General features: G+C 34.8%; 4 protein-coding genes and 1 long non-coding RNA gene across 6 annotated transcripts; 2 read left to right on the top strand and 3 right to left on the bottom strand.

Moving 5' to 3' along the window:
* The first annotated feature begins 20,313 nt into the window (after positions 1-20,313).
* LOC145626731 (inositol phosphorylceramide glucuronosyltransferase 1-like) lies at positions 20,314-28,166 on the top strand. 2 transcript variants are annotated; one of them, XM_081679197.1, is made up of 10 exons: positions 20,314-20,827; positions 21,412-21,532; positions 21,655-21,840; positions 24,487-24,650; positions 24,865-24,972; positions 25,304-25,441; positions 25,522-25,656; positions 25,812-26,100; positions 26,180-26,303; positions 27,759-28,166. In XM_081679197.1, exons 1-10 carry the CDS (start codon positions 20,573-20,575, stop codon positions 27,892-27,894), a joined length of 1,656 nt encoding a protein of 551 aa, XP_081535323.1. In that variant the 5' UTR covers positions 20,314-20,572; the 3' UTR covers positions 27,895-28,166. The 2 variants fall into 2 exon arrangements, with proteins under 2 accessions (XP_081535323.1, XP_081535324.1); XM_081679198.1 differs by having other exon boundaries at positions 20,324-20,827; positions 25,815-26,100.
* A 5,796-nt stretch (positions 28,167-33,962) lies between these two features.
* Positions 33,963-35,646, bottom strand: LOC145628943 (phosphoenolpyruvate carboxylase kinase 1-like). The gene is made up of 3 exons (XM_081681378.1): positions 35,223-35,646; positions 34,707-35,101; positions 33,963-34,596 (listed from the first exon to the last, which is right to left on the bottom strand). Exons 1-3 carry the CDS (start codon positions 35,618-35,620, stop codon positions 34,544-34,546), a joined length of 846 nt encoding a protein of 281 aa, XP_081537504.1. The 5' UTR covers positions 35,621-35,646; the 3' UTR covers positions 33,963-34,543.
* A 4,418-nt stretch (positions 35,647-40,064) lies between these two features.
* Positions 40,065-41,899, top strand: LOC145627688 (zinc finger BED domain-containing protein RICESLEEPER 2-like). The gene is made up of 3 exons (XM_081680045.1): positions 40,065-40,636; positions 40,815-41,799; positions 41,870-41,899. The coding sequence occupies exons 1-3, from the start codon at positions 40,065-40,067 to the stop codon at positions 41,897-41,899; spliced, it is 1,587 nt and encodes a 528-aa protein (XP_081536171.1).
* A 17,156-nt stretch (positions 41,900-59,055) lies between these two features.
* Positions 59,056-67,950, bottom strand: LOC145628942 (serine/threonine-protein phosphatase PP1-like). The gene is made up of 4 exons (XM_081681377.1): positions 67,551-67,950; positions 64,826-65,385; positions 63,808-64,074; positions 59,056-59,642 (listed from the first exon to the last, which is right to left on the bottom strand). Exons 1-4 carry the CDS (start codon positions 67,723-67,725, stop codon positions 59,628-59,630), a joined length of 1,017 nt encoding a protein of 338 aa, XP_081537503.1. The 5' UTR covers positions 67,726-67,950; the 3' UTR covers positions 59,056-59,627.
* Positions 67,951-70,305: 2,355 nt separating this feature from the next.
* Positions 70,306-71,436, bottom strand: LOC145626729 (uncharacterized). The gene is made up of 2 exons (XR_014111061.1): positions 71,192-71,436; positions 70,306-70,536 (listed from the first exon to the last, which is right to left on the bottom strand). It is a non-coding gene; the product is annotated as an uncharacterized LOC145626729 (long non-coding RNA).
* Positions 71,437-72,089: the final 653 nt, after the last annotated feature.

The following is a 72,089-nucleotide window of genomic DNA, read 5'->3' as shown; positions in this document are numbered from 1 at the left end:
TCATGAATAATAAATTATAATTGAAATAATCATAATCATGTTAATATTAAAGCATAATAAAAATAGCAAGATCCTAGGCATGATACTAACAAGATTAATAACAAACCCTAGCATGTCACTAAGCAATAAAAATCAAATCTTTAACCCTAACATGATACTAACAATCATAAATATTAGGAAGAGAATAAAAGGCATCATAGCAATCATATTTAATATTAAAGTTACCCTAGACATGATACTAGGAATCATAACAACAATGTAAGCATGAATTCTACATCATAAATCAATAAAATCAATAAAATCCCTTAAAGTACTTACTTGGATGCCTCGTACCTCTTTCTAATTACAAAATACACACGTTAGTAACTTCAAGGAAAATAATAATCAAAGCAATTAAATTAAATAATTGAAAGAGAGATTTGGGACCAAACCCTCAGAAATTAAAACCTTTCACGTCTAGGGCGAAGGCAACTTCGAATATGGCTAGGTGTTTCTAGATCTTATGAATGCGGAATTTTGTATTAAAAAGCAAAGAAGAAATAATGCATGAATGAATGAATGTTATTGAAAAAGAATTGAAGAGAGTTGATGATCGATGATGAAGATAGTTGATCTAAACTTAAGAATAAAGAGAATTGGTGACCCTTGACCATTGAAAACAGAGCTTTTGATTCGATATTTATAGAGAAAATCATCCAAAAAAAGATAATTTATCAAAACAGAGTCTGAAGACCACAAAACTAACTTGGCGCCAGCCCTGGCTCATTGGCGCCAGGACCAGTGGCTAGCGCCAGGCGCCAATGCTGGCGTCTGGCGCCAATCCTGATTCCAGGCGCCAAGGCCTGGGGTTGGACGCCAAACCGGCTTTCAACGCGTTTTCGAAAATCTGATAAATTTCCCGTACTGGAAGATAAAATAATATAATTTCAGTCGAAAATGCTATTTGATCCAATTAAAACTCTGAAGAATCCTAATTGAATTAAGAATGATAAGACCTTCTAGAATGTTCTAGAAGACCAAAACCATTCCTAATTACATTAGGAATGATAAATCATATTAGGCCCTCCCCTAGATCATTGGGCCGTACTTAAAACTCAAACCGGGCCCAGTTTAGTAAATTGGCCATAAATTCCTCAATATTCATCGGAATTGGGCTTATAATATATCGTTGGAAAGGTCTTTGCAAGCCCCATCTAACTACACCACTATTGGACCCATATCATGGACCAACCAAACTGGATTGGCTGTTTTCTTAAAAATAAAGTTTTCAAAAACAGGGAGAAGAGAAAAGAAAAGAAATAAAACTTTCCGCAACACTAGACCTTTCCACACTTTCGTTTCATTCGATTATGATTCGACGTGAAAGGTACTCATCACTGGGTTTGGTTTTGGGGAGACACAAATGGGTGTCTACAGAATCCCCCACTTTGACTGAGTTTGGAGAAACGCAAGTTTCGAAAACAAAAGTCAAAGTATCGATAGGGACGGAGAATGATTCAGAACGTTCTACGATCCTAAATCAATCTTGTAACGGCGATACCTGCAAAACTAGCATTAGTTAAACAGATAAAAGAGTTAAGAAACGCGTATCTTGCACCGTCGAGCACACGTCTCTGAAAGTAACCGATTGTTGCTGTTGTTGCTTTTGACGACCTCCTGCAAGCTAGAGAATTCCATCCCGTTTGAAAACCGCTACGCCTTGTAACTGCTTCCAATTAGAAGATTGCTTCGCCTGAAACTATCCTCTCCGCTATGATAATATTCCACGTCCAAGGGAATATCATCGAAAATTATTTCTCTTAAAATAATTCTCATCCGCATTATGATCATCTTCCATGCCTCAGGAATTATGATCGAAGACAATTTCGCCCGAAATTACCTTCAGTTGTTTGTGACAACTTTCCGCAAGCTAGGGAACGATGTCGAAGACATCTTCTCTTGAAGTCATCCTCACTTGATGCGATAATCTCCCAAAGGAAAATACCGAAGATCTACGCCTGTCGATCTTTAAAAGTTCGCCTGAACTTTGCTTTTGCTATGCCTGTATGTCGGCGCTCTTCTGCTCTTGAACCTATATGTCGGTGCTCTTTGCTCTTGAACCGGTATGTCGGTGCTTATTGCTACTGAGCCAATGCTTAGGCGCTTTAAGCTAAGTGAGACGATCTTTTCATCAGGTCGATCACTTTATGTAATCAAGCCGATTACCTAATCATGTCAAATTGCTTAGAGGGGCTAACTGGCGTACCAAGGAACCCAAATATGTTGCAGGAAGCTAGCACCACCCCATCAGGTGGCTGGCTGCTTTGGCGTCGCTGAAAATCAATCAGCGCCAGCTTTATTGCACTAGCGTCATGCGCTGATATTGGCGTATGGCGCCAAGCACAGAATGTGACGCCAATGCCTAGGGACTGGCGCCAACACGGGAATCACTTTAAATTTCCGTTTTCAGTTCATTTCGTGCTCTGGTTTGTTGCGAACGCTGCTCGAAAGAAGTCGAAACTTCAATTGATCGTTGCTCATTCGTTTCTCAACCGAATTCGCTCAAATTTGTTGCAAATCAAAGCTCTTCTCATCCATTTTCCCGATCTATGTAAGTTTTCCTCCAACTCACACCGGCTTTTATGAATTTTGGCATGTTCATTCACGAATTCCATGAAAATTCGAAACTTATGATGCTCAATTTGCTTTGTTTATCAAGTTTTATGCCATGAAATTGCTTGTTTATGTTTGTATATTGCCTTGGGAGTAATTTGAGACTTGTTTGACTCAATTTGGTGAAGAAACGAGCAATCCACCATTGTTGGACCTCTAAGGGTCGTGAAGAACAATGCGGCTCGTTCTTGTTGTTTTTGCTAGCAATTCTTGTTCAATTTGTCACAATAATCACTATAGTGTTGCAAGAAATTGTTTGATTGCTTGAAAAAATGTTGTCATGCTCAATTTGAATTTGTGCTCTGTTTTAGTACTACGTACTCTGTTTTTTTTTTTTTAACATAGTATCATGCGGCTAGGCAAACCTTTAGATACTATAGAACCTCAATTTATGATGATTTTGCACAATGTAGCATGGCTAGACAACGAGGCTCAGGTTCACGGTCCCGAAACACTAGACGGGAGCATGAGCCCGTGGAGGACGACACTACACCGTCCACTTCGCTTGGTCAGCTCCCAGAGTGGGATGAGAAGACCTTGTTCTTTGCCCCTGTCCACCACATTTTTGAGAGGGTGAGACGGGGAACCGAGCCCGGGAGGACACGGCATCACGGCTCTGGCTGTGATGGTCTAGGCGATTTGTATAGGATGCATATCGCCAGAGATCGAGAGACGAGACTTCTATGGGAGTCTTGCGGACTGGTTGCTCTGTTTGAGACCTCCGAGGCTATGGTTGCCTCCAGCGGGGGTCACCACGTAGTACGCGCTCTGGTGGAGTTCTTCTAGGATACCACCAACACTTTTCATTTTCCTTGGGGTGAGATGATGGTCACTCCTACAGACTTCAGTCTCATCACAGGACTGGAGTTCTCTTCTGTGCCACTGCCATTCGATGGCAGTATCGATGTATTTTCTCCAGAGTTCGAGGAGCTATTGGGGCCGATTGCTGTTCGGGCCCGAGCTGAGGTCGAGACGACTCAGTTCAGTGCTAGGGGGATTCGCCGCTCGACGCTGGCAGCGGCTCTTGATGACGATGCGACCACCCGAGAGCAGCGGGTGCGCATCTTTGTGCTGATGTTGTTGTCAGGGACATTCTCCCCTGACAGGGGTAGTAGGGCATTGCTTTACTACCTCCCTGCTGTTCGCGATCTCCGGCGGATCGGGACTTATGATTGGGCCAGCTTAGCCTATACTGACTTCGTTCGTGCACTGAGGGACTTATGTCGCCACCGGTCCTTTAGGACGAATGTTGCTCTGTCTGCTTTCTGGAAAGTCGTAGAGGTAAACATTATTCCCTATAAAGTTTAGCCCTATATGTTAGGCAGCATTTACTCATACTTTAGCCTTTTTTATAGATCTGGTTCTATGAGTACTTTCCTTCCATTGCGCCGGCGAGACCATCGCCGAAGGGGTATCCGGTGAGCGCCTCTTGGGGCGGCCACCATGTGGACCTGTCTACTGCACGTGTCCGGAGTCGGATCATCTCGGTACGACTTTTAGTGTTTGTCTTGCTCTTCTGCGATGTTTTAGACATGTTCTTATGTGATTGGTATTCTTGTAGGGACCTGAGGTAGTATACCGACCATGGGGTGGTTGGACAGTCCCTGGATTAGCCGCACGGTACTCTGCCGAGCGTCGCTACTTTTTGGGGACCTATGGAGCGGTTGTGTACTTAGGAGAGAGAGTTGCTAGACAGCACTCTTCCGATATTTTTGTTGTTCCTGCCCCTCCACCACGTCACATGTTCGACGAGAGAGAGTTGTCGAGCATGGCTGAGGAGTCTGGTTCCCTATGGCGGTCCCATGTGATCCTTGGGCGGAGTTATGCTGAGGAGCTACTTCCTTTGTTAGCTCCAGCCCCTGTGCCGGCCGAGGATGTGAGGGTAAGATTCTTAACTTCTTGTTTTTCGCTGAGTAGCCCCCAAGTAATACCTTGCTGATTTATTTCTGTCTTAGAAGGATGGTCCCACTGAGTTTGTGCCACCTCGTATGTCCATCCACTACCAGGGGATGTACGGGCCGATTGAGGAGATGATTTCTCCGGCTCCTGAGGGCGAGCGCTTCGTGGAGCGGTCGATTCCTCGTCACCAGACTAGGGTAAGTCTAGTTCTAATTCAGAATCTTGTATTTAGTTATCATGCATTTTTACTGACTTGACTTTCTTTGACAGTTCTCACGCGAGGTGGTTTCGGCTATGGCACGATGCATAGATGCCTTCCGGAGCCAACTCGTCCGGATGAGGAATGCGGCTACCTGTCGTCGAGACGACGCCGTCCGAGAGGTAACTTTTCTTTACTTATTATTTCTGCATTATGGCTTCAGTTTTTGCCTTGTTTCTGATTTAATCCTTTTTGCAGGGTCAGCCGATTGCTTCTCACACCCGTACGAGGCCTGAGGGGCGGAGAGAGCCGGCGAGATCTAGCTCGAGACGTCGTCGTACTTCGTTTGGAGGTAGAGGTGGTCGTTCTGAGGCTGCTCGAGCCGATGTTGCTGAGGGCTCAGGGTCTTCTTCTGAGGGTGCTCCTGCTGCACCGGTAGGAGAGGCTACTTCGGCTTTCGGAGGTGGTGGGATGTACGAGGTTGGCTCGTCATCGCAGCAGCCTCCGCGATCTCAGCCTCAGGTTGACCTTGGCTGGAGCGGTCCTGTTTTGAGCTTCCCTCCTCCTACGGAGACTGGAGCTGGTGCTGAGGCCGGAGCTGGTGGAGAGGTGACTCCTCGGACGGCGCAGTTTTATGGCATGATGGGCCTACGTCCTCCGGTGCCGTAGTTTGCTTCTGTATATGCATTTTATTTTGACTTTTTATAGAACTTTGCCTTTGACTTGTTATTTAGACACTCTGTACATTCTGTTATTGCGAATTTATCTACTATTATGTTAGTGTATGTTAGTGTGTGCAAATGTGATGACAATTATGCGCAAAAATTCCGTCATTTTTATTATTGATGGAGGGTATTATCCGACTCTCTCCCCCAAAAGGAAAAATAAAAAGGAAAAATAAAACGGAGAAAAAGGCTGATTTTTGAATTTTAATATAAACTCAAGAGAAAATAAAAATTAACTAAAAATAATCTTTATATTTAATTAATTAATAAAAGGATAGAAAATATTTAGAAGAAATTAAAGCGGGGTCATAAAGCCATTAACCGACTCCAATTTAATATAAAAACGCAAACTGAGCACGCGCGGCTGTCCTGCTGACTTGGCGCCAGCTGGCGTCAGCCTGTGGCGCGTGGCGCCAGGCGCTACACATAGCGTGTGGCGCCAATAGCTGATGGGTGACGCCAATTTCGGGTGTGTGACGCCAATTGATGCTGACTTCGTATTCCAGTCAGGTTGAAATTCCTCGCAATTTGTGCATAAATAGCCCCCTGCTCAGCCGATTATTCACATAATTCCAGCGAAAAAATTATTCTTCTCTTTTAGAAAAAATAATTATCATGTATTTAGCCACCAAAACCTTCACCCAATATTCTCATGAATGGTGTCGATCTCTCAATGCTAGAGAAAGAAAAGAATTGGATTTATTTCACTTGGGGGGAATATATGGCATAAAAGGGGTAGATCTAGACATAGACTTCATACATACCGCTTTAGAATATTGGAACATTGATACACATTGTTTTAGAATAGGGTATGATGAAATTAGCCCTTTGCCAGAGGAATTTGGTGCTATATTAGGCTTCCCTGCAATAGACCTGATAGTAATCCCTAGGGTAGATGCATATTACTATAAGGATTTCGAGCGCTTCTTTAACTTGAAGGAAAGGGATTTATCAAAAATAGTAGATGGCAATGCAGTGAACTTAAAAGAATTCGCACGCTATTATTTTGATAAACCGCTTTCTGAATCTTTTCATATATATAGAAGAAGGGCGTTTTTATTCTGCATGTTTAATCAATATTGTCTTAGTAGTGGTAAAATTAATGAGGAACAATCAATTATAACCACTGTGCTAGAACAAATTGAATCAGGGAGAAATCCAATGCCATTGATAGTTGGAGAGACTATGATTAGTCTAGATGAGTTGAAAAGGGACCCAAAAGCACCTCTTCGCGGTTCTCCAATTTTATTACAGGTAGAAAAATAATATTTTTAATTACAGAAATCAAAAAATATATTTTTGTATTGTAATATTAATTTATTTGCATTGGAATTTTTTACAGATGTGGCTAATGGAAAGGTTAGGATTAATTAGCCCTCCAGAAGACATTGAAAGTTATACGCCCACTTGCTTTGTGAGAAGAAAGAAGCGCATCCCTAAAATTGGGCGCCATGGGTGGAAGAAAGTCTTTGAATCACGTGATTTCGCTATCAAGTGGGTCATCCCATGGTGGAAAATAAGAAGGATGGTTGGTGTTAACAAGCAACCTTTCTGCCGTCTTCCAAGCTTGTCTCGCGTGACATATTATTATCCCTGCAGAGTAAAAAGACAATATGGCTTGCTTCAAAATATTCCTTCCGGGGATCTTCGTCCTCCCTATGAGTATCCCATATCTCAAGAAGTAGATAAATTTGACACTTACTGGAGCGCTAGACCTTTATGGGAAGTGATTACCCAAAAGGTTCCCCCTTCTTTACCTAATGATGTAAAGAAGTGGTTGTTGAAGAAGTCTTCAATTGATCAGGGTAGAACCGATGTGAAGAATCGTCTAGGTGACAGGGTGACACCGGCCAAGGAACGCTTAGGTGCAAGAATTGAGTTCAAGACACCTACAATGCCTAAGAAGAAGAATACTACTAAAGACAAAGGGAAAAGGAAATCTATAGACAAGAAGGCTTGGATGGAAAAGAAGCATGGGGTGCTAGCTGAAGAAGAAACAATCTATTCTAAAATTGAATGTAGGTCCTCTAAAGGATGTCTACTAGCTAAAGTAATGGATGAAGAGGAGGAAACGGAAAAGAATTGGAAAAGGGCAAAGAAGGAGAAAAGAGACTAGAACATTGCTTAGCTTTAGATTTATTAGATTGATAATTTTTTTTAATTAAAGTTAATTTATTTCAGCCTTATTTAAATTCCATTAACAATGCAATTTTATTTCATTAATGAAATTTCAGCTTTCAATTAAATTGTTACTTTAAATTTATTTTATTAAAGCAATGAAAAACCGAAAAAATTGATTTTCCAGAAATTCTTCGAATACGGAAGTCGAAAATTTTCCGAAAAAACACCGAAATTCGCCTAGATTTTGTTACTGAATTAGCGTCAATAATTGCAGATTGGCGCCAGCTATTGAGGTCTGGCGCCAGGCGCCAATACCGTCGTCTGGCGCTAATGGCTTTTTGCTGGCGCCAGGCTCTGTTCTGTGACGCCAGTTGCTTTTCCGACTTTTGTTGACTTTTTGTTGATTCTGGAACGCGGAGATGTCAAAAAATAAAGTGGCCGCACCCGTAATGGGTTGCCTACGTATCCTTTCCTAAGGAATCAGGTCGAACTTAGCTCTCTTGAGTGTCCTACTCAAGTAATTATGGGTAGTATTTTTTTAGTTGGTCAAGATTGGTCATGTTTGAGAATTCATTGCCATCCATGTCAGTTAATTTTGCTGCACCACCTGACAGGATTGTTTTGACAATGTAGGGGCCAGACCAATTAGGTCTAAACTTTCCCCTTGGGTCTAAAACATTTTTCCTTAGCGCTTTTAATACCAAATCTCCTATTTTGATATTTCTTGTCTTGACCTTCTTATTAAAATGTCTAGCCATACGAGTTTGATAGCACTGAGTGTGGTGTAGAGCTTCTAGTCGTTTTTCGTCGAGTAGGATCAATTCTTCATATCGTGCCCTAGTCCATTCGACTTCATCGAGTTTACTCTCTAGCGCAATACGTAGAGATGGTATTTCTAGTTCGACAGGTTGTACGGCATCCATTCCATATACCAAAGAAAATGGTGTATTTCCTGTTGACGTACGGATTGACGTGCGATAACCCCACAATGCAAAGTGAAGCTTGTCAGGCCAATCCTTATAATTTTCTGTCATTTTCTCGATGATAATCTTTAAATTCTTATTAGCTGCCTCGACTGCTCCGTTTGCTTGAGGTCTATAAGGGGACGAATGATGATGTTGGATACCATATTTGTGTAGCAAATCTTCACATTCAGCTTGAAAGTGAGTTCCATTGTCACTTATCATGTCATGTGGGACTCCATATCGACAAATGATATTCCTCTCGATAAAGAGTGCTACATGTTTTGCAGTGAGCTTAGCATATGATTGCGCTTCAACCCACTTCGTAAAGTAATCAATTGCTACTAGAATAAATTCATGGCCTCCTGTCCCTGGAGGAGCGATCTTGCCAATTATGTCAATTCCCCATGTAGAAAATGGCCATGGTGATGTGTAGGTGTAGAGTAAAGATGGAGGAACGTGTTGTAAGTTGGCATAAATTTGACACTTAGGGCATCTTTTTACATATTGATGGCAGTCCCTATTCATGGCAGTCCAATAATACCCTTCTCGCATTATTTTCTGGACTAACATTTTGCCATTTATATGAGTTCCACAGATTCCTTCGTGGACCATTCTCATTATTCTTTGTGCATCCACTTTCCCTACACATAGGAGAGCTCGACCTTTAGGTACCCTTTTATGTAGCTCGTTGTCTATGAGTACATATTGAGAAGCCAAAAGTCTCAAGGCTCGTTTTACTCTTTTGTCAGCATGAGGAGGGTATTCTCCATTGGTGACATAGTTGAGAATGTCTGTGTACCATGGTTCTTCTTCTTGTTCTTCATCTTCGTCTTGGACTGGGTCGTCGTCTTCTATAGCCTGTATATACGCCGGTTTGTGCCTTTTTTCGATAGTCAGAGGCATTTGCTCAATATCCGTGGGAATCCTAACCATTGAGGCTAATCTTTCCAAGGCATCAGCAAATTGATTTTCTTCTCTAGGTAGATATGTGTATTCCACCTTCTCTAACTGATCGGTAAGAGTTTCCAGATAGGTTTGGTAAGGGGCTAGGCTTTCACTCCTTACTTTCCACCTTTTAAACATTTGATTGATGATTAGAGAGGAATCTCCGAATATCCTTAACTTCTTTACTCCCAATGCCAGGGCTGTTTCAAGGCCTACCACACATGCTTCATACTCAGCAGCATTGTTGGTAACGTCGAAATCAAGCTTTATTGAGATTGGGACGTGTTCTTCTTTGGGTGATACTAGTAGCACTCCGACACCACATCCCTTTTGGTTTGAGGCTCCGTCGAAATACAAGGTCCAAGTATCATCTTCGGTGACCATCAAATCTTCATCTAGAAATTCGTTGTCCTGTATTGGTGTCGAGTCTTCTATTGGAAAATCTGCCAAAAAGTCTAACACCACAGATCCTTTAATAGCTTTTTGTGGCATAAACCATACATCGAACTGGGCTAAGTTGACTATCCATCTTGAAATACGTCCATTGAGTGTTGATTTCTCGAACAAGTATTTGAGTGGATCCAATCGAGATACCACGAAAACGGTATGCACCAACATGTAATGTCTCAACTTAGTTGTGGCCCACACCAAAGCGAGGCACAATTTCTCGAGTGGTGTATAGCGTGTTTCGTATTCGAGCATCTTCTTACTTAAGTAATAGATTGCATTCTCTTTATTTTCTACCTCTTGTGCTAACATAGCTCCCATTGTCTCTTTGGTAACCGTCAAATATAACCTAAGAGGTATTCCAGGAAGTGCTGGCGCTAATACGGGAGGATTTGCGAGATAGGCTTTGATCCGGTCAAAGGCTTTTTGACACTCGTCATCCCATATTACTGGTACATTCTTCTTGAGCTTTTTGAAGATTGGTTCACATATCGTTGTTAGTTTTGATATGAACCTACTTATGTATTGCAACCGGCCAATGAATCCTCGAATCTGTTTCTCGGTTTTGGGCGATGGCATTGACATGATTGCTTTAATCTTGGTTGGATCTATCTCTATTCCTCTAGAGCTTATGACGTACCCCAAGAGCTTGCCTGAGGTGACTCCAAAAGCACATTTTGATGGATTCAACCTCATATTGTATTTTCTTAGCCTTTCGAAAAATTTCCTTAAGGCTACTTGATGGCCTAGATGGTCCTTTGATTTCACAATCATGTCGTCGACATATACTTCAACTTCTTTGTGCATCATGTCATGGAGCAAGGCAGTTGCTGCACGTTGGTAAGTAGCACCTGCGTTTTTTAACCCAAATGGCATTACCGTGTAACAGTAAGTGCCCCATGGTGTGATAAAAGTTGTCTTCTCCATGTCTTCTTCCGCCATGAGAATCTGATTGTACCCTGCGTATCCGTCCATGAATGAGAGAAGTGCGTGATTTGCTGTGTTGTCTACCAGAATATCGATGTGTGGAAAAGGGAAGTCGTCCTTTGGACTTGCCTTATTTAGATCTCGATAGTCGACACACATCCTTACCCTTCCGTCTTTCTTTGGAACTGGGACGACGTTGGCGACCCATTCGGGGTATTTGGATACCTTGATGAAACCTGCAGTTATTTGTTTTTGAACTTCTTCTTTTATTTTAAGTGCTACGTCGGGTTTCATTCGACGTAACTTTTGCTTTACAGGTTTCATTCCTGGAATTAATGGTATAGTGTGTTGAGCTATTTCTCTGTTAATACCTGGCATATCTTCATATGACCAAGCAAATACATCAATAAATTCTTTAAGCAAGTTAATTAAATCGGTTCTTTCTTGTTTATTCAATGTTAGTCCGATTTTAACTTCTCTTTTATGAGTTGAATCATTTGAGATGTCAACTGTTTCAGTCTCTTCAATTACTAGTGTTTTCTTTTCAAGTGTTTCCATTGCTTTAATAAATTCTTTATCTTTTTCATCGTTAGCTAAGCAAAGTTCGTCATCTTGGGTTGGGGAAGAACACGAGAAGTAAGAAGAATGAGCGATATTATTATACTCTGAGATCATTACATCAAAGAGTGATATGTCCTCAGGGACTGGATCATTAACTATCCTAGGAGAGGAACAAAGAAGGGGAGGCATTAAAGACTCAGAAGATTCTAAAGGGAAAGACTCTGACTCAGACTCTGACTCTGACGATTCTTCAAACATTGGCCCTTGTCATGTCGTGATTGATATCTTCCTCCCACTCGGAGTGGTCACCTTGATAGTCTTGCGCCACCCTTGTAGTAATTCTTCAGCTGGAGTAATTAGCTTTGAGGGGTCGAAGTTTTCACTTTGTAGGACCGTTTGAATGAGTGAGGAGTTATCTTCCTCATAAACTGGCTCAATCTTTTCTCGCCCAAACAGTAATCCCATGACGTTAAAGTCAAAACATGGGGGTGCTTTCTCCTTGTGGACGGGAGTTGGGGTTTCGTCAGTGAAGTAGCAATCCAAGAAAATCTCGAATCCTGGTTGTCGTATGCCATTTACAACAAATGGTTCGGGAAATTCATGGCATATTTAGTCCTCTCCTTCTTTTATAAACTGTCCATTAAGCGTAAGAGGGTACTGATCCATTGGAATTGCTTTCTTTTGAATGCGAGCGTCCCTACGTGCTTTCAGTTTGTCCTGGGCTCGCTTGAGATCTTTCCGAGTCGGTTCGAAACCAAGTCCGAAAGTACCTAGTTTAGGGAGGCCAGGTGACTCTATCGATTTTTCTATCCCCTTCTTCTTTCCTAAGGTCATCCCAGGGAAGTGTCCTTGTTTCTTTAGCATAGTGTTGATAATCATGTTGGAATGGGGGTTGTGGCAAAGAGATGTCCTTTCATCCTCTTGGATTAAGGAGACTTCTTCGTTAAAGCCCCATAGGTCTTCATCATCTTCGTCATGCTCCACGTTGATGATTGGATTTTCTATTGATTTGATCCTCATTGGCGAAGCATCAATAGTGATGGGTATTCCTCCAACTATGGCTTTCACTTGTTGGTGGAGAGATGAAGGGACGGCCTTTAGGTCATGGAGTCAAGGGAGTCCTAACAACAGATTGAATGAGGCTTTGATGTCTACCACTTGAAAAGTAGTAGCGTGTTCTATTGCTCCTGCCGTCACATTTAGGGTTATTTTGCCAAGAGCTTGACGTCGAGTGTTATCGTAAGCTCTTATTCCTTGTGTGGACGGAGTTAAATCCTCATCTTTTATGCCAAGCATCCTTGCAGTCCTAAGTGGACAGACATTAATAGCCGATCCATTGTCTACAAGAGTCATGGGAACATTCATTCTTTTGCAGACTACTGTGAGGTTTAATGCCTTGTAGTGCTTGTCACCTTCCGGGGGTAAATCTTTATCAGAGAAGGTGATTAAATTAATTGGACTAGGGAGATCACTCGTGAGGAAGTTAGCTAGTCCCTCAGGAGTAGTGTCAGAATCTATCCCGATTTTATCCAAGGCATTCATCACAGTCAACCTATGTTCTCGAGATGTTGCCAGAAGCTTCCATACATTCATCTCCACTTTTGTTTTCTTGAATTGTTTAACGATGTCATTGTCTTCGATGATAGGTATGGGAACTTGTTGTACAGTAGGCATGGGTTGTGTTGAAACGGGAGATTGTATTCTCCCGGATCTTGTGAGGATGTCTATTGATGAATCTTCTTCAGCCCAAATGTCGTCCGTGGTGTATGATACAGAAGGTGAATGTCCTAATATGTCTTTTAGATAGACATCTTCTTCGTCACTGTCCCATACTCCATTAACATTTATATCCTCTTTTTGTTGAACTTGGACTAATTCCTTTCTGTCAATCTTTTTCTGCACCAAATCCTTGAACTTGAAGCAGTTTTCTAGGGTGTGTCCTCCTGACTGATGGTATTGACAGTAATATTTATCTATCCTTTTTAATGATTCAAATGGTCTCGGTTCGAGAGGTTTGACCTTGCCACTCTCGGAGAGCATTTTAAACATTTGTGCATACGGGATCCCAATTGGAGTATAAACTTTATTTCTCTTCTTGGGTCTTTCGGTGACTTGTAAGGGAAAGTATTTTGCCTCATAAGTCATTTTTACTGGTGTGAATTCTCTCTTAGGTTCTTTATCATATTCTTTGTGAAGTTCATTCAAAATTTTGAGATTTTCACGTAACAGTTGCGACGTCTCCCTCCGATACAGTGTGAGTATTCGTATCTCTACCTCATTTGCTAATTCTGGAAGATTATCTTCGATATCGAAAAAGGTCTCTTCTTCCTCCTCTTCGACATTGGTTTCCTTGACAGGCTTAATGAGGGATGAGGGGTCAACTTCGCTTTCTTCATCGGAGATAGCCAATGTGTGAGCTAGAGGTACATTGTCAATACTCGGTTTCTTACTGGCAGGAGGCAACGACAGCTTATTACTGTCAATTAAGTCTTGAATAGCTTCCTTAAGCTTCCAACAGCTTTCAGTAGAGTGGCCCCTACCTTGATGATATTTGCAATGCGCATTAGGGTTCCAATTAGGCGACCTCTTCTCAACTGGTGGATCTCCAAATGGTCCAATAAGAGTTATAAGACCTTTTGCATTTAGCCGATCAAACGCGGTGTCATAACTCATGCCAATAGGAGTGAAGTTTCTCCTAAAGGGTTTCTTTTGTCCTTGATTGTTCATGGCGAGGACTTCTCCTAGATTAAAGGTGCTAACATTATTTGAGTGGGCGATTTTTGAAGAAGAAGGATTGTCGTTCCTCTTTCCTTTCCAGCCACTGTTGGAGTTATTGTTGGCAGCTTTAGATTTAGCTAAGTCATCTTCAATATTAATCCCGATATCATAAACAGCCTTAAAGCTATGAAGGTTGTTTTGATATTTAAGATGTTTTGAATATTTTTCTTGGAGATTTTTAATGAACAATCTCACAGACTCTTTTTCACTGGGTACCTCGATCATTTTAGCTGAGGTTTCTCTCCACTTGTTAAAGAAGGATGTGAAGCCCTCATTCTCCTTCTGTTTGACGATTTCAAGTTCTCTATGGTCAGTTTCGACTTGAACGTTGCACTTGTACCTATCAACGAAAGCGTTTGCTATGGATTCCCAGGTAGAGGTCTTTCTTTTTCAAGAGAAAAGAACCATTGTTGGCAAACGGTCTCGAGAGATAACGAGAACAGAGAAGGGAAGACTTTCTTATCGATACCCTTGATACTCATTATTGTTTCAAATGCCCTTAGATGGAAGTAGGGGTTGTCAATTGCTCTAAACTTTGGGATGTCGTTGGCACTGAACTTCTGCGGAAGAAGATCCTTATCTACCGAGACCCCTTGGGATGTGAGTTATTGACACTTGTAGTCACTGGACAACTTGCTTAGGCTTTCTTGCATGAGGTCCATTTGTTGTTGCTTCGCGGGATCCTCGATCTTAAGTGCGAGAAGTTTCAGTGTCTCAGTTACAGTAGCCAGTTGGTTCTTGAGATCATTAACTTCTTCTTGAGTTGCCATTATAACTCTTGCTTTCCTCTTGCGAGCTATAGGTTTGTCGAAAAGTTGGACTTGTACGAAGAGATTATCTTTGATTAATCGTCCTTCCTTTCTTGACCACGCGCTGTAAATTAAGCCAGTTTGCGTTTTAATTACTTGACTCGAATCAGTTTGACTTTATGGCTTTTATTTTTTAAAAAAAAGAAGAAAGTATGCATATTTTTAGAGAGCAATAATGTACATGTGTTTAGGGAACTTAAGTACTATTATTTATTGGAGGATTAATATCCGACTTACCCCCCTAAAAAAAATGACGAAAAATAACGCGCACACACAAGACTCCCTTAATCATGGTCAAGACATGTGTATTAATGTGTGTATTGAGTGTAAGTGACATGCTTGGACTCTTGTGTAAGACCATGGGACTTAGTGCCTAAACTCGAATATTAATTCAATTAAGCATTATTGCCGGCAAAATTAACCGAATTAAACAGGAAACTGATTAATTAGACACTAGGTGATGACTCGACAAATAATCCGAACTGTCGGCCAAGCGACAGGACTGGCGTCACAATATGGTGGTTGGCGCCAGACTTTTTAGTAAATGTCTGGCGCTACACACCATACAGTGGCGCTACAGCTCAGATTTTGGCACCAACTTTGGAGCCTCGATCCGGGACTGTTTTCGGTATTATTAGTCAACTGAGGTATGCCTAAAGTCGTACTAGGTCAATTCCGATTAAAAGGAGAAAAAACGTTATGGACTCGAATTAATTAATTAATTAATTAATTAGGCAAAGCTCTTTAAGTCATTAATTTTAATCTCAACACAAATCAACAAACGGTTAGGAGGAGCATAGGATATATATGCACAACAAATAATGCACAATTTAGTCAAGTAGGCACAATATGATGCAATGAGTTCGAAACCTAACCATGGCTCTAGTTCTCTAAAGTTCGGGATATGGTTTAGTCAAATAGGGTCCATGGTTAATTGTTCAGATGCACCGCGTAGAAGCCTAACCGTGAAGGGTTAACGCGTGTGGATAGAACACCGCGAGTTTTTAGAAAAAACTCACTTCCATGGTTTGGTGAATTCAACCTCTCAGATGTACCCTTTGTTGCCAGGAGCGTTCAATCAGGTAGATAGAGCATGAATTCCCAGAGGGTTATGTCCATATGTAGAACACATATGGGTTTTAGAAAAGTGAGAAAAAATTCAATCAGGAAGTAGGATCGAGCAAACAATACGAAAAACCGGTCGAAATTAGAACGCATATTTCTGGCTCGGTATTGGGGGAAATTGGCGCCAGCAAACAGAGACTGGCGCCAACTTTTAACTGTAGCGTCTTGCGCCAATATTGGCGTCTGGCGCTACGGCTAAAAGTATGGCGCCAAGCTCTGGCCCCTGACGCTACTTCCCACATGCCTCAGCAGCTTTCTGTGCTCAATAAAATCATCCAGTTTCGCGCGGTGTCATTTCAGTCCTAGTTGTGAAAGACATTTCTCAAATTTCCTACGTGTAAAATCCTTATGTTTTTGACTCATTACGGATGGTCTTTCCAATGAGAACCTTTTTATGCATATGCCACAATGTTAATCAAAATTACGCACATGAAATACTTAGAACTTTTCGAGTCTCATCCACTCATTCTAAATCATTGCCGAAACAAATTCAGGAATTAAAATAGAAATCCTCCCCAGTGGAGTCGCCAAAAACTGTAGGGAATAGTTTCAAGCCTTTAAAATCCCACTAGCTTGAACCCCACTGTGATCATACACTAAAGTACGGTGGCGTCCAAAAGGGAAGAAGATAGAGCAAAAGAGTCGCCAACAAGTTTTTAAGGAACTTGTAAACTGTTCACGAGGTGAAGGTTACACCCCTTAACGATCCAAGAGATCGTCAACTCCATAAGGTCATGAACCAAATAAGGGTTCGGGGATGAAGGTACAAATCCAACCTAAAAGAGATTGAACCTGCCCTAATAATAGGCCTCTACTTTATTCTGCTCGTATTCATGTGCGCTTTCTGATTAACATACAATCAATAGGATTAACCCTAAACCTGTTTAATCTATGTTGGTTGAATATTAATGCACAAACAAATCTATTATTGGCGATCACTTGAAATTATAATCACAATTAACCTAAAAAGATTATTAATTATCTTATTAAGCGTGATTGCAAATACCAATTCCCTTTAACATGCAATAAAGGTGATCAAGCAATAAATAAATAAATCATCAAGCAACATAATAAATAATCAATATCATGAATAATAAATTATAATTGAAATAATCATAATCATGTTAATATTAAAGCATAATAAAAATAGCAAGATCCTAGGCATGATACTAACAAGATTAATAACAAACCCTAGCATGTCACTAAGCAATAAAAATCAAATCTTTAACCCTAACATGATACTAACAATCATAAATATTAGGAAGAGAATAAAAGGCATCATAGCAATCATATTTAATATTAAAGTTACCCTAGACATGATACTAGGAATCATAACAACAATGTAAGCATGAATTCTACATCATAAATCAATAAAATCAATAAAATCCCTTAAAGTACTTACTTGGATGCCTCGTACCTCTTTCTAATTACAAAATACACACGTTAGTAACTTCAAGGAAAATAATAATCAAAGCAATTAAATTAAATAATTGAAAGAGAGATTTGGGACCAAACCCTCAGAAATTAAAACCTTTCACGTCTAGGGCGAAGGCAACTTCGAATATGGCTAGGTGTTTCTAGATCTTATGAATGCGGAATTTTGTATTAAAAAGCAAAGAAGAAATAATGCATGAATGAATGAATGTTATTGAAAAAGAATTGAAGAGAGTTGATGATCGATGATGAAGATAGTTGATCTAAACTTAAGAATAAAGAGAATTGGTGACCCTTGACCATTGAAAACGGAGCTTTTGATTCGATATTTATAGAGAAAATCATCCAAAAAAAGATAATTTATCAAAACAGAGTCTGAAGACCACAAAACTAACTTGGCGCCAGCCCTGGCTCATTGGCGCCAGGACCAGTGGCTAGCGCCAGGCGCCAATGCTGGCGTCTGGCGCCAATCCTGATTCCAGGCGCCAAGGCCTGGGGTTGGACGCCAAACCGGCTTTCAACGCGTTTTCGAAAATCTGATAAATTTCCCGTACTGGAAGATAAAATAATATAATTTCAGTCGAAAATGCTATTTGATCCAATTAAAACTCTGAAGAATCCTAATTGAATTAAGAATGATAAGACCTTCTAGAATGTTCTAGAAGACCAAAACCATTCCTAATTACATTAGGAATGATAAATCATATTAGGCCCTCCCCTAGATCATTGGGCCGTACTTAAAACTCAAACCGGGCCCAGTTTAGTAAATTGGCCATAAATTCCTCAATATTCATCGGAATTGGGCTTATAATATATCGTTGGAAAGGTCTTTGCAAGCCCCATCTAACTACACCACTATTGGACCCATATCATGGACCAACCAAACTGGATTGGCTGTTTTCTTAAAAATAAAGTTTTCAAAAACAGGGAGAAGAGAAAAGAAAAGAAATAAAACTTTCCGCAACACTAGACCTTTCCACACTTTCGTTTCATTCGATTATGATTCGACGTGAAAGGTACTCATCACTGGGTTTGGTTTTGGGGAGACACAAATGGGTGTCTACAGGTGCAATAATAAAAGAACGGAGGAAGTAACTATTTTGTTAAAAACATCCGGCTTTATATTCATTGTATATATTTAAAGAACATCCGTAATATTAATAAAGAACATGATAATATAATGTAATGAATATTATTTTTATTCAACAAAAAAAGAAGAACATAATAGTATTTTTTTAAAAGAACATCTAGCTTTTCAATCTTTAAATGAATTATTTGTTCCATAATTGATGAGTTTTGGTAATTATTTCCCAATCTCAATTTTAAAATTTGTATATTTTCTCATATTTAATTTCACTTGTTTGAATTTTTTTAGAGAGAGGAATAAAAATTTTAGAGACAGAAATAGAAAATTTATAGAGAAAAAGAAATTCCTCTAATAGAAGACGATGATTGATCATTTAGATCGAGTTTCGTGGTGCTTTTAATCATTGTTTTGGTAATGGAGTGATTTTTAATGAATTGAAGGTGAATATGTGGATTTGTTAATCAAAGATCGAAGGTAATTTTGAATGAAATTTTGTATTTATTTTTCTTTAATTATGTTACTTTAGATTTGAATTAGAATATTTTGTAATCATAAAATTCATTGTTTATTTTTCCTTTTTAAAATTTGATGAATCTGGATATAGATGTTGAATTTGAGAATAATGTGACAAAAGTTGAAGATGATGTTTTTTATAAGATAGTGTTATGTTCATTTCTTTAATTTTTACAAATTCTATAACATGTTCTTTTCACCTTAACTAAATGTTCTTTTCATTTAGCTAAATGTTCTTTACATCTTTATACAATGTTATTTCCACTTTTTTTTGGAACGGATGCACCATGCGGATGATACATCCGCTTCCATGAACCACTAATTGGTCCTTTAATTCTTCGCCTCTTTTACATAAAATTATAATTACATCTCCTCGGCGTAAAATTATGCGCAAAAGAGAATATAGGGTGGACAACTCAAGGACAATTCACTTGCTTGCCCATCGATTAAAAAAAAACTAGGTTATATGTAATTCACCATTACCCAAGATTCTAATGTTGAATGTATGTAACCTAAATTTGTCTAGCCTACATGCTGTATATGTTTTTTCCACATATTTCAGCGCAACGAATATTGCTGAGTGAAGTGGTGAGGTTAAAAATAGTGGTTATGAGAGTAAAGTTCTAGTTTCATTATTCAATCCAAAATAGTATGGGGGAAATTTAAAGAAACTAACTAAAAATGAAAATCAGGCAAACATTGAGATTTGGAATTTCACAATATACACCATATATCTTATGTAAATTATGCAGAAAGTGCAGAAAAAGTCATGATGGCAATTGAAAAAAATGGATAGTGTATGCTAGAGGTGTCAATTCGAATGTCCGGATTGAGTTCAGTGAGATTGGTTCAGGTCAAGTGTCCATGTGAGTCAAAAATCTAAATAGGATATATTTATGTCATGCTAACTTTTTTGTGTCCATGTGAGTCAAAATCTATATATTTCGGGTTAGTTTCAGATCGGTCGGTCAGCTAAGGTTTTGATCGTCTAATGTATATAAGTATTTATTTATTTATTTTTCCTAGAATAACAATATTTTCAAAATACTATAATAATCACATTCCTTTTTTTAAGGTAAAGAGAAAGACACTAACCTTACGTCAATCCTCACAATTTTTTTTGATTCGGTATTTACGTGTCATTCACCTTGAGAGTGAGGGGGAAGAAAATACCCATGGGTTATAGTCCATACTCCATAGTACTCCGTATTTGGCCTATTTGCCATCGAATTATCGAAGTACGCTAATCCTAATCTCAAGTACACCAAGTTAGATTCAAATCTTATAGTTTTGAAATTTCATCAGTCAAATTTTCCATCTTTTGACTGCTATTTCTTTCCTTAAATCGAAACCCCACCTGAATTCACCGAAATTGCTCGACAATTATGGTGAATTTCAGGATTTTGAATCATGGGTTTTCCTTAATTTTGTGTTTTATATTATTACAATCTTCAATTGGGTGTATAGATGCTAAAAAGTCCCAATCTACTGATGAAGCGTATGTAACGTTGTTGTATGGAGATGAATTCGTTTTGGGTGTCAGAGTTTTGGGCAAATCAATTCGAGACACTGGCTCTAAGAAAGATATGGTGGTTTTGGTTTCTGATGGTGTTTCTGATTATGCCAAAACCCTCCTTGAGGTAAATATTGTTTTTTTTTATCGAGCGACAAAGGGTAGTGATGTAGACGAGATTTGATTCGGGTTTCTCCTGAGAGTATAGTGTACAGCAATGATTAATTGGTTGTTACTTGATGAAATTTGTTATATTTGTGATTGATTTGATCAAATGTCTGCTTATTTTGTTTTGTATTTGTTTTGGTGTAATCAATCCAACAGTTATTGGTTTGGTTTAATGAAAGCAATGGCTTTGTATGTATGGTGGGATACTGGGATGAATGAATTGGAGTTAATTTTTCATGATTTAGGGCTACTTCCCAGTGATTCAAGTTTGAATATTAGCTGTGTATATATGGTAGGATGAATAAATTGAATTTGATTTTTCATGTGTAAAAGCTAGAATGTTGTTTAGGGCTACTACCTACTGAATTAAGTTCGAATCTTTAAAATAGAGTTGGAGAAGCCGGATATGATTTTCGATTTGTTGAATTATCTATCAGCTTTTTGTGGGTGTCATTGTTTTCCTGGACTGTGGTTCAAGCAGCTTGCTTTGGATTGGATGGTGAAGGTGCTAAGAATATTATAAATTTGACTTGTTGTGGACAGGCAGATGGCTGGATTGTAGAGAAGATATCTTTGCTGGAGAATCCTAATCGTGTTCGACCAACAAGGTTTTGGGGTGTTTACACAAAGCTTAAGATATTTAACATGACAAATTACAAAAAGGGTGATTTGATTTCTTAGCTATCATACTTTTGATCATCTGATTCTGTATATGGTTTTCCATTACTATGCTTGTTCTGTGTCGGTTTCTTGATTGCTGACTAGAAAAACTTGTGTGTTGTGCAGTTGTGTATCTTGATGCAGATACAATCGTGATCAAGAGCATTGAGGAGCTTTTTAGATGTGGGAAGTTTTGTGCTAACTTGAAGCATTCTGAAAGACTGAATTCTGGCGTCTTGGTTGTCGAACCATCTAAAACGCTTTTTAGCGACATGCTCCAGAAAGTTAGTACCTTGCCTTCTTATACTGGAGGTAATAGCTCTTCCTGTAACCTTTTAATATTCAGCATGTTTCAGAAGTTTCTGCTTATGCCGTATGGACATGATTTGGTCTAGATTTTGGCTTAATAGTGGTCTCAACTCCAGCAGGCAATTTGTAGGCTATTGTTGATTTATCTGCAGTTATCTTTGGAAAGATTAGCTAGACACTCATTTACATTTTGTAGCAAAAAGAACTTTTAGTCTATGTTGCATGGATAAGACGAGGACATAGGTACATTACCATACATAGGAAAATTGAAGGATTTTAAAGTTGAATGTATTAAAAATATGTGGGTGTGTGATTGGGGAATATCTCAAAGTTAAACTAAGTCAATTCTCACTTTAATTAATACAAGTAATACTCCGTATTTAATTGAGAGGAAACATAACAAATAGGTTCTGTGTATAACTTGTAAGCTAAAACTAACTTTGAAAATAAGAAACTTCCTAGAACATAATCAAAGTTACACTAGGAAGTAGGAAACTAATTGTTAGTGCCTTTTTCTACTACACCTATCACAAACTATAAAGTAATAGAAAATTGACAAAAAAAAAAGAGGCTCGGGGACACATTTTTTTACTAAACACTTCACACTTCGGGTTTTACTGCAGGGCTGGTTTTTCATTATTATCAAAGTGTCTAAGGTGTTTTGGTATTATAAATTTATAAGTATCAAAATGCGATACACTACCTTCTAGATTTTTTTTCTTTTTCTGCAGCTTAGCTTGTAGTGTTACAACCTTTAATTTGAATTCAGAATTCTTTGTGGAAGTTATATACTATATGTTCATTTCTTTGGCTACTAGACACTTATACTACGTAGGAATAGTGATCAAAACATGCACAAACATTGGTGTCAAATGTCAAATGAAGGGTTTTTTTTTTTTTTTTTGGTTGAAGATGTTGTAGAATGTTATGAGCTATGTGTGTAGATGTTAGGTGTTTACACCACCAATTGAAATAGAAAACTTGGCTGCAAGGAGATTCTTTACTTCCTATTCTGGACTGTATATTGTTGGTTGCAGGTACCTCTTTAAATGAAATAAAAGGGACCTTTTTTCCTATACATTTTCAGCCCTTAATTATTCCCCTCTTTCAAAGTTTTGCTTTGCTACATAGCTCGATTTGTGCCTTGTGTATAATTTTTTAATTTACAACAAGACTGCTCCAACAAGTCCGATTAGCTCACGCATAAATCCACAGAAGTCAAACATATGAATTTATAAAGTTCGATAATATATATATATATATATATATATATATATAAAGATAAATTTTTAATCTATATGTCAAATTTTAAAACATATTATTGATACAAAATTAGTTAGGAATTGATGTGTTTTTGTGATGATTTAAACTATATAGTAGGCATGTAATGACTAATAATAATAACATTGGTGAAAAATATTTCTTGACCCGTAACCTGAAATAATGACCCTGTTCGAAATGACTCGTGACCCGACCCGATTGATAGATCTACACACAGTAATAAAATTATATTAGATTGTAAAGTATATTGTTTTAATTGATTAGAATATATTATAAATAATGGATGTGGTGCATTTTGAGCTAATTCCTTAGCTCCAAAAAAATACTATGATACAAAAAATAAATTTATATGATAATTTATGAGTGTATACATACGAAATATTAGTACTTTATCGAAAATAAAACTCTAAATTAACAATTTTATCCTAAAATTCTATCCAAATTTGATTAAAAATAGAATTCTAAATTAACTTTTTTATCCTACAAATTGAATTTTATATAACTTTATCCTACGTGGCGCGACACTTGGCGAAAAGTTCGAACGCCAAGTGTCGCTATTTCGTAGCCTGACTATATATATATATATATATATATATATATATATATATTTATTTATTTATTTATTTATTTTTTGTTATAAATAAATCTATTATAGAAAAACAAAGTTGTTTGTTTAAGATATGAATATGGCCAGTTAAATTTATTTTATTTTCTCCTATATAAGCAACCTCCCATGTCCTATAGAAACATTTACGGCCTGTTTGGTAGCCGGTAATGAATTGGAGTAATGAGAATGAATTTTAAGTGTAATTAAGTATGGAAAATAACCAATAATCTCCATGGGAATACAATATCATCCCCTAAGCATGTGTTTTCTTCAAATTTTTCTATTATTATCCATTACCACTTGAGAGGTGGAATTAGATGGGATTGGAAATTTATGAAAAAATTAGAGAACTTGGGGGGTTATCTTGAGTGATCATGGCAATAAACATGGATTTTCTTTCTGAAGTTACATATAAGGTCATTTCCATTACCATTACTTATAACCAGTAACCAAGCCGGGCGCTAATCCCCCCCTCTGAGCGTTGAGTTTGGAGATTATGTTGAACTTTTTCCTGTGATATAGCACAAAACTGTATGGGGTGATGCTGTATACACTTTGCAATTTTTCATTCTTAAAAGTGGTTTTGTTGTTTGTAACATTTCTGACTTACATGGTTATTTTAATGTCATGAGATTATTGTTTTCTACAATTCTTGGATGTTGTTTATTCTTTTCACTCCATCAATATGTAGGCTTTACCACTTCACTGGTCACTTATAGTTTGCAGTTATTTATTCCTTCCACTTCCACTGTTTTTCTTAGGGGATCAAGGGTTTCTGAATTCATATTATGCTGGATTTGCCGATGCACGTTTATTTGATCCTAATCTATCAGCTGAAGAGTTGAAGTCTAGACCTGTTCCTGAGATGGAACGTCTGTCTACTCTCTATAATGCTGATGTTGGTTTGTACATGCTTGCTAACAAGGTATTCTTATTCTCTAGAAAGATATCAAATGTATTGCTCTTGATTCTTATCTATTTTTGTCTACGTTCTTGGCTAAATGTTGTTTGGCATCCCCCCCTAACGTGGGGTCACCAGTAGCATTGAGGTTTTGGCTTATCTTGGGCAAATGCTTATGTTTTTATTCACATTATTTATGCTATTAGAAGATTCTGACCTATTTGCATTGCATACGTAGTGGATGGTAGATGAGAAAGAACTTCGTGTTATTCATTATACTCTCGGTCCCCTGAAACCATGGGATTGGTGGACAGCTTGGCTGGTGAAACCTGTTGATCTCTGGCAGGTATATGCATATGTTTCTTTCTTATCTCTACTATGTATGTCTTTTTCTCACTGTAGTCCATAGTACATACTCCATATGCAACGATGCAGTCTGTTATAATGTGCATAATCCTATTTTTCCTCCTCCCCATGCCTTTAGTTGTCATTTCTCTTGTTAATTCCTGGCTTTTAAACATATAGAGAAAGGGCCTAATAAGAAAGGACCTGATAGCTTCTTGTATTTAATTTTAGAATGATTTATGTAGTCAATTTCACCGAGTGGATCTTTACTCAATGGGTTTGTTTTTGTGGATTTTATTTCAACAAGTTGAATTTAATGCATAGCTTTGCAGGACATTAGGCAGAGGGTTGAGGACTCACTACCAGGAACTGGGGGAGGAAGAAACCCTCAAGATGAATTTTTGGTCAAAGCTCTATTTCTGCTTCCTTTCATTGGTCTCATATTCCTGTACTACCGCTCTTTACTTCAGGTATGACTGGATCAACCTGATTTTATAGAACAAAAATGATAATATAATTGGATCTTGATATAAAATAAATTTTGTTGTAGGCCTTCGAATTCTTTGGTTCACTTTGTAGGCCATCATTTTGGGACCGTATGAGACACCTTGCTGTCAGATTAAGAACAGGTGTTCTTCCATTTACGGCAGGCTCTTCTACATCTACCATGAATTCCAAGCAACAGGTCTGTCTCTCCTTATTGTTTGTATTTCATATTTGCAGGCCTGAATAAGTTATTAGAATGAAACAGTGGAAGATATGAGCTGTATCATATTGCATTGATGCTAAGTCGCTCACTTTCTCTCATTTATGTCATATTTCTTTGCTTTGATGTTTAAGCAGCTCTACAGTGGTTTGCTAGCCAAAGTACCTTGGTTTCTAGGAGGAATGTCAATCTCTGTGTGTCTTCTAGCTGTGGTTATTTCTCTTGGACTGGCTCTTCTAATCGTTCCACGACAAGTGCTTCCCTGGACTGGATTGCTACTTATGTATGAATGGACTTTTACAATCTTCACTCTACTCTTTGGAGGTTATTTACGGCTTATTTATCAGTGGGGAAAAGTCAACGCTGTCCAAGCAGGATTATATTCTTCTGATCCTGAATCATTGGACTATGATTATGGAAAAGGTATGTAGTCACTGCAACCATTTCCCATTTCCTGAATGGCAGTTGGTTCTCATGGTTTTCTGGCTCTTGATTGTCTTAGGTCATCAGCGACAGGTGTTTTCTTATGATGCTGCAGTGCTGTATTATGGATTGGGAATGGCTTTTCTAGCAATCGCAGTACCATCATTGCCTTATCTTTTTGGAATTACTGCTTTGTTTGTGAGGTATGTTGCGTATCAGAAGTTATGTTATGAGCATTGATCTTGAAGAAATTTCTTTAACGAGTTTGAATATGTTCATGGTTTTATTATCTGGTTTCCATTTCTTTGTTTGTTGATAAATATTTTAGCAATTATAGACTTTTGATTTACATACTTCTTTCAATTTATGGATTATGTCTCTGAGAGCTGGATAACAAGAGGCCTATGATTGTTGAAATATCCCATGCGTACTAATATTGCCAATCTACACACCCTCCTTTCTCTTTGCCTTATAATTGTGTATCCAGGGTTTTGAACATTTGCTTTTGGTATAGATTCTTCACTTTTTAGCCTTTTAGGACTAAGTCCTGGATGCAAGGCATATAAATGTTTTCAGTTCAGAACTTGGGTATTAGAAATCTTAGCATTCATGAACATGCTTAAGCTGTAAGATCATAAGCATCTCCTTGAACTTTTAAGGTCACCTTTAGAATATCATACATTCTTCTCTCATTAGGTAAATAGGTATTGTGTAAAAAAAAATTATCTCGTCCTTAAAATTGTATATTGCTAGATGTGCAACTCCTAAGTAAGAGGCTGAACGAATTAGATCATTTTCTCATGCTAAAGTACCTGTAAGAGACCCAAAGGCTAACAGGGCCACATGGAAGACTTTGTTTTCTACAAGTCTCTTGAGCTGTTGTAAAAGTCGGTCAAATGTAATTGATAGGAATTTTATTTCAGCCCATTGAAACCCATGTGAGCATGTACGCTAAGAAATTGTCTGTTAGGAGAAAGAGGTAGTTGTTGTCATATAATGCATTTGCCAGTTGGTATTTCCACATTGGTTGTCTTGTACTACCAAAGAATCACCCTCCCATAGTCAACAACCCAAAAGGTTAGCACTTCATTTTTTTTTTCAGACCTATGCCCAAATTGCTCATTCATGCTAATTATAAGCTGACAGTCAACTCGAAGGGGTTTGTGAGTTTGAAAATATGAAATTTTGTCTGTGTACTGCAAGATGAACGATAAGTATCACATGAAGGATTAAATAATTTTCTCCTCTATATGACATATTTCATACATGCCCCCCCCCCCCCCCCCCCCCCCCCAATTTGCAATAGAAAAAGAAAATAGTAACGTAAACGAATAAAAGAAAAGAAATTGAGGAAGCCTGCCAGCATCTTGACCACCTCATACTCTACCTGCTGGATTTCACCTGGTCGGCTGTTCCTGTTGTTTCCGTGTAAAGTTCATACCTTTGAACAATGTAGTAGTAAATTTTAAGTCCTTGATTTCCCACAGTACCATATCTGTTGCTTGAATATAGAATTCTATGAGCATGATGATAGATAAACTGGAAATTTGCAACTTGTGACTTGTGAGGTTGCAAGCAGATAAGGCATGCCGGTTCTTTTGATATTAGATTCAGATGGTAATTTCTACATATCTAACACATAATTTTTTCCTTTGCAGACTAGGTTTGATGGTTGTAGGAGGTATAGTTTTGGCTGCTTTCATGGCATATGCATCAGAACACCTTGCTATTCAATCCTTTTTAAAAGGGCTTGAAGACCGAGAAACATCATGGTCTAGGCACACATGTTGGTAATGTCAATTCGATTAATTTTTTTTTTCCTCCTGTATGTTAAAAATTTTGATTGTTCCCCAGTATTTAATTTGTGTAGAATATATCGAGGGGGAGTTTTAGTACGCCCCCCTGCTTAACTTGCGTGTTGTTGTAATCTTGTAGTTTCAGGCAAAATGATTACAAACTGTAGATATCTCTGCTTCTTTTTTTGTTGTTGTTGGTTTTCAGATGTACATGACTCAGGTGCTAGAATTTCTGAGCTACTCTTATCAATCTTAGCTGTATTTTCTATATTCTATTATTCTTCGCATTTTCGAATTTGTTTATGGGAATTTGGTGGTCTATAGCATGTAAATTGCATGGTTTTAGTTTGTCTCTTGATTCAGTGCAATATTATCAATGGTGTCTAGCAGTTGATGATGCTTAAACAGCTTTACTAGCTGTGTTGCAAACCCTACATCTTTTGTAAATCTTGAAAATTTTCAGTACAGACTACTAGTTTACACTTGCACAGTGCTTCATAGGAATAATCCCAGATTTCATCAGTATTAAAATGAGCAATAACCTATTAGTCTCGTGCATGTCATGGCATTGTATCGACTGAATTAACTGATAACTTGTTAGTCGACTGCATATATCATAGCATCATATATAGATTAAACATAGTTTTCTTGTGCTTTCGTTACTTGTATCTTAACTACTCCGTATATTTCACCAACAGTTATATTAAGTTCTTGTTCTTCCCTGCTTTCATCAACAAAAGTGTCGTCCATAATGAAGTTTTACTTGTTCTTCATTTGGGCTGCTCCGGGTGTATAATAGACTTGTTGTACGTAGGATTGAGCTTGCACTCTTGCTCATCTCTATAGATCCAATACCCTGAATTTCATACACAAGTTTGAGTTTCTATCATTTGAATACAAGGAAAAAGAAATCAATCATTACTTCCAACTTTCTGAATTATAGGGAGATTGATTGGAATCTAAATATACAAATAAAAAATTTAATTAGAGTAAGTATCTTGGGAGTAGTTGGGACAGTTAAAGATAGATTAGAAAATTAAAGATTATTTGAAGATCAAACCTATGCATAATAATTTTAATAAAAATAAACAAAAAAAAAAAAGGAACTTTTAGTATACTTCCACTCATTGTATTTTTATAAAGGTTGTTAAATCTTGTATCACGCTTATCCACTTGAAATTTAAATGATATAAAGCCTAATAAGTTGGTCAACACTTGAATCAAAAAAATGTTGTATAATCAAAGAAACAACTGTTACAATTGTCAATTTGTCATTAATAATAGTAGCATAGCTTTTTCTTTTCATATGTTGGTCCACTAATAATTGAAATTAAGCACACTGATTTAGTATCTGTTCCAAGTTTTGCTCCCATCAGTGGTTTTTCTAATGAATTGATAAAGTACATCGATGTAGACGGAATTTTATCATCACCTCTTAATTAGGGTCCGTGTTCTTCAGCTTAATTTCAGTTCGGTTCAGTTTAGTTCAACTTCAATCAGTTTATTTCAATTGACCTCAATTCAGTAAATTAGAACAGACCCTTAATCATTAACTTTAACTTATACTTCTTACATAGTACGAAGTAACTAACATGTGAGAATGTACAATGAGGCAAATCTAACAAGATTGCACATATTACTATTCTTTTTCTTTAGTGTAAATCACAAATAATAGTTAAAGTATAAAAAAGGTGTCAACCAAAAAGACCATGAGAAGTATAAGCTAGTTTGAATCGACGTTTTGTTGTAATCATGATCAATGCAAGAACGTATGCGGATAATGTAATAATGCAAAACCTACAGGATATCAACTGATTGATTTGGGGTGTAATAATGCAAAACCTATGTAGATTTCAACTGATTTACAAATTTACAATATGGATATGAAAAGTGATTGAGCTACCATGCATAGTAAGACTCCTGGACACACCACATACCACATAATATGAACGTAAGTCAACTTTAATATTTGCACCCCAAAAAAAAAAATTTGCAAATAATTCCCTAATAATTTCTACCAGCCAAATGACAACTTAATTTTTTAAGTAATAAATACAAATAAGACTACTAAATTTATAATATGAAATGGACGTTAGTAATGCAATCATACATGTAAAATAGTATTGCTAGAAGTTGAAATCTAAGGTCAGCATTCCATTATTGAAGTTTAAGAAAACCTTTCAATATGCAGGCCCAATTGCTTTGTTTTTGTTTTTGTTTCATAATAATAATATAAAAAGGGCACAAAAGGACTTGGCAATTATAAATGATTTAAATCAATGTTCAAATACTTCTTCCGTTTCTATTTAGTTGACGCGTTTGATTTAGGCACATATATTAAGGAGAGGAGAGATAGTGAGAGAGAATGAAAAAGCAAGTGGGATAGCTTGTAAATACAATGTAAAAAATTTACCCCAAAAGGAAACTTGTCAAATAAAAAAAAAACAACCTAAAAAGAAATATGTATCAACTAAAAAGAAACGGAGGTGGTATGAAATATGTTATACTAATTCGAGACAAATACTAATATTTTGCATATATCAAAACCTTCCACATGTTATTATAGAACTTACTCTGTAGCCGATAAATGTTAACATTAATCTTTATTTTAAGGTTTTGTTCTCTTCATCTAACTCTTACGAAGTAAACTTATTTTTCAAAGCCTAACACTTTGTTTGGATAGGAAGAAATGGAAGGAAAAGAAGAGAAGAGAAATGGATGGGGACAAAATCTCTTGTTTGGGTAAAAGATTGGGGGAAGGAAGGGGAATGAGAAGGAGGGATTCATTTTCCCTCTCTCTTTAATAACCATAATCACTCCAAAATTGGAGAGATTTGGAGGGAAAATGGAGCTCACCTCCCCCTCCCTTTCTTTTCCCTTCCCTTCCTCCATTTTCCCTCCCCTTATTTTTCTTCCTTCTTTGCTATCCAAACAAAGCGTTAAAGTCAATATTAATAAACGTTTGTCATAGTTCATTGTATTGAGTCAATCCAAGTATCCAACTTATATGTTGATCTAGCCCATGCCTAACTCTAGTATGATTAAGTAAAATGCGACTAGTGAATTTTTTTTTTTTTTTTTTTTTTTTTTTTTTTTTTTTTGTTGTTGTTGTAATAATAAATAAGCACCTAGAGTAGAAAATTAAATGTTGAAAAATTCAGCACCACTATATATTATAAGAAGTTTATATAATTATATTGACTCTCTCTTTTTCTTTTTTTCTTTTTTTTTTTTTTAAAGATATTAGACTTCTTGCATGACTTGATGATGTACAAGATTCAGTAATATCTAAGGGAGTATTCAAGAATATACACAATTAAAATAAAAATTATGGCGTGCACAGCAAGTTAGTTAATCGTCATTGATTGACCAACTAACATGTTTAATGATGTTTCTATCAATTTAACACAACACTCAATGTATATGGACCATGATGTTGCCTTACGTCCAACAAATGACAGTGCAACATTGAAAAATACCGCCCAAGAGAAAATAATGACAATTAGGGTAAATTATATTGTTGGGTGATTATAATGTCAATTGTACACACAATAACCACCTTGTTATTCAATCAATTGAATGACAATTACTTTTACGACTTGTTCAAAAGAATTTCATTAGCCTAAGACAATCAGTGGTGGATTTTAAAACATTTACATGTAAGATTAACATATAAGGAGTAGTAGTAACAACTTTACTTATACCAAGTAAGATAAACATATACGGAGTAGTAGGAGCAACTTTACATTTACGTGGGCTGATTGACCCCAATATAATCTTATGAACAAGTCAGGAACAACTTTACATTTACGTGGGCTGATTGACCCCAATATAATCTTATGAACAAGTCTATCCATGATTGGAGTTATAAAAGAGATTCGACCTAAAACTTGCCTGAAAGGCAAAAATGTACATACTTCTACCAAGTTATATATTAATGAGGAAATCTCATTGTAAGTTTATCTTTACCAAAAAAAAAAAAAAAAAAAAAAAAAAAAATTAAAAAAAAAAATAACTACATTAATGTTAACATAAATTTTTATATGTGGTCGGGGTTACCAATAGGAGGAGTTCTTATTTTGGAGTTACTTATATAAGTAACCCTTGAGGCCTTGACCGGCTGATTAACCTATATAAGTAATCTCTGATCGACTTAGTAACCCCTATAAGTAACCCTTGACCGACTGATCGATCTGAGTAACCCCTAAATAAGTAATCCCTAATCGACCGACTTAGTAACTCCTACAAATAACCCCTGACTGACTGATGAGTAACCCCTGAATAAGTGATCCGGTCATACGGTGTGGCCAGCCACACAGCCCTTGAATAAGTAACCCCAATCATACGATTTGTAATATCAAAGAGTAATTTCTTACCACCAAATAATACTATATATGTTGTATAAATTGAGATGAACTTGTGAAAATAATCTAGTTTGGTATCAAATACCACAACTCACTATTGTGATTACGCGACAACTAACATTTACTTTTGCCGAGCATGCTCCAAGTCACACATTAATCTATTCTCGAAACTCCAATCAACTAAAAATTAATAAGGAGACTTTTATTCAAAGTATGAATATGTGAATAGAATCTAGTTTGATATCAAATCCCACAACTCACTATTGTGATTACGCGACAACTAGCATTTACTTTTGTCGAGCATACTCTAAGGGCATGTTCATATTTACTGAACTGAGCTGAACTGAACTGAAATGAACTGAACTGATTGGAGCTGAACTGAATTGAACTGAACTGAACTGATTGGAGCTGAATTGAACTGAAAAATTAAAATGCATAAAACTGAACTGAACTGATTAGAGCTGAACTGAACTGATTAGAGCTGAACTGAATTGAACTGATTGGAGCTGAACTGAACTGAACTGAACTGAACTGAACTGAACTGAAAATAAGTAAATATGAACAGACCCAAAGTTACACATTAATCTACTCTCTAAATTCCAATCAACTGAAAATTAATAAGGAGATTTTTATTCAAAGTTACACCCTCCCCTACTCCGCATTGTCTTAATAGTTAATACTTTGTTAGAATCAGATTCTTCTAGGGAGGAAAATGTTTCAAATTCCATGAATTGTTTTTAAAAATAAAAAATAAATAAAAAAAAATAAAAAAATTTGTTATCCTAAAGTAAGGTAAAGAATTACTGTTCTAGCTTAATTAAACACTTTATTTGATTCCTTATTGTAGGCCTATTTTTTGATAAAACGTACAGTTGGCTCACACCAACTAAAACACACCAAACCAAACCCTTAGAAAGTAGCAAGTTGCATGTTCTAGATATTAGCCGTACTGCATATATTCATGATTTCATGTACTGCCAAAGTAACAGCCTTAGACAGTGCTTTTCCACAAATATGGAGATTCAAAAGTAAAAGCATCTTGTTGAATTTTTTTGTTTTGGTATAACACTTAGCATATCCTAGATTCCCTTTCTAGAGTCTTGTTGAAACTTGAAAGTATTTTTGAAATTTGATATGGAGTACTTCGTATTATTTGACAAGTTCTAATATGATACGATTTCATGTTTCTTACATAAGATTGATTTCTTATAAAAATCAACTAGTGATATGCAAGTTATTCATAAAAATTTAAAAATCACACCTGATTCATACCTGACTTGTGATATATAAGTGTAAAATCGTATCACGGAAAATTTGTGAGACCTAAAATATTATAAAAGTAAAATTTAAATTGCAATCTTGCAATGCTCCCTTTGTTTGCCTCATTAATCCTTTATTTAATATTTTGGTTGAAGAAAGACAAAATTAGTGTGCCTAATATTAAATTCGAGAGTAAAGCTATAATCGTGTATGTTTACATTTAATTTGAGTCATTATTATCTATTAAAAAAAACGTGAATTAAAACTAACCAATAACAATTAAAAGCAAAATTCCATAAGAATTTCAAAGATTAATTAAGTAAAGCAAGTTGTGGTGTATAGAATGGAAGTAATAATTATTTTTCCCCAATAACATAGACAAAATCACAAGAAAGATCAAGCAAAGATAAAAAGAAAGATCTGAGCCACAAAAGTACTAGTATAGTACAAAAGTAAATTTATTACTCTTACGCACATTACATAACATCCACAAGATGCACTCACCACTAAAAAGAAAAATCTCTCACATTTGCCTCTATATTACTCTACAAAAAGGAAGGGCAAAATGGGAAACTTAGTGATTAAGTAGACGCCTAAACATCATTATTCCTCCTAATATCTACATTTTCTTTACTTATTCTCTTTGTTAAACAAAAACAAGCATAATGCTTTTACATATTGATCACACCATATAGTAAAAAAAAGGTGCATCTAATATATATAGTACTCTTAGCCGGGAAACCTTGTCTAGAATCTTCTCCTCCAATGAGCCGAGTCAAGCCGAGCCGAGTCGCTAATTAGTCGGAAAAGGGTTTGATTTTTTTTCGGATCTTCATTTTTTTTTTTTTTGGGATTTTTGTTGCCTCAAAAAAAAACTTGGGATCAAATACGGTCGATTTGAAGAACTCCGGAACAATCCATTCTCTAGGAATTTCATCTTGATCCCACTTTTATCTCCTATTTACAAACTCAAAATTACAAACATTTTGTACTTCTTGTTTGGTTTAATTCATTCTTCAACTTTCAAGTCATGTCATTCATGCTTGTCATTCCTCCACTTGTTACCCAAGGATGCCCTGAAATAAACCAATTAAAAAAAACCGATTAGACAAAAGAAAAATTACTTTAAGAACTTGTATACAACGGATGTATTGTATTATAAAACGAGTTTTTTCCGAGGACTTACGGAGAACTTGTTCGGCAGAAAATCTTCTGGAAACGTCTTTACAGAGCATCTTCCTCATCAGATCCTTAGCTTCAGGAGAAACAGACCTGAAAATTTTAGTCGGAAATCTAAGATTACCACGAAGAACAGCAGCAAAAGTCTCTTCAACAGTGTCACCGTAAAATGGAGGAACACCACCCAGCATAATGTACAATATTACACCCGCACTCCAAACATCTACCTTCTCATTATACTCTCTTCCCATTAAAACCTCGGGCGCTACGTAATACGGCGTCCCGACTATCCCACTCATCTTCTCCGTCTCCCCTGCGCAACCAAACCACTCTGCAGACCCGAAATCACAAAGCTTTACTCTGTTCCGCGTGTCAAACAGGATATTGTCAGGCTTTATATCCCTGTAATGAATCAAACCAGATCTTGTTAGATTCGTCTCCATATATTATATTAAAAAAAAAAACTGTGCAGCCTGTGTTGGCTGAAACTCTAAAAAACCGTGAAAAGTCAAATGAAGCGCACCTATGGCAGATATAGTTACGGTGACAATGAAAAAGCGCCTCGGCCAGCTGGGTAAAAACCGAGCAGGCGTCGGGTTCAGAAAAGGGGCCTGCTGACACGACACGATCGTACAAAGTCTCTTCCTTACACAAATCGGTGACAATAAGAAGATGAGAATCCGAATCAAATATATTGTGGATTTGTAAGATGTTAGGATGAGGAGAAAGGACTTGAAGGATCTTAGGCTCTTTGTCGAGGCATTGGCGGTCGATGTCGTCGTCGAGGAGGTTGCGCTTGTCGATGGATTTGACGGCGAAGGAGTCAAGTGATGATGGAGAAAAGCAGCGGTAAACGATGCCGAATCGTCCTCTGCCGATCTCCTCGCAAATTTGGTACTCGGATTTGAAGCTATCACACATTTCCTTATGGTTGGGTATTTTGGTTGAGGGTGTTTTTTTGTTTGGGGTTCAAAGAAAGGGTGGTTAGTGTGGTTTTATAAGCGGTTGAGATGGGAGAATTTTGTGGATATTATTATCGAATATTCTTTTTGAGTAGTTTTTTTATGCTAGGGTAGTTTTGGTATTTTGGTGGATTATTTTTTATTTTGTTTTAATTTATTTTTAGGAGGGGTTTAAGAGCATCTCCAATGGTTCAATTATAAGGATTTGCTCGCAATTTAAATAAAGTTCCTAGCTACATGCTTACCATTGGAGAATAAAAAATTGAGCAACATGCAAGCAATTGTAGCCCAACCAAGCTACATGCTTGATTGAAAAAGAGATAAATAATCTCCACTCATATTGTAACATGTGTATAATTATCTATTATTTTTTAAAATTTTATTTTTTGCAAACTACAATATATTGTGGCTTACCATTGGAACAATTTGTTGCTTAAAAAGTGTTGTAGCTTAGAAATTGATGTGGAAAAGCAAGCTACAAAGCATTGTAGCCTGCCATTGGAGATGCTCTAAGGAAGGGAATAACCGAATAACAATATTTTTTTTTATTTTTTTTTTGGAAGGATATTGGGAATACTCCAACGGTAATTGTATGGAAGTTGGAGGGAAAAAATACCCGGAAATTACTCCGCAATACATTATCTTTTTACCGTAGTATTTTAGGAAATTAAAATGTAATCGTGAATGTGGATAGATACAATCATATAATGTATGAGTACATTTCTAGTAAGTATTTTTTTTAAAAAAAATAATTAGACTATCTAAGAAAAATTGTTAGCAAGTCTATTTAATTTGTGGAAAAGTTAGAGGTGATCATCAATGGTTTGATCCGCTAGCTCAATCCATTAAAAATATATTTTTAGTTCAAAGCATAATCCGACCCAAAATAAATTCGAAAATTACGTTTTAAACCTCTAGTGAAGATTGAACCTCTTTGTCACTAGACGACCAAATTTAGCTGGGTGAACTTAAACTTCATATTACTCCGTAGTATACTTGTACTCCAACAGTACTCGGTATTATTACCTTGATTCAACTATTTTAAGCATTGCATTCAAAAACAGAAAGAGTAAATAACAATTCAAAACAATGAGTCATGTGTTTTAAAACGGAGAAAGGGGGAAAACAAGTAGCTCAAAATAGGCCAAATGTCAAGTAGTGGTGCGACGAGACTGTACTAGACATAAAGTTGTACGTTTGCAATACGGTAATAAATGGCCCACATGCCACCCATAACTCTTTTTTGTGTTTGTGCCTATCTATTTTTCTTTACTCAGTTTTTTTTTTTTTTTTTTTTTTTTTTTTTGGTAACACCAATAATAGAGTAGTGTTTTGGAATCTTTATCTTTGATCCAACATTTTTTAATTGATAGGCAGTTAGGCACTCTTCACCTAGTAATATAAGTAGTCATGGAATTGCGCATGTTATCCATGATTAGGGTTGTATTCAAGGTGCGATTTGTCGCTACTATGTTAAATTATGGGCTCCTAATCTTCTTATTAGACCTCACTAAACTATTTTGATATTGGTATCTAAGTTGTATTATGTGGGTTAGTGCTCATTGATTTGGACTGTTGGTATTGTTTATTCCCTACTTACAACCAATATTAGATATATATAAATACTAATAATGCAAATCTATGTGGATAATTATAGGTAGTTAGAAACAAAAAATTACTCAAAAAGTAAAATGAAGGGATAACTCAAGTGGTTAGAGCTCCCCTCCCGTCGTGGCTCTCGGTTCCAGGTAATTTTGAGATCGATTCTCATCACTTGTCCTTTTAACTCTCTAAACATCAAAAAAACAAAAAAAAAAAAAAATGAAAGGATATATCATATATGTCATCTACTCATCATGCATCTTCTTAATTTTGACATACAATTCAGTTGTTCTTTCCAAGTTTATAATGACTTCGCTTTGATTTCAGATTTTTGTAAACTCTAACTAGTTCCGATCATTTAAGTTCTATTGAATTCAAGTAAGATAAGTTTTGAATAACGAATAAATTCATTTCCTATATAATATTAGTCAAAATTATCAATACTGTACTTCCTTAAGCATAATTGTTTGGTGTAAAATTTTCCTTATACCAAAATAACCAAATCATCTCCAACAAACAGAGAATTAGGTATCACTATTAGAAGATCAATAATTGCCTTACTAAAGTGCATAAGCTGATCACTATATTATATATCATCTTATCTCTAGTACAATAGTTCTATCACCTTATCATCTTTGATTTCTTGTTCTATATATCTTCCTATCACATAACCACCCCCACTAACTTCTAGTCCTGATCAACCTGCTCTTTGTATCATTTTTAGGTTAGAAATACTCGGACGTAACCATACACTTATAGAAATATATTAATACGTGTATTAGCTTGTCAAGTAATAGTGAACCTCAAATTAACATATCGATAATATTTTTATTTTTTTTTTGAAGGAATTTACCGATAATATAATGTTAAGGAAAATAACCTAATAAAGTGACATTTAAGTTATTTGCACGGTTTAATATTCGAATATTATCTTTGATCATTAACACTCATACATTCATACAGTTGATAAATTTGTAAAATGTAAACTTTAAGGAAAAAAAATACTCCGTACATTATGATCAGTCCAACAAGATAAAGAATCAAATATAAATTTCCTCTTTGATTTTTTTGTCTATCACTAATAAAATGAAGTTTAAATAAATAAATAAATTGTGTAAATTAAAAGGTTCAATGTTACACATTTTAAAAAACAGAATGAGTATAGTTCGTTCTTAAATTATTTAATGAATGTGCATTTTGCGTCAAGCATTTACATGTGAGATAAAGATCGATGTGACGTTCTATGAGCATCTTACTTCAATAGTAGGAGCTTACTTCGGCCATGTGGCTATTAATGTTGTGATGAATTGAGCTAGTTTGACATTACTGACATACAAGCATTGCAAATGTTTGCCTTAGAATAGTAGCCTAGTATAGTCCAATTACATCATATATTTTCCAATTGAAGCTAAGATGAAGTGATTTATACCAAGTTACCAACGTTCAAATAATCAAGCAACCTTCTAGGTGAAAATTTGGACCTTTACATTCAACTTTAATGTAATTATTACTACTAAGTAGCTTAATGATAGAGAATATTCATAGAATATTCTCATCTTAGGTTTAGGATATATTTTGTAGCCTTGCGCCTCCCACCGATAGTAGCAGCTAGGGGTGTACATGAACAGGACCGGACCTGAAAATCGACCTGACCCGGACCTGTTGGGACCGGACCTGACCCGGACCTGTAGATTCAGGTCCGGTCCCGGTCCTTGAAAATCAAGGTTTCCGGTCCCGGTCCGGATCAGGTCCAAACCCGGGGTTTTCAGGTCTGGACCTGAAACCCGGTAAAAATGCGTTTTTTATATAAAAAAAAAAAAAAAAAAAAAAAAAAAAAAAAAAAAAAATATTCCCAAATTTCAAAAGAAGTCAGTTTCATTTTTGTAAACACACTAACCCTAACTCACTAACTCTCTCTCTCTCTCAACACCCACTCCCTCCAGACCACCGCCCAGGCGCCCAGACACCAGTCGGCAGTCGCCACCGCCCACCAGACGTCCAGCGGTCCAGACCAGCAGCGACTACACGCTGTACATCCTGCAACGACGAGTCGACGACTACACCCTGCATCTCCAACGACGCTGTAAGTTCTTTTTTTTTTTTTTTTTTAAATTAAATCTAATTATATTTGAATTGGGTATTTTGTATTTCAATTGCTTATTATGATTGTTTGATGTTTGCATGTTTGTAAGTTCTGATTTTTAGTTCATTTTTTTCGAATTCATGATTTTTTTTTTGAGGTTTATTTATTTATTTTAAGTAACTGTTTTTGAATTATTTTAGTTCATTTGTTTCGAATGCATGTTGAATTTTGGTTTCCTGTAAGTTCTTTTTTTTTTTTTTTTTAAATTAAATCTAGTTATATTTGAATTGGGTATTTTGTATTTCAATTGCTTATTATGATTGTTTGATGTTTGCATGTTTGTAAGTTTTGATTTTTAGTTCATTTTTATTCTGTGAATTTGCTGGGAGTAGATTGATAAATCAGAAAAGATTGATAAATCTGTTTAAAGTAGATTGATAAATCTGTTTAAAATCTGTTTCTTTCGAATTTAGTTCATATTGTAGAATTTGCTGCCTTGCTGCCTTGCTGGTGTATTGTATATTTGTATGTATTCTGTTTATTTTGTGAATTCAATTTGAATTGTAATTGAATTCTATCGTTTTATATGTTTAGGATCAACAAGAACCACGGATTCTTACTCTTGCAATGTAAGTTGTTCTCACATTTTTTTATAAAATGTTAAGTGTTTATAATTGTTACTTAAAAATTATTTATATTGTGTATAATTATATTGAAGATGGAGAGCTCTCAATCCAAAAGATCTGCTTCTTTTTCTCAAGAAATGTCACAGCCACTTTCTGAAAAGGATATGGAAGAATTGCAATCTACTTTGCCTCCAGATAAGAAGTTAAAAGCGGGGCGGGAATACATATGGAACAGAAAAAGTAAGAGGAAAGCTGAGTATTGGAAACATTACTTAGAGTATGTTGAGAATGGAAAACTACGAGCTGAATGTAAGTATTGTACTAAAACTTTTGCTGCTGATGGTAATCTTAATGGTTCAAAAAATGTTAAAAATCATGCTGAATCATGTCTTGGTAATCCTGTCAATATAGAAAAAGAAAAGGGCAAAGAAAAGCAAACTAAATTGTATTTTGATCAAGAACATGAGAGTGCTGGTGAATTGAAGTGTGGGAGTAGAAATATTAACTTGAATGATGTTAGAGAGGCATTGATTCACATGATTATTGTTGATGAGTTACCATTTAAGCATGTGGAAAAACCTGGTTTTAGGCACTTTGTGCAAGTTGCATGTCCACAATTTCACATTCCATCTCGTGTTACCATTGCTCGTGATTGTTTAAAGTTGTATTATAGTGAAAAAAGATAAATTGAGGGAAATGTTTAAGACATGTCAAAGAATTTCTGTGACCACTGATACTTGGACTTCAATACAAAGAATCAATTATATGTGTCTTACCGCTCATTTCATTGATCATGATTGGAAATTGCATAAAAAAATTATAATTTTTTGTCCAATTTCTAGTCATAAAGGAGAGGCTATTGGAAAAGCAGTTGAAGCATGTTTAGAGTATTGGGGTATTGATGATAAACTTTTTACTGTCACTGTTGATAATGCTTCTTCAAATGATGTTGCTTGTGCACACTTGAGTAGAATGGTTAGAAGAACAGGATGTATCAATGATGGAAAAAATCTTCATATTAGATGCATTGCTCATATCATTAACTTAATTGTGTGGGATGGTATTAGAGAGCATGGTGTGTGCATTGATAGAGTTCGAAATGCTGTGAAATTTGTTAAGAATTCCCCTGCTAGATTACTTAGATTCAAAGATCTTGTGCAAAAATCAAACATAGATTCCAAATCTTCTTTACCCTTTGATGTTCCCACTCGTTGGAACTCTACATACATAATGTTGGAAACAGCTTTGAAGTTTCAACGTGTTTTTAATGGGTTATCTCTTCCCGATGGAGAGGATTTGAAAGACAATGAAAGGCCTCCTGAACCCGAAGATTGGAAAAAAGTAGAGAGGTTGGTTTTGTTTTTAGAGGGGTTCTATGTGTTGACTAAACGTGTTTCTGGTTCCCATTATGTGACAGCTAATAAAGGTTTAGGTGAAATTGCTTCTATGTATGATATGTTGAATAGTTGGGAACAAAGTGAGGATTTGAATTTTCAAGCTATGGCCATTGCAATGAAAAAAAAGTTTGATAAGTATTGGGGGAATGTGGATAAAATGAACAAGTTCATTTATGTTGCTCTTCTTCTCGACCCTCACTCTAAGTTGGTTATTGTTGAATTGACACTAATTGATATGCATGGAAAGGAAAAAGGTATGAAACTTGCTAATGATGTGAAGGAGTTCACTTGCACTTTATTTGAGGAATATAGAAAAATGTATGCTTCTAATATTCCTCAAAGTACCCAATCTGGAGATAATTTGGCAATGGATGTTGATAATAGTAGAAGAGTGCGATTTGATGATTATATGAAGAACCTAAAAGAAAAGGCAAAAAGAATGAAGGGGACAAGTGGATATGCGATAAGTGAGTTGGATAGGTTCTTAAATGATCAATTAGGGTCGGAGGAGGAAGAACAAGATACATTGACTTGGTGGGGTAAGAATGGTGAGCGTTATCCGATTCTTAATCGCATGGCACGTGACATACTAGCCATTCCATTGTCCACCGTTGCATCGGAATCCGCTTTTAGTACGGGAGGTCGTACTCTTGATCCATTTCGGAGTTCTTTAACTCCTAAGGTAATGCGTCTTTATCTTTTTTATTTTATGAAATCAAGTTAATTATATCTAAATATGAATTTGTTTATACATATTTAAGTAATACTTTTGTATTGAAGATGGTTCAAGCGCTACTTTGCACACAAGATTGGCTTAGAGCTAAGAGAGAGTCAATTGTTGATGTGGAAGAAAATTTGAAAGAGTTAGAAGAAATGGAGAAAGGTAGTATTAATTTTATGTACTTGTAATTTTGTTACACCAAATTTATTATTTCATTGTTATCATTCATTAATATATTCTATATTGTTTTTTTATTTAGAGGTGCAACATGATGTATCTAACGATGGAGACGATGAAGTTGTTTTCGTGGACTCATTAGTGTGAATCACGCAATCAAAGGGAAAGCAACTCGCCAAAATTCATGTTGTCTTTGGATAATTTATGTATTTCTAGTATTTGAGACTTAGAGACTTTATGTAATTTAATGAATTATTTGTTTTATATGAGACTTATAGATTTTATGTAGTTTTTGTTATTGATATTTTCAGATTTTATGTAAACAGGTCTATAATCAGGTCCAACATGTTATTTATTTTCTTTAAAAAAAAAAAAAAAAAAAACACAAAACAGGTCTGTTCAGGTCTGGACCTGACCCGGACCTGATTGCTCAGGTCTGGACCTGACCCGGACCTGCTGAATCAGGTCCGGTCCCCGATCCTCAAATTTGGCTGATTCAGGTCCCGGTCCTAACAGGTCCGGTCCAGGTCCGGTCCGGTTTTGGACCGGTGTACAGCCCTAGTAGCAGCAACCGCGAAAGCCGCCTCCATCATTGGTGGCAATTGCATACACTACCGCCTCCCAGTACTGGCAGTACCAATTTTTGCCAACCTACTCCATGTGCCGCACTCTATTTCCACCTGCTCATGACCAACAATGATTCTTACATTGCCCCATTGGTTTTTCTACACATAATCACATAGATTTTGTTTTGGTGGTGGTATACTAGAATAAGGTCAACTTTTGCACATCTCTTTTGCTATCAAGTTGGCTCCTCTTATTGTTGCAGCACTTGGAATCTTTGTGGAGTATTGATTCTTGCTACCTAGGTTTCTCTTTTGAGAATTGATTAATTTCAAGCGGTGGAATTTAATATTTTTCTTGCGCAATTTTATTTGTTTTTCTTCAATTGTGATTTCACGTAGTAGTGTAGTGTCTTCTCCCCGATGATGGTTTGATCCCTTAGCTTCTTCTTCTTTGGATCTGCAACTTAGCCCAAGTCTGTGTGCGGCTCTTCTCCTTCTCCTCCGGCCTAGCAGTGCTTATCTCTACTCTACGTAGGTCGTGGCTGTTGCTTCTCAACGTCATCACCGGCACATGTCTACTACTTCCCTTTTGATCATGGGTTACCATACTATCCTTATTACCGCTCGATGCGTGATTCGATTCCAGTCTGAGCATCCGATTTTCTCCCGCTCCTACTGCGGGGGTGTGATAGAGAATATTCATAAAATATTCTCATCTTAGGTTTAGGATATATTTTGTATTAGATTATCTTTGATATCTATACATATCTTATGTTACCTAATATGATTAGGTTTCTCATTGTAACCCTATAAATATTGATCAATGGAAATCACTCTGATCAAGGACTTTACATTATCTGACACTTAATACTAAGAAATAACCGTTAATGCTAATTTTTAAAGTAAAGAGAATAAGGGTCTGTTCTCTTACGTTGAAATTCAGTTCAGTTCAGTTCAGCTCAGCTCAGTTCAGTTCAGTTCAGTTCAGCTCAGTTCATCAATTCAGTTCAGTTCAGTTCAGCTCAACTCAGCTCCTAATTTCCTTCTCTTATAAAATATTCATTTCAGTTCAATTCAGTTCAGTTCAATTTAGTTCAGCTCAATTCAGTTCAGTTCAGCTGAGTTCAGTCGATGAGAACAGGCCCTAACACTATTCAACCGACACTTCTTATAGATTAATCTAGATAGTTTTACTTTACAGGCCAGACTTGTTGAAAGTGAAGGGGAGTTATAAGGAGATTTCCCATTCCAAACCATCTCAGCTCTAGTGAGAATTGATTTCATGACGATCTTTAAGTCAACATGAGGCCAATCATTCTTACCACTATACTGAACCTTAGTTTGCTTGATAAAATAGTGATTTTGTATAATACTCCGATCCATCTGAGTATATGTATATATAAAGCTTTGTCATTTATTATTTCCATTATAAGTATTTGTGCTACTTTGAATTTTATCCTATTATAGATTGTTAATCAACTAAACTAACTAGCATACAGGCACTATGTCACTAGAGTGCCGTCTCTTGTAATCTTTGTTACGTTTCATTAAGCAAGTCCCACGCCGCATTACGTTGAACCCCCACCCCACTCCTCCAATTAAGAAATTATTAAGCTTAAAGTACTTCACTAATTATGCCTTAAGTAAAAAAGCTAACTATAATTATAAAAAAAACTAAAGATGAAATCCCAAATAAAATCTTACTTGTATGTGGTTATGGCGGCAGCGCCTCCATATAATAAAAATATAACATATGGTCAAATAATAAACTCCGTATATAGTTTTGGAATATTTCAACAGCATCTAAAAAAGTTACAAACATGATTTGGGTTATTTCAATTCCTAAATATTAAACACATGCTTAAAAAACATCAAAATTCCCCTGCTTTAAGCAAGTGTTATTAAAAATCAAACTAAGAAATTAGGCAGTGAGTATAAGTTGACGGGGTGACCCATGCAAATTAAAGTGACAGAAGCTGTTGAAATTGAACGTATGACGGCCATTATTAATTATAATTATATTAATGCAATTAAAATTAATTTAATCAGTCGTATGACCCATGCATTATTGCTTGATAATCAAACTTATTGACAGTTTTATTAGAGAATGACTTATTAGAAAAAAAATATAAATGAAATTGATAGACAACTTCCAGAAGAAAAACACGTCTTTTATTTTCTCAAAGTCAAATATTTACGTAGAATATATTATATTATTATTATTATATATAGTGAATTAATTTGGTCAAGTAAATGGAATATTTTGTTAAGACGATACTTTATGCTACTACAAGTAGTAATTTGTTTCGGAGCATGCTTTGGAAAATTGGTCATCATTTTGATTTTATTAACGTCATTCGTTACGTGAATAGAATTTAAATTGAATTTTTTTTTAACTTGATTGTTTTAAAACAGTTAACATCAATGTTGTTCTCAATTGTCAATTTTACTTTGTACACTTGGTTAGTAGCTTTTTTAGTATAGTGTGGATTAGTCGTCATAGGTATGTAGGTTGCATAAGTATTGAAGTATAAGCAGTAGGCATTGACTTGAAATGAAAATGGGAAAATGTCATTTACTGATCCACAACTTAGGGTATGTTCTGTTCAGTTTAATTTCAGTTTAGTTTAGTTTAGTTCAGCTCCAATCATTTCACTTCAATTCAGTTCCTAATTTTCTTTTCTCATAAACAATTCATTTGACCTCAGTTCAGTTCAGCTCAACTCCAATCAGTTTAGGGCCTATTCTCTTACGTTGAAATTCAGTTCAACTCAATTCAGTTCAGTTCAGCTCAGCTCCTAATTTCCTTCTCTTATAAAATATTCATTTCAGTTCAGTTTAGTTCACCTCAACTCAATTCAGTTCAGTTCAGTTCAGTTCAGCTGAGTTCAGTCAATGAGAACAAGCCATAGTTAAGTTGTTTTCGGTTAATCGATCAGAACGTGCCCTTATAGGTTTTGGGTACGATAAAGTTTAGACATTGATTTGAGATGGACACGGAAATATAAAGTCGTCCATAACGTAGAGATAATGATGACCTTACGGACATTAGATGTTTATTATTATTTTTTTGATGGAAATATAAGATGTTTACTAGAAGGGTAATTATCAGGGCTCTTTATGCTCCGTAAAAACATTAAGGTTGGATGTCCTTTGATTCCTATATTTAGTTCATGTGTTAAATTAAATGAAAAACTGAAAACTAAAAATACAAGAATATGGTAATAGATACAGTAATTTGTTTCTTTTGATACCGTAGGGTTAGATCATGAGATCAAGATATTTCAATGATTTCAACTTTATAATGTATACGTATATTTTACTAATAAACAATTAAAAATATTATGAGTAATTGTCAAACTTGTACTGTACATTATTTCACACAAATAATTCATGTACTCCATATAAGATATTATATATTAACATAATTAAGGGAATATTAAAAATCTGACATTACATTTCCTTACAAATATATACTTACTCCGTTATTTTTTACTTGACCCGCTTTGACTTTTACACTATTCATCACCCCTTCTTTGACCGTCTTTTGTGAATAATATGTGAGGAAAACACATTCATGTAGGATCTTTTTGAATTCATCTCAATAAGTACTATCATAGTATATAACTATAATAATTTTTGCTTATGTAGAATTAAAGTTATTGATCGTTAAACTTTTAGATTGGCAAGTGTGATAAAAGAAACAGGTTAAGTAAAAAAAAAAACCAGAGGAAGTGTATATATATATAGGGTAATGCTATATGTAGCCCTAAAGGCTATATATAAGCATTAAATACACTCTTGAACATTGTATAAAATTATAAATTCATTACAAAAACACGCGCAAATCACTGTAATTAGTGTTTATATTTTCATAATTTTCTAACTTTTTACGATTTTCTAGTGTAAATTTAATGCTTATATATAACCCTAAGGGCTATGCATAGCATTTTCCATATACCGTCATGGCAAGTAGTTTGAAACCAGAAAAATTACATTATTGACATTTGACACTCTCTAAGTTGATTTTTCAATTCCTTCAAAAAAAAAAAAAAAAAAAAAAAAAAAAAGAGTTGATTTTTCAATTGTTAAAAAAATAAAATAAAATATTGATTTCCCAAAATTATGATCAGTTGAACAGCATATCAGGGCAACCCATGTGGGGTTACTGTCTTTGAAAGCATTGGGTCCATCCCATATTCCCATGTGGTCTCTTTTTATCTTTTTCATAGTCGTATTACTTTTAGCTTATAAGTGGTCTGCCTTATTTACATGCTCTTTTTTGGACCATTTTAAAAATTAAATTAAAAAATTATACTTATAGTAGAGTGGGTGGTCTAACTATCTAAGGTCTAACCTTAACATGCATTAGTCCTGAAAATAAGGGAGAAATGGATTATGTAAGCACTAAAGATTCAAATCTTTAGCTTAATTAAACTACTTTTAAAGGTTGATTAGTTCTAGATCAATTTAGTGGAAATATCTAAGATATTGACTATACAATTGGTCAAGTACAGTTTGTCTTGAACTATTGTCATTGTTGACGTATTTGTTATCGTGTGTGATCTTGCACTATTATCACTTACTCCATTTATTTCATAATAATCGTAACAATGAGAGAGAGGGATATTTCAAGTGATTAGAGTTTCTCTCTTGATTCCAGGAAATTCTGGGATTGATTCTCATCCCGTCGTTGTAGCTCTCTAAACACCTAAAATAATACGAAGTAATAATTGTAACGTACAATAGATGTTGCATAAAATTTTGGGAGAACTTAAAAGGTGAGGATCAAAAGAGGATCTTTGTTTAAGTAGTACAATATGTAGTATAAAGTTTTTTTTTTTTTTTTGTTTTTTTTTTTTTTTTGAGGAATAGTATAAAGTATTGTTAATAAGGGAGAAATATTTTTAAGTTTTCTTTTTAAATGAGTTGGGTCAGTGAGGTTAATTAAAGATAAAGATAATAAAACATTTATAATTGTGAAAACTAATTCAATATCCGTTAATTATTATGTGCAAATTTGGGGTATTATTTGTGAGATACTCGTATAAAATATTCCAAAGTTGCACATAATAATTAACGGGGGTAGTACAAGCAAGTATTAAACGGAAGAAATATTACATCATTACATGTAAATAAAGCTTGGCCAATAGCCATAGGTCATAAAAAAATAAGGACAACCACTTATCACTTTTCTAGGACTTATTATTATTATTATTATTATTATTATTATTATTATTATATATATATATATATATATATATATATATATATATATATATATATATATATTTTTTTTTTTTTTTTTTTTTTTGAGAACCTTTTGTAGGACTTATTATGGAGTAGGAAATGTCCCCCCCCCCCCCTTTTTTGGGTTAAAAATAACCTAAATTAATAATACCACCAGAAATACGGTGAGATTAGTAAGCATAATTTGTTTCTAGCTATTTAACTTCTTCGTTTGTCCGATCCAAAGCATATCTAGCCTTTTGTTAGGTAATCTAGTTTGTTGTAATTAGCTTCTTGCCTTTCCATGCTCTTGAAAGGATACTTGGTCACCCATGATTCTGAAATTTTCTAGCTCAAAATGCTTTTGACATATTTATATTTATCTATGAAGCACATAAAAGCAATAAACAAGATTTTTAAGTACTTTTTAACTTTCAAGATCACCCTCTATCACCTATTACAAATGCCAATTATTTAATTTCTCTCCTTAGCTCGTCTACCTTCGAACAAAGATCTTATTTATATTTATTTACGAGGGAGCCCCCATTCATCTTGATGATAAACAAAAGTTGTTTATCTAATGACATTTTCGTAAATATATTAACAAATCATCCAGCCAGTATGACATTTTTGTAAATAAGTGAACAACTTTTATTAATTTATAGGTCCCGCAAATGTTGACTTATTTACGAAAATGTCATGCTGACTAGGATTTTTTGTTGATTTATTTACGAAAAATTCCTTTAGAAAACAAAATCATCAAGATAAACTTGTATTTGGTGCTTATTAAATATTTGTTTTTTTCAAAAAAAAAAAAAAAATTAAATATGTGTTTTTCAGGTAATAAGAACTACCATACGGGTATCCAAAATCTCTCACTAATCAACGTGATTCAATTTATTTATGAGATATTGTTAGATTCAATGAATAGATCATTCCAAAATATATTTTCATAATATCAACTTGTTATAATTTTAAAATACAACGAAATTTCAAATATTCAAGTTACAAAAAGTGCATTGACAAGTGTGAAATCTAAATGATACGATTAAAAAAACAAAGGAAGTATTGTACTTAAGTCGTAGTGGAAAACATTTAGGGCATGTTCGGTAAAATATAGCTGTGAAGGTAGCTGTAGCTGTGGAGATAGCTGTGAGCTGTGCAGATAGCTGTTAGCTGTCAACAAGCTGTTAGCTGTAAAAAAAAAGATAATTTATGTATGATTGTTCGGTAAAGTAGTGGTTGACTAGCTGTTACATTTAAGAATCAATATTTTATTTTTAAAACTATACATTAAATTTTCAAAAGCTACTTCAAAAGCTACCTCTAATTTCAAAAGCTAATAATCCTAGCTTTTAATAAAAGCTACCTCCACCACTAAAAGCTACTTGAACCATTACTTTGCCAAACACTCACATTTTTTGTTGAGTAGTGGTTTGACTTGGTCAAACCACTAAAAGCTACTCAAAAGCTAGCGCCGAACACGCCCTTAGTAGTCGAATAGCGGGTAGTTGAGGAACTAGCGAGTAGCTATCAATTAGTATTGGGTAGAGGTTGGTAGTCAAAGTAAGACCCTGTTTGGTGGTAGCATTTGAAGTAGCGATTAGCATTTTGACTAGTCAAAACACTACTAGAAAAAAATTGATAGTGTTTGGCAAGGTAGTGGTTCTAGTAGCGGTTAACGATAGCGGTAGCGTTTAGGTAGCTTTTCTCAAACGTTAAAAATAGTAGCGTTTATAAATAACGAGTAGCGTTTGACCAATTTCTATTACTTTTTAATTAATATTTATATGAATTTTGATATATTTTAGTATTGTAACGCTACTTTTGCCAAACACTCATGACATCTAACCTCTACCCACTACTAGTTGACAGCTCGCTATCTTAACAGCTACCCGCTACTTGACCGCTAAAGCTATCCGCTACCGCTACAGTATTAGCGTGTGGCAAAAGTAACGGTCGGTTAAAATACTAAAATACATACATATTGTTTTAAAAGTAATCAAAATTTGACAAATGCTTCCCGCCACGAACTAAAATACATACATATTATTTTAAAAGTAAATACGAACTAATAATTATATGCTATTTCTAGAAACAAACATAACATTCATTTTAGGACACCCGATTAGGAAAATAGGCACATTAATATGGGACGAAGGGAGTACTATTTTTAACATTTGAAAAATCTATCCAAACACTACCTCTATTACAAATTGCTACCTGAATATATCACTCATATATCAAGCAGTTTTTTTTAGTAGTAATATTTTATCAAAACGCTAATCGAAACCTCAAATGCTACTGCCAAACATATAGGTGTCAAAACCGAACCGACCCGAAAAAAATTATCCGTTTCAAACTGTAACCGATCCGATTTGATCCGAGAAATTCAAGACCCAATCCCGTTCTGTAACCGAACTGAACTCAACCCGAATCCGAACTTGACCCAATCTGAACTTAACCCGGCACCGATTTGATCCGACCTGAACTCAACCCCAATCAGATTTGACCCAACCTGAACTCAAACCGAACCGATTTGACCCGAGCCGAGCTCAAACCGATCTGAAATTGACCCGAAAAATAACCGATCTAATCCGATCTGTTTTGACCCGAACTGATATTAACCCGATCCGATTTTTACTCGATTTGATTTTTACCCGATCTGAATTTAACCCGATCATAATTAATTATTTACTTTTTTATTCAAGTTCTTATACTATATATTTACTAATTATTAATAAGTTAACTTTTTTACTACAAAGAAATAATCCGGAGTCTTAAGTTTACTTCATGTACATATCAATTATATTAATTTACTTTCTAAGCTTTAATAAATGCCAGAAGATCTAATAAACCTAAACATTAAGCAGGAGTTAATTGATTTGCTTGTAAAGCTCTATTTTTTTTTATTTATTTATTTATTTTTTTTTTGACAATAGCAAAAGGAAAAAACTCTAGTTAAATGCTGCCTAAAGCCTATTGTCATTTTTAATGAGTTTCCTCTCATTCTGTTATATTTTATGAACTAATAATTCTTTTCTCTAACACCTACAACCAATTATATCAATATAAATTACATTACTACTAGTCTGATGCAACCTATAAGAAACAATTATGAAAGCAAAATAAATAAAGTTTTAAAGGATATATTGTTCGTCAATATATCACTAGCTCGGTCTCACTTATATAGGTATGATAAGTCATCGATAATTATTCAATCTCAATTTTCTTCAAAGATAAAAATTACACATAACTTGATCAAATGAGAAAACTAAAACTTCGTGCTTCGTAATTAATAATCATATTGACCCAATAATAAGGTAAAAACTAAACAATATCTCTAGTTTAAAAATAACCTTATTTGGATATGAATTTGGTCAACTCGACCAAAATCCAGCCAAACACAAAAAGGAATTGAATCGAAATTGACCGAACCGAAATCAACTCGACCCAAATTCATCCGACCCGAAGTTACCCGGCTAAACCCGGTCCGATCCAAATATATCCGAACCGAAAGTGAATCGATTTGAAGTTGACCCGACCCGTATCCGACCCAGAGTCGATAGACCATGGCCCGAATTGGACCCGACCCAAATTCCGATTCGACCTGATCCGAGTTAAAAGGATAATTTTGATCCGAACATATCCGACCCGAAGAGACCCGACCCGAATAGACCCGACCCAAACTCTATCCGGTTATCCGAATCGACACCTCTCAAACATGATTACAAGACCTATATATCACGATGAATGTGACCAAAAATGTAGAAACGAGGAGGGCATAAAAAATGAGCATATACTCATGTAGTATGATAAATGTACATACAAACCTACTTTAAACGCCAATATGAATGGTCGGCCTCAATTGTCAGCGTCAGATCAGGCGTTTTGTCAAAAAGAGGACCACAGTATCTGCACGTCAACTATCCAACTGCGACGGCATTTACGGGTCATTAATGACGGGGATTTTCTTTAAGTGTAGTGTGATAAGTTCTTTTGCTTTTCTTTTCCTCTTTCATATTATTGATACGTGCTTATGTTCTTTGATAATTAGTCATAATTTTCGGCATACATTATTTTATCATATTATATGAATTTATGGATGAATTTACTCTTTTGAATGGTAATTTGTTGCAATCGTTTGATTGGCTATAGATTTTAGACTTTACATACTACATCCGTTATATATTATTTGTAACGATTAGACATTTTTCGTCTCTACTTTATGTCAAATCGTTGTAAATAATATGTAACAGAGGTAGTATGTATAAAAAATCTATCTAAATTGTTTACTTGTTTGCAAAAATGTACATAATCTAACTTTATAAATGACTATGGCCTTTGTAACTTAGGTCTCGTTTGGTTGAATCACTTGAATGTAGGATCTAATTGCAACAATGCAATGCAACTTGAAAATTTAATTTTTCATACTTCCTCCGTTTTTTTTTTAATATTGCACCACTTACTTTTTAAGGAAGTTTTACATTTATTGCACCATATCCATTTTAGGAAAAGAAATTTATGTGTTCACACTATAAATACCTAATATACCCTTGATTTTCAACCCTTATTTTTATTTTGTGCATACAATCACATGGGCAACTTGGTATTTCTATCTTTCTCTCTCATCTTTTTTTGCACTACCAAAAAATTTGTGCCAAACCCTTATGATGCAATAATAAAAGAAAGGAGGAAGTATATAATTGTATTTTTTTAGGAATTAATATGTAATCATGGGAAATTAAATTTTCCAAGTCAAAAAAAAAAAAAAAAAGGGAAGTGAAAATTCCCATATAGAAATTTAATTAAATTCATGTTTTTTTGTCTCTTCGGAGACATCTGATAAAATTGGAACGATGTAGGGGAAATTCATGCTTTTTTGATATCTTTGTACTTTACTTTTGAGTTAGTTATTAAATTGAAGTCACAATGTAATGTAGTGATTATAGGGAAAAAAAAAATATATGAAGTACCTAATATTTAAAAAAAAAAAAAAAAAAAAAAAAAAAAAAAAAAAAAAAAAAACAACTGTTATGAGCACACATTCAAATTCCTTCACTTTTTTTTTTCTTTTTTTTTTTTTTTTTTTGGTGAAAAAATTCCTTCACATTTCTATTAAAATATACAAATCATATTACTTGTATGTTTTGCCCCTTCTATCATATTTTGGGGTGTGCCTTTGAATTTGCCCATACATTTTGATTTGTTTTCCCCTTTGCTCTCTTCTCATGTGCCCAACTTTGCTCATACATGTGCTCAACTTTAATCCAACCTTAATTAAAATGAAAGTTAAAATATATATAGGACAGTCTTCTAGAATGGAATGAACATTATTGATTAGAACGAGCAAAAAAATCTATAAACCATAGACTTTCAAATACTTCTACATATAAATTCCATGCTTTGAACGAGCAAAATTTCTATAAACCTAAAGACTTTAACAAACTTTTTTTTATTTAATCGACTTTTTTTTTCTGTCTTGTTGGAATCTCTACAATACCTTTCCACACCACCCACGTCTTCTCTTAAATGATCTAATTAGCACAAGCCACAAAAAATAAATAATCCCATAAATAAAACTCACATTTTAAAAAAATTCTTAACTTAAAAAAACAATCAAGAATAAGAATCAATGTGAAACCAAGAAGAAGAAAAAAAAAAAAGCATATTTCATAAAATGATTGAATAATTCATTGACTCATTTTTTGAGAAAACTTGCACATGGCAAATACTTAGAGCACAAGAAATATGCAACAATCTAAATAGATATTCTTTATGATTTTGGTAGGTTAACTGAAAAATACGTACGGAAAAATTAAGAGAAAAGGACACTTAATTATCTTCATAAATCATAATTAACCATTGTCCACAAATTTAGTTTAGGTCAAAATACAAATGGGTCCCACCCATGTGACCTTGTATTATTAGTTGTAACGATGCATGTAGTTTGTTCGTCCCCCACAAAAGTTACTTGTCAAACGTCAAAATATCATTTATAAATATATTTAATTATCAATTAATATTATATAAATTCCGTATAAATATAAGTTTCTTTATCAAATAAAAACCATATAATAATATATGTAAGTATTAAAAATTGACAAAATAAGAAGTACATAACAAACAACTAAGCATATTTTGGCCTAACATGAGAATATACTACTTCTTCATGATTTCCAAAGGGCAATTTTTTTATAAGAAGGTACTAGAATTCAGGTTGTAGTTTCTCCACGGTTTACATATTGATGATAGATTAGAATAGGACCACGATTAAGCTTTTATTTATGGCTTGCATTCAAAGGAATGAAGATCAAGATATTTGATGCTTGGAATTGTTTAAAATAGAGATTGCTACATTTATTGAGGCCGGGTCAGGTGTACTCAAACGGTTTCATGTCTTACGCGTTGATGTTTGAATATCTTGTTTGATTTCATTGCTTGTCGTTTGATTAAACTCGGATGAAAAAATACTTATTGTAATTATTTCAAGCTTGAAAATTCTCGATTAATTGAAATTACTAGGGTGGCTAACGCGCTATAGCTAGCCATGTTCAAGGAGCTTTTTCAATTGTTGGTTACATTAATAAGGAAATAAATGTAAACACATACATATAGTATTATAAATGTCTGCATACTATTTTAAATAGTTTAAAAAAGAACGAAGAAGACAATTAACATTATATTAACGAAGGCCAAAAAAAAAAAAAAAAGAGAATTACATTAATGATGGCAAAATAAAAACTTGTTCTACATATTAACGAGGGTAAACATATAAATGTAAATTTTAAAGTCTATCAGGCCATATTCACTTCACCTTAAAAAATAATATTAAGTAAAAATAATTTTAGTTCAGCAAAAATAAGTTCAGTTCAATAAAATTAATTTCAATTCAGTAAAAATAATTTCAGTTCAGTAAAAATAAGTTATGTTCAATAAAATCCAGTATTCTTAAAGAAAAATTATAACAGAAAATCAGTAAAGATAATTTCAGTTCAGCAAAAATAATTTCAGCTCAGTAAAAATAATTTAAGTTCAGCAAATATAATTTCGTTTCAGTAAAAATAATTTAAGTTCAGCTAAGGTGAACTGAACGGGGCCTAAATTATAGTAACCTAATAAAATTTTATAATTTTATTGAAAAGTATAAGTGGTGGGATTTCGAACAAATGCTCTTCTTAAATATCCGATGCAATAGAGATTTTAAGCCACTAACCATACTTTAATTAAATATGATCGCATTTGATTCCTTCCTAAGATATAAAATTGTTTTTATTGGAATCAAATAAATAATCTACATATAACTTTATTTCACATAGAGGAAAAATATTATAATTAATATTCTAGTAAGTTAAGTGATTGGGACTACACTTGGTAGGGAGGATCCGTGTTCGATCCCCCGCAACAACAATTGGGAGAGGACTGGAACCTAACCTCCCGAACTGATCTCCGAATCCGGATTAGCCCAAAGGGTGAACCGGGTAGAACAAAAAAAAAAAAAAAAAAAAAAAAAAAAAAAAAAAAAAAAAAAGAAGTAAAATAAGAAATAATTCCGCGTATTAGCACAAGACACTATATAAAATTTTGTAACTGTATATTTTTTTTTTTTTCTCAAATCATGAAATAAAAGTCATTTTTAGTTTAATCATCATCTACTACACAACTAGACCATGTATCCTAGGAGATAGAAAAAGTATTAAAATTTACTCGTATAATTGTCAACTACTATATATATATAGATCTTTGGGTTTATAACATTAAAGTCAGTCAATAGAGTTTTTCTCGATTTAAAATCTAATATGACTTTTTAAAAAAAAAAAAAAAATCTAATATGACTTAATTATGAAGCAACTTAGTTTAACAAGCTTAGAAATCGGATAATTTTTCTTTTAAAAAAATTATCTATTGATGGACATTAACATAGTACTACAATAGTACAAAAGCCACAAAAGGAGTAGTGATAGATAAAGGTGGTAGCTAGTCATATTCACTACTCACTAGTGGACATAGTACATATTAAGCACGGAACCTAACAATTTCTCACTACACTAGTGAAGTAGTGAGTTCATTCATTGAAAATACAAGAAGCCAAGAAAATAAGTAGTATATTTTCATGAAAATGACCTATAATTTAAATTTTTTGGTAAAGTTGCACATTTTGAAGACACCAAAGGGCAATATTATTGGGGCCTATAAACATGTGACACTGCCAACATAAATACAAGCTGATTTTTTCTTATTTTAAACCCAAACATGTTTGTCCAAACCGACAGTTGATCCATCTAAGCCCCACTTTTAACTGCTTTTTTTTTATTATAACTTATATACTCTCAAATTTTAAGGATACTTTTAATTATTTAGCTCTACTGTTCTTAGTTTGGTAGGATAGATGAAAAGATTCCAATTTATTTGGGATTTGTTTAATGTTTTGGATAATTTGAGGATTGAATTCTACACATTATTATACTCACTTCAATCTATTCGTTTTTTAATTTATCCAGCTTTCACTTTATTAAGAGTTGTATTGAGTGAGTAGGTAAATTTGTTTTTCCTTTTTTTTTGATAAGAAGGTTCGACAATAAATAAAGTAGAGAGGAATTGTAAGGATCATGTTGACTAATACAAAAATAGAACAATGTTTTAGTAGCGGCTTAGAAAGAAAATATAAGATATCCTTAATTCTTTAAGAGATAGAACCAGTACTAATTAAATGGTTTCTAGGTGCTTCATATGCTGATTCTTACACTTTGATTAATCAATCAACTTCTTGATTAGATTATTGAGTATCTCCAAAAGAGTAACGCTGTAACATGTATCCATGTGCTGTTGGTCCAGCTCTTAGTGAATCTGATACACTAATTTAGTTAATAATCCTAGTTATAATCAAACAAATTAAACTACTAGTTGTTGATTAATGATGATTCCAGCGGAATAAACCACTGATTTTCTTTGTTCTTTAGTGATTAGCGTATCAATTGATGGTTTGTACTTTGTAGTAGAACTAGCCTTCTGGCCCGTGCAATGCACGGCTTGTTCATAGAAAATTGCATGAGATGAGTGAGGAAATACCAATAAATAATCATGAGTGTAATATGTAACTGAAAACATAATTACAGAAATAAAAATTTTGGGACTTTAATTTGAAATAAGATTTAATAGAAAGAAGATGGAGGGACTAAAATCAAAGAGAGAAAATAAAAAAGTTGAATTAAAGAGGGGAGATGAAGATGAAGTATTTAATGAAAGAGTTAAGAAAAATTGTATAATAAAAAATAAAAAAGGTAAAACGACATGTGACACATTCAATTGAAGAATAAAATAGGGAAGTGTAATAGAATGATTTTTGGTTTGCTTTTTTAAATACTAAGTATAGATGAATGCCAATTTACCACAATTGGTACCTCTTTTTCCCTAGGATGTATTACTGTAATAATCTTAATTTCCTTAACAGTGTGTTTGGATTGAAAACGTACTTTGGTCACCAAAATGTCAATTGTGATTTTCAGTATCAAGGGCCTGTTCATATTTACTGAACTGAACTGAGCTGAACTTATTGGAGTTGAACTGAACTGAAATAAACTTAACTGAGCTGAAATGAATATTCTATGAGAGAGGGATGTTAGGAGCTGAAGTGAACTGATTGAAGCTGAAGTGAACTGAAATGATTGAAGCTGAACTGAAATTAAGTAAATGTAAACAAGCCCCAAGTTGATTTTTGTGTGTGTGTGTGTGTGTGTGTGTGTGTGTGTGTTTAGAGAGCCACAAGAGCAGGGTGAGAATCAATCCCAAAATCTTATGAAATCGAAAGAGAAGCTTTCACCACTTGAGGTATCCCTCACTCTCAAGTTGGTGTCAATTTAATTATATAGACAAGGTTGTGTCATGAATGTGGTGCACGTTAAGTTGGTGTTGCATAATGTTATGTTGCCTAATTAATAAATGATAGAAGTAATAACAATTTTATGTGTAATTTTGCAAGAAAAATCTTAAATTGGCATCCATAAATCCATAATAATGAAACTTCAACTCCAAAATGTTTTCTTATTCATAACTTTTTATTACAATCAATATCATCCATTATTTGATACGGAGTAACAATGGAAATTAATGACGAAATGATGATAAAACTTTTCTTACAAAATTACTGTACTTGTGAATATCTACCAAATAAAATGTTACTCACTTGTAACCCCTAAATTCAACTTCTAGTTAGCAATATTGCCTTAAAATACACTTTAACATTTCCATTTGGTTTATAAATGTTAATCAAGTCATAGTAGACATTTGGTTTATGAATGTTAATCAAGTCATAGTAGACACGGGAAGAAACGAAGATTAAGTTCAAGCAGTGAATTTCGCGCTCTTTTTGAGATTAGGCTATTCTTATTCCAAATGATCACCAATTCTATGAAGAAATTATTACATTCTTTAACACACCAAAGTTCTTGAGACTGAAATTTCCAACAATATGGGTCGAATTTGTGTGAAACCCGCTTCAAAAGGACTAAGAAATTAAGAAAAGTTGAGCATTTCTCACTACACGAATTCAACCCAAGACCGTGAAAGAGACTACTACAGAATGTTCTTGAGACTGGAATTTCCAAACTAATACAGCAGTTTCAAAGTCAATCGCGGTATGCATTGAACAATCATTGCACAAATCAGAGTCAAACGCAAGTAGCCCGCCATTGCTTAACCACAGCACGATATTTTAGCACCAAAGAAATTTCCAAAGGACGATGGAAATTTCGGAAACTTACCAGATATCCGATTATACCAAAAGTATAATTAACCAAATACCATGGTTGCATGTTTGCTAAGACAATTCTCAACAAAAAGTGCTCGAAGACTATAAAGCAAGTAACATCTATAAAACTGGAGACGGCGATGGCCTGGATGAGGCCCATTGACATGAATCAATATTGATGAAAGATTTTGCTTCTACAGAAGCTTATAAGTTAACCCTTAACCTGTTTTCTCTACAATGAGAATAAAGCTAGCATCACATGGATGTATAAAATTTTATTATCAAGGTCTATAAACCGACCGTGCTTTGAAATATAAAATACACTTGCAGATCGGTAATGCTGTTTTATAAAGCAACAAAAGAGAAGGGGTAGGAGTATACAGTAGTTCAAGAAAATACAGAAAGGAGAGACTAAATAACTGTGGTTACCTTGTAACAGGGTTGCCAATGCTGTTAGGACATGTTTACATTCTCAGAAGAAAAGACAGTACATAATAGCGGGAGAGAGACAGAGATGTGATTTCAAGCGTACATACAAGTAGCAGCGGCAACCATGACAGCAGCCAGTCTATACAACAGAAGGGAATGACAAGCACCCTCTTCCATAAATCCCAGCCCTGTACTTTCTGCCAAGAAAAATTATCCCTTACATCACATATAAGATACTCTCTCATTTGTACAATTAACAGACCGTAGTAAACCAAATTTGTACTCTCCAGTCTCCACGGTTTGTGCTAATCATGTCCACTAAAAGTCACAGCATAGGGGAACTTTGTACTGTGAATTGTCATTTCGGAAAAACCCACCGCCTATCATACTTAAGCACCATATGACTGCATAAGATTAACATCAAGAGTCAGCAAAAAAAACTAAAAGCAATACCCAATAATGAGAACATTATGCATTAACAGCAGCAGAGGCCATAGCCACCCACCAAAAAACAAAATAAAAGGAGAAATCAAAGCATAAATTTGAGTTATATATGTCAAAATTTACGAATGCTACACACATGCCAGCAACTTTATAGTAAAAACAGATACAGCGTTATACTCCCTCCGCATGTAATTGATAGTCACATATTTGAAAGAGAAATAGTTACCACCCCTAAAATCATATAGTAGATGGACAGAGAGAAGACAGATACAACAAAACCACTGTAAAAGGCAATTTTGTTAAAAAAAAAAGTTATGCACCAATTATATGAGGTTGAGACAACATGACAAGTCATTCTATGTAGCACTACAGAAGAAAAAGTGAAGCATAATGCTATCTAGTGAATCATAATGGATTCGCCTCAATTTATTGTTTCATACTATCAATTTATTTATTTATTATTTTTTTTAATAGTTTTTACTTATTGATTATTAGATATATTAGTGATTGAAATAAATGCATTGGCAAGCGTCAAACGTGAAATGAGAAGTGATGCAATTTTAGTGAAATGAAGGAAGTATAACACTAAAGGACCATGATTTTTTTAGCATATTGGACCTTATAGGGCGTGTCGTATTCACCTGAACTTATCTTTTCTTATTTGAACTTATTTAAGTTGTTATTTGAATTGGGTAACCCTTAACTTATATTTCCTGAACTTATCATACCCAAACTTATAAATAAGTGAAATAAGGTGAGCAAAACAGGGTCTTGATAAGTTGATAACAGATAATTTTTGCAGGAAGTCTACTAAATAATTGTAATATTCATGGTAATTGGCCTCAACAATGGGAATCCTGCTGTTGAAATTACTTAAGAAGCTTCCTCTTTTACAACAAACACGTAGCAGTAGGATAGGACAAAGGATTGCGCTTCCAACTAACTCAGACCTATGAATGCAGTGGATGGATGAAACATTTCTCTATCAATATTATAGGAAGAATAGGATAGTGAATTTCTAACTACAACATCTCACTTTTTTCAAGGCAGCATTCCTTTTCCTATGGTACAAATTCCAGCAGCTCAAATCTTGGAGCTAGATCTTTTCTTTCATACAACTATTACAGCAGTTATTTCCAAATGTTTTAGACTCACAGTATCATGTAGCCGACCGCCCGACCCCACTTATGGGATTAAGGCTTTGATTGATTGAGTATACTATAGCCTCTTTATTTTTTCTGAAACGAAAATTATTTGGTTTCGAATTATTATTGCTCAGCTTGCAATTTAATTACCAAATAAACCTAGCATTCGTTCATGACTTGAACGATGAAGTGGGCAAAAATAAAGATATAGATTAAATCTAATATTCTATAGCTTAAGAATCACTGGGAGTGGCATCCAACTTAGCCGACAAATTAAATTAAACAGGAATGAAGTTAGCACTTGATGAAAATAAAAGTCAAATCCCTTTGCAGCAGGCTAAGCAGTGACCCTCAAAGTTAGAGATATTTAGGAATTAGGATACATGATATTCGTGTATCCTGAATATTTCAGTGAAGAAAAGAAGCAGAAATTTTGCCACATAATTCATTTACCAAGGAAATTTTTACAGATTCAGATTAGAAAAAACTATTTGGTCAAAGCATGGATAATCGGTTAGAAATGCGTAAATAGATAATTCATTCACTTTAACATCCCCACAACATTCAGGAATTGAGCTTAGTGATATGTAGTGACCAAAGTAAAGATTAACAAGGGGTAATGCAAAAGGGAGTCCATATAAATCAAATCTTCCATGCCATCGTTCACGACATTGACTCTTTTACAACATTAGAGCAGAAACCTTGTCAATCAGTAATCACTATCTCAAAATAACCCACATATTCCCAACTCTTTTCTCCACTTCTCTAATGAGGGAGATCCCTAAATACACCCAGGGACAGCTCATGTTTACCGCCTTGCAGGTTTTTTCCCTTGATGGGCATTCTGTATGTGTATGTGTCTCCTAAGAGAGTCTTCCTTCATATGTTCTCTCTAAACCTTTCTCATTTCCAATCTACATCAACACACATGTCCACACATTCTACACCCATAGAAACTGCAATGTGCATGTGCTAAATCAATACATAAGGATCTAAGAAATATAGGGTGCTTTAATTACATTGTATTTACACTTGCTAATAAAATTAAGGGAAAGAATAAAAAGTCTGCGTAGTATATGGAAATTCTAATCAAGGATTTATAAATAAAAAGGTATCTATTAATAGGAGAGGGGGGGGGGGGGTGAGAAAGGCAGAAAGAATGAATCAAAGTGTGAAATAACTATTTATACCACCTATAAGGAACTGAAAGGTGAAGTAAATTATGATGCAGCAAAGGGTTGATAGGTACAATCACACAAGTGTTTAGATCCCAAGCTGTCTTTCACTCTTTGGCATACAACTGATAGCCAATTTTAAGTGAGGTTTGAACTATATCCAAAGTTTGCTACTTTTACAAGGAACCTGAGTCATGTACTGATGTACTCCTGTGCACAACTCTACTTGTAATGTGACTCTAAGAAGGCATGGAGGAAATACATTGTTATCAAATGATCTCAGAAGATCTTAATTCAAATGGGAGGTCAGATGAAATAATCCAGCAGTTCTAGTTTTAGTAAGAAACTTCTGGTCAAGATGCTGTGGGCAAGAAAGATTCCAGGTATTGAGTCCACAAGAATGATGCTTGCTAAATCTATTATTTAGAGCCTAAAATTGGAAAAGACTGCGTGGGGATTGACAGATTGGTGATCTCAACTGATCACATAGGTTGTCTTGGAAATAATTCGAAGAGTCTAGATATAGGTACTAGGAAGATCAACAGCTAGACAGGCAATGTGTCAAAAGGATTTTTTAGAGAGATACTGAGAATATATTTATCCTATATGAGTAAATCTTTAACTGAGTCAATTAGTAGAACAAATTGCTGCCAAAGATGGTTTCGCTGGTTATAATAAGCTTAGAGTTCGAAAAAATACTCCAACAGATACCAGCTAATCTAATATGTCATGTTTCTTTTTTTAAAAAAAACTCTATCCACTCCTTACTGAATGGCCATCTTAATTTTTCGGATTCTCCCAAAATAATAGTCTTACAAGCAGTCCATATTCACCTTAATTAGTTGAGATAAGATTAACTTACCTTATAGAATGTATAAACTTACTCAAAGGACAATTATGGTATTTCAACCTAAAAATTATCTTTGACCGAATGTGGTCGATTATTTAAACATAGTATGATAGACACAAGAAGATCATGAAGGGTCAGCTAAAGACCTTGTAATGGAGAGCATTATATTCATATGCTTGAGTTTAGCTAGGTTCCTTGTTCCTTTTTCCATTTATTTAAATTAGTGTCAACCACCTTTTCAATGACACACTTTTATATGCTTGACAATGCATAACTTCAACCCTTAATATGTGACGTTTCTAACAAGACCCCACAAGACTACGCTTATAAAATCACCAAAAAAAGATGTATAGTGTGTTTATAGTGTAGATTTAGAAGTAGTTCATTTTGAAAATCAAGAAGTATATGGTATCAACACAAACATGCTACAATGTCCACATACATTTACATCATAGATGAAAAATGTTATTGTTGCATATTCATACTTTCATAATATGATTCTAATTGGTCACCTACTTTTTTTTTAAAACCAATAGCGACAATATTCTAGGAACTTTTGCCACTTTGAGGTGTGAAGATTGAAGAAAAGCAAGAGCACACATAAATTCCAGAAACAGGGGTTTAATGTAAAAGTAATCTCTAACCAAGGTGAAGATGGGCAGAATCTACAAACAAAAAGAATAGGCAGGTTCAAGTGCAAAATTTCAGGTTAAGCTTAGTCCTACGCGCTTTTAACAAGAAAAAAAGAAAGGTAAATTTTATTTTGGCTCCTCAACTAGTCATCTCTAAGTTTTTGCTTTCCATAGAAATCTAAAGGCACAAACAAAACAAAAGGAAGATAGTGTTGTAGGAAATGGGAAGGCATAATAGAAAGCCAAGATACAAAGCTTTGAATTGAACCTAGAGTTCCAGAATTTACCACTTGGTCTTATATAGTAAATGGAAGCTAATTTACCTTGACCCCTGGGAGAGAAGTTCCAGATTTCATTGTTGTAGTGCTCCCAAAAAAGTTGACTCCACTACCAGGCTTAGCAGTAGTAGTACTGCTACCTAAGAGCTTTGATTTCTTTTCTGCAGGCTTTAATATCTGGAATGAGCACATCAGAGTTTCATCCACACTCATCATAGCACCAGCGTTATCAAACTCTCCACAATAATTAGGTGCAGAAAATATTGTTACAAGCTGCCGATCTGCAAAAAATTCATATCCATCTTCCACTACCTGGATTATCAAGAAGATTGATATCAGTTCTGACTTTCTGAGAGCATGGGAGTAGAAGGAATATTTTAGAAAAGAATACTATCAGTTCGTTAGGCAATGGGGTGAATTTAATGGATTACTAGTGTAGTTTCATAGAAGTCCCTCGTCAATTTCCATAGCAATGCTTGTCCATTCCGAAATTTGCTTTTCCTTCCTAATTTCCAATTTCCATTATTATCCATTACCATAAAGGAGGTATTGAGTTGATATATTAATTTAAGAAAAGAGTCACGTGATTTGGGATAATATTCCATTACCACAGACATTGGCATGTGATTTTTTTTTTTTTTTTTAAAAAAAAAATTCTTATTTCTTTACTTATTTTTTTAACAAAAGTGCACATAGTTTTCTTTCCTATTACCCTCATTTACCACAGCCTATCAAATGGGTTAAAAATGAATACACATAACATACACACGAGAGGCAGAACACAACAGCTGCTAATAACTATCTCTAATTATCCACTAACATAAGAAAAAGGATGCGAAAATGAACAAAGATTTTTTTTAAAAACCGTTAAATTAAATTGGCAGCCTGACCTTATGTGCACAGAAAACAAGGTCTAAAATTGAATACACATAACATGCACAAGAGAGGCAGAACACAACAGCTGCTAATAACTATCTCTAATTATCCACCATCATAAGAAAAAGGATGCGAAAATGAACAAAGATTTTTTTAAAAAACCGTTAAATTAAATTGGCAGCCTGACCTGATGTGCACGGCAAACAAGGTCTAAATCATGTTTCTCAAGAAATTCTGTCACCTTGTCAGAACCAAATGTATATGAAACTCCCCTATCATTCATACCCCAGCCTTGGACCTCTTTGCTAGGATCTGACCAGAGAAGGTCACACAGCAAACCTGTATCAGGCACATCAGTAGGCCGCTGCATATTCCGTATCTGGTCCAAATTGTGCAGATCAGGTGAGAGGCCTCCATGCATGCACAGAATTTTCTCATCAATAAGGGCTGCAACTGGTAAACAGTTGAAGCATTCAGTGAAGACTTTCCATAATCTAACATTAAATCTTCTCTTGCATTCGTCATAGAATCCATATATACGATTTATTGAAGCACACTCATGATTTCCCCTCAAGAGGAAGAAATTTTCAGGGTACTTTATCTTATATGCAAGAAGAAGACAAATAGTCTCCAAGCTTTGTTTGCCTCTGTCAACATAATCACCCAAAAATAAGTAGTTTGCTTGAGGAGGAAATCCACCATATTCAAAAAGTCTTAGAAGATCAGAATATTGACCATGTATATCACCTGCAAATCACATATAAATAAGCAATCAGACATGTATACTCAACACTCCAACAACAAAAAAAGATAAAAATGAAAAAAGCAAGCTGTCCATTTCTAAAGGAGTCAAAGACCAATAATATTTTGGCTTTTAGGTTATGATGATGAATGGCTCATTATGTTTTAAACCATGGTGGTTAAAAGATTTCTAAAGCAGTCAAACATGCATGCCTTAGATCTACAAAAGAGTTCCAAGTACGTTAGTCATAATTCACACACTGTAATTCCAGTTGACAATGGGCCGCCAGTGATGAATTATACAAAAAATAAAACCTAAACAGAAAGAGAAAAGTTCTCCACAAACCATTCAAGCATTACAAATTTAAGAGTTTTCAGTTTACAGAATAATTGTTGCAGGCTGGTAGCTATAATGTAACTTTCTTTCACAGCGAGAGTAGAGTTCACAACACCATATATGTTCTATTACGTGATAAATAGCGAATGGAATATATTCTGTTACACAAATATTAACTCAAGCTGACAGGCAAGTGATAAATTCCTTGGGTTGCCTACACTCACAAAGAAAAATTTCCAAATTTCACTAAAACTTCCCTGCCCTATTGATTTCAATCACCAGATTCCCCACATACCACCTTTAATTTCTATCACTTTGTAAGGAAAATAGTACTTCACTTAAAGATAATCAACATGATTGCAGATCACAATTAGCAATGAACATGTTTCATGGCATTTTAAGTTAAAAACAATAATCCTTTGATCATTCTGTTTCAGCATTCAATTTTTTATCAGTGAAATTAGCTAAAAGATTAGTTGATTACATTCAATTTCTGATTAGTGGCTGATGAATGCTAGCAAAAAGTGTATAAATTAGTTGATTACATTAAAATGTGTGATAAACTAGCTATTAAGGTACTGCAGTACATATTATGTAAAATGACAATTATCGAAATATTTATTGCAATTACTAGTAGATAGCCAATTCTAAACAAGAGAAATATCGAATATAAAAACATTTCAACTAATGAAATTTTAATCAGTGGAACTATTTAATCATTTCAGGTCACTAGCTCAAGCTAAAGACTTCAAAAGTTCAAATTTTGTATTTAGCACACCTTTTAAAAAAAAAATAACAATTAATGCATCAGCAACACTCTCTTCCATAGTGTAACACTCTCCTAGAGAAATTTAACTATTTTCTCCCGTTAATTAGCTGATTATATTAAAAGATCTTTATATGAAATTCAGATTTCAGACCTTGATCTAATTCAACCACAATGTGTTGGATTCAAATCAAAAGAACAGAAATGATTTCCATCAGCAGCAAAATCAAATCAAGATCTTATCTACGTAGTAGATGAATTAGAGCTCACACACTAAACTTCAACAGTAACCAAATAACTCCAACAGTCCAATCATAATTCATATAATTAGTGTTAAATAAAAAGGTAAGCCCCTAGTAAAATAGACATGTATCTAAACTCAACATCTAAAAGAAGACAAAACCTATACACCTATAATATATTAAATTAATAACACATCAATCATGGGTCAACAGGTAAAAAAGAAATAAGTATTGATTATTAACATAACACTCATAATTATCAAGATCAAATAGCTCAAATCAAAACAGAAACCACATAGGATAATGATTAGGAAACACTACCCATATTACAATACAACTACTTGACAGAAAATTGGGCAAAAATCATATAAGCTAATGATTGAAAAACACTGCCCACAATCTTATAAATCAGATACGAAGTACATAAAAATTAAGCAAAACGCAGGTAAAATTATGATTACAAACACTAACCCAAATCAAATTCATTAAAATTACATTAAAATTAAGCAAAACCCAGATTGGCAAGATATAAGAATGATTGAAAAACACTAACCCAAAATCAAAAACAGCAAATTACAGAAAAATTAAGCAAACCCCAGATAAAATAATGATTGAAAAACACTACCCACAATCATAAAAATCAAATATACAAAAATTAAGCAAATCCCAGATAAAATAATGATTGAAAAACACTACCCACAATCATACAAATCAAATATACAACATTTAAGCAAATCCCAGATAAAATAATGATTGAAAAACACAGCAAACAATCATATAATCCAAATAAACAAAGAATTAAGCAAAACCCAAATGAAAAAATTACCGCAAATTTTAATAGGTGCTTGAAGTTCAAGAAGATTAGGCTGTTTCATAAAAATATCTTTAGATTGTAAACATAATTGACGGATCTCAGACTCAGAAAGCTGAACTTGCTTCCCTGGTCTACCTCTTACTTCCAGTAGACGACGGATGACGTCATCCAATACTGATTGCTCCATTAACACTCACTTTCTCTCTCTTCCCGCCACTCTTTCACTCTCTCTCTCTCTCTTTTCCTGGGTTTGGTGGGTTTTTCTAGAGAGAGAAAATGGGAAATTCTAGAGAGAGATGGACGATGAATGCGAAGATTGGTAGGAAGTTTCGGAGGAATGTGGGATTTTTGGAATTGAAGTTGAGCGTCGTTTTGAGGGTTAGATAGTGTCGTTTTGACGATTAGCGTGTCGTTTTAAGTAGAGAGATTTGAAAAAGTTGGATTGTTGAGAGAGAAGCGTGGCGCGTGGGATCATTTGAAATGATTCAATAAAGATTAAATTAATAATTATTTTATAATTGTTAAAAATTAATAAAATATTTAATTAATAGATAAAGGGAGTTGAAGTTGAAAATGGGAGTGCCGCGTATAATGTCCATAAAATATAATCTAAGGTTGAGATTTGTGAGTGATGAGGATGATGATTATGATGGGGACTTTGGTGATAAGTGTGATACTTTTGTTAATGTTTATGATTTCAATGATTTGCATTGAGGTTCATAGATAATTCATTATATATACACACTAATACAAGTTACGTGTATATTTTGTACAAATCAATGTAAAATTTTAGGTAAGACGAAGTCAATGTTGAAGTCTACGATCCTAGGTCAAGAAAGGTTGAAAAATATTTCTCCATCAAGAAAGGAAATCCTACTTTTGTGCAACTACAAGTAGAATATAAAGGAAAGATTAAGTTCATTCCAACAATTAAGGGATTGATATGTTATTCTAATTAACAATATAATAAACAATAACGATAAGTTTTCCTATTACGATTAATGTTGCGACAGGCAACGCGATTGACATCTAATAGTGGCGTGACCATCAACGTTAGTCCGCGGTTGACTCTGATGACTTACGTGCGATGTCAGACGACGCCAAATAGCTTCGAAACGAGTCAAACTTTACTGCTTCCTAAAACCAAGGTGAGAATATGTAACAATTAGGACCTGTTCTCATACGTTGAAATTCAGTTCAATTCAGTTCAGCTCCTAATTTCCTTCTCTTATAAAATATTCAGTTCAGTTCAGCTCAATTCAGTTCAATTCAGTTCAGCTGAGTTCAGTCAATGAGAACAGACCCTTAGAATGAGACATAGAATTGGTAGATATGAATAAATGAATGCATAGCCTAAAACAATCCATATTCGGCTAAAGATCAAGTGAAAGTGTCAGCCGCTACCACCTAAATTCAAGGGAGTCATTCATATTTTTCTCTAACAAACTCTACTATCATTTGAAACCCTATAGAAAGCGAACAATGTCCTATCACAAGAATTCTATCTACGGTTTTTTCACCATATACCCCTGAATTTTTTGTTTATTCACCATATACCCATGAAAATTTTCAAATTCACCATATACCCCTAAATTGTTATAGAAATTCACTACATACCCCTAATAAGAATAAGATGAGTGGAATTTGATTAATTATACCTCGAAAACCACTTTAGATCTCTCCCCTCATCACAAAACCACTCATCTCCTTTTTTCAGCCTTTGAAACCACTCATAATTTCCATAACCATATTCGTATGATTGATTTTGAGGATGAAAAAAAGGAAATTTAGGGTGGTTTCGGGGGTGGGAAAAGGAGTGTAGGTGGTTTTGGGGGTTGGAGAATGTATTTGGAGTGGTTTCGTTCATAATTAATTCTAATAATTGACAAAATTAACAATCATTAGTCATCGAGGGTATATGGTGTATTTTTGTGAAAACTCGGGAGTATATGATGAATTTAAAAAAGTTCAAGGGTATATTGTAACACCCCAATAATTCTCTCTTAAAACATGTAAATACCCTGAACAAAATCCAAGAGAATTACTGGCGTGCTACCGTCACGTGTTCAAACGTTAAGGCCATATCAGAAATTAGCAGCGGAAAAACTAAATCAGTTATAAATAAGTTTTAAAACCAATAACCAAAATCAAATTAAGTGATACAACTTGGAACCATTAAGACCCTTATTCAAAACCCCACAAAAAGTAGTAAATAAATAAAATCAGAGTTTAAATAAATTCAAACTTATGAAAAGAAATAAACTGCGAATAATAACCAACTCTCTACTCAAAATCCCACAACCCTGACGCGAATGCTGCGTATGTAAGAACCTGTGGTTAATATGCTCCCCAATATTACAAGTGTAAAAGTTGGATCGTCACAGGGTCATTGAAAGGCGAAGGCCATGACCAAAGAAAGACACACAAAGCACGCAATCAGCAAAGCTGAGTACACTAGTAGAAAAATAGCAAAGGGCACCGGTTCAAACCCGGCTTAAGGCACCAGTTTGAACCGGTGCCTATGTGGGGGGGTGCCAATTACCCCCCCTTTTGGCACCGGTTCAAAACCGGTGCCTTAAATAGTTCCGCGAAATATTTTTTTTTAGTGGAAGCTATTTTAGGCATCGGTTAATCGGTGCCTTTTTTTTTTTTTTTTTTTTTTTTTTTTTTTTTTTTTTTTACTTTTGTCTTGCAATAATAAAAAAAAAAATATAAAAACAAGCCTCAGAAATACAACCCATACAATTAAAAATAAATGGCAAAATACGGAGTCTTGAAATTGTTATATTCAAGATCAAAACGTAAATCACATTATATTCAACCAGTAAAATGTTATTGTACAATACAAATTACAATAATAAAAAAAAAAAAATTACAATGAATTATAATGAAATTCAACTCAGAAATTGATATTGTAAAACAATTAAAAAAAAAAATTACAACATCAAAACAATATTCCAAAATCATAGTCTTGAATCCTTGTTGCATGAATTAACACCTGCATCAATTAAAACCCAGAAATTATTAAAACTAAAAAAAATGGCTAATGTAAGTAGAGATTATGATGAGCTGAGGGTCTGGATTGAGGAGTTCCCTCCTTCTGTTGCTGCTGATGTAGCATTTGATGTAACCTGATCTTTTGCTCCTTTTTAATAATACTAGTAGCTTTCGTCAAAAAAAAATAAATAAAAATAAAACCCAGAAATTATTAAAAAAAAAAAAAAAAAAAAAAAAAAACCGAGAAACAATAATTTAACCCAGAAAACTCATGCATGAAAGAGAAAGAGAAACCAACGAACCCAGCAATCTACGAACTCCAATTACCCCCCGAAAATCAATCAAACCCAGCAATCAATTAAACCCAGCAAACCCAGAAAATCAATTAACCCCAAAACTTTCGAAAATCAATTAAACCCAAAAAATCAATTAACCCCAAAACTTTCGAAAATCAATTAAACCCAGAAATTTCGAATAATCAATTAAGTGCAAAAAATGACAAAATTAATTAACCCAAATAATTCCAAGATCAATTACACCAATCAATTTCGAACAATATTACAACAATCTAACCCCAAAAAATTAAGGCATATAACATAAAAATTAAACCCAGAAACCCTTCCCCCGAATAATTAAACCCAGAAACATGCACTAACCTCATGCAACCCAGAAACCCAGAAAAATAAGCGGACTTGGTGGTGGCGGTGGTTAGTGGCGTCGGTGGTGGTGGGAAGAAGACAGAAGAGAGGTTGGAGTTTGAGATAGAAGAGGACAGAGAGGGGAGAGAAGACAGAGAAGAGAGGTCGGAGAGAGAAGAAAGGTCGGAGAGAGAAGGAGGAGGAGCGCCGTCGAGATCAGAGGAGAGAAGGAGGAGCGCCGTCGAGAGATCAGAGGAGAGAGAAGGAGGAGAGAGAAGGAGGTAGGTTAGCTTAGGGTTTATATATAGGAGAAGGCCGGTTTTTTTTTTTAGGGGGCACCGGTTCAGTGGCACCGGTTCTAACCGGTGGCCTTTTAATTTTTGGCACCGGTTTGAGCTGAACCGGTGCCATTGTTCTTGGTCTAAATCCCCGCTCAATTTTAGGCCAGTTTTTGACACCAGTTTGGTTTGAACCGGTGCCAATTGGGGGTTGTCTTTTTGTATTTTTCTACTAGTGGTACATACAAGCTGCGAAATAAAATAAGAAATCCCTAACAAGCTACTAATAATCAATCATAAGCATCATTAAATTATAGACTCAACACATGACTCAACCATCAAATTTATTAAGACTTCACTAGTTAATATTAACTAACTTATTTATTTATTTCATTGGATTTAGCAATAGACAAGGTTGTCCAACCCATGTCCCATTTGGAACATCAATAAAAAAAAAAAAAAAAAAACCCATGCCTCCTTTCGGAAACATCAATAAACATCCAACGACCACGGGCGCTACTCCGTGACCGTAGTTAGTATGAGATCTCACCTAACTCCTAGTTTTAAAAAATATTTGAAATAGGAGACTCGTAGATCAGACGGCCTCGATAAAAGTACACAGCTAATACCCCATGTAC

This window comes from Chenopodium album, chromosome 4, assembly GCF_948465745.1.
Source record: "Chenopodium album chromosome 4, dcCheAlbu1.1, whole genome shotgun sequence".
Classification (NCBI taxonomy): domain Eukaryota; kingdom Viridiplantae; phylum Streptophyta; class Magnoliopsida; order Caryophyllales; family Amaranthaceae; genus Chenopodium; species Chenopodium album.
Note: the sequence above shows the minus strand (reverse complement) of the source record. Positions and strands in the feature narration are given on the sequence as shown.

Excerpts from the sequence above, each read along its gene's own strand:
- LOC145626731 (XM_081679197.1), top strand. The coding sequence starts at position 20,573 with ATGGTGAATTTCAGGATTTTGAATCATGGGTTTTCCTTAATTTTGTGT. Across the intron at positions 24,651-24,864 it reads TGTACATGCTTGCTAACAAG|TGGATGGTAGATGAGAAAGA; the intron begins GTATTCTTATTC and ends TTGCATACGTAG. Across the intron at positions 25,442-25,521 it reads ACTACCGCTCTTTACTTCAG|GCCTTCGAATTCTTTGGTTC; the intron begins GTATGACTGGAT and ends ATTTTGTTGTAG.
- LOC145628943 (XM_081681378.1), bottom strand. The coding sequence starts at position 35,620 with ATGTGTGATAGCTTCAAATCCGAGTACCAAATTTGCGAGGAGATCGGC. Across the intron at positions 35,102-35,222 it reads CGTAACTATATCTGCCATAG|GGATATAAAGCCTGACAATA; the intron begins GTGCGCTTCATT and ends GATTCATTACAG. Across the intron at positions 34,597-34,706 it reads TTCTGCCGAACAAGTTCTCC|GGCATCCTTGGGTAACAAGT; the intron begins GTAAGTCCTCGG and ends GGTTTATTTCAG.
- LOC145628942 (XM_081681377.1), bottom strand. The coding sequence starts at position 67,725 with ATGGAGCAATCAGTATTGGATGACGTCATCCGTCGTCTACTGGAAGTA. Across the intron at positions 65,386-67,550 it reads AGCACCTATTAAAATTTGCG|GTGATATACATGGTCAATAT; the intron begins GTAATTTTTTCA and ends TGTGATTTGCAG. Across the intron at positions 64,075-64,825 it reads TTGTTTGCCGTGCACATCAG|GTAGTGGAAGATGGATATGA; the intron begins GTCAGGCTGCCA and ends TTGATAATCCAG.
- LOC145627688 (XM_081680045.1), top strand. The coding sequence starts at position 40,065 with ATGGAGAGCTCTCAATCCAAAAGATCTGCTTCTTTTTCTCAAGAAATG. Across the intron at positions 40,637-40,814 it reads GCTCGTGATTGTTTAAAGTT|TCATAAAGGAGAGGCTATTG; the intron begins GTATTATAGTGA and ends TCCAATTTCTAG. Across the intron at positions 41,800-41,869 it reads TGAAGAACCTAAAAGAAAAG|GGTCGGAGGAGGAAGAACAA; the intron begins GCAAAAAGAATG and ends ATGATCAATTAG.